Consider the following 70,463-nt stretch of genomic DNA (forward strand, 5'->3'; position numbering starts at 1 on the left):
TTATTGATATAATTTGGTGTCGTGTATAATAAATGAGGTATCACGAATTAGGATCAAAGTTTAATGGTCACTTAACCTCATATACATATATTTTCACTCTTTGTATCTTATTTATCTTTTAACTAAACAATGCATAAAAGTATATATAAGAATGAATATAGCAAAAACAATTTCAACATAAAGAGTGGCGTGTGACTCTTGCAATAATCGTATCCTACTTTCCACCCAGTTGTAATTAAATTGAAGTTCCACATCTTTAGGATCAACCTATGATGTCTTTTCTTTTCAGTTGTATGTAGATGCACGTACTTTTTTTTTCTTCCAAGACTCAAGCTTGTTAAAATTGGACGTATCACATCAAATTCCCAAAGTGTAGTAATTATTTTGTCGTGGGTGGATCACATATGATATTTGGTCGTGTAGAAAAAGTGGCATGAGAATATTTATGGCAATGATCTCGAAAGATTCTAAAGATGATCCGCATGTACGAGTGGAGAAAGATACAAATTTGATCCTATCATAATATAAAGGAGCATATATATAGATAGATGTTGTCCAGCTTTGCTTCCTACATTTTGTTTCCTTCAGTTTCATTAATATTCATGTGAACATATATCAAACATTTTCAATCAAAAAGAGGCTGCATTCACATTCATATTTAAGACATAGCCATATATTCCAGAAAGAAAATATAAAATGGTGGATTTTAATGATCATGACATGACTTCTGGACCACACTACATGTATGTGATACACGCATGCATGTTAGCTTATGAAAAATATGATGGATAACAATTAGTTGCAAACAAATCGATTCTCCAAGACTCGTTGCTAGATTTTCTAATAATAAATACGAGGCTTCATATGTCAAACTGCTTCATTTCCCTCGTGATCATTATGTTTTCTGTATGTGCTATTGCATGCCAAACTTAATTGACAATCTAGGGATAATTGTGATTGTGATTCTCTACGAATTATGAAGAGAAACTGACCAAGATATAACATTGATTATGAAAGTTAATATGTGATCAATCATTATCAAAGGCAAATTGCCAATGGTCTAGTGAATAACTAGATTTTCTTTCAGAAAGATATCTTAAATACAGTTGGAGATATGATAAATCCATTAACATGTTTCATGTTTAATTAATATGTTATGTTTTTAGGAGCATTGCCTGATAATATAAATGAATTTTATATATAAAAAGTAGTAGTTTCATGTTCTAACTTTTTTTAATTTCTTCTATTTTTGTATTTCATTTGATCTTTTTAAACAACCGATAAATTAATTCCATCTCATTATTATTCGTTAACAACTATGTTATGTTTTTATTTGGTTGTATAAATTAATTTCATTTTGGTTTTAGATATTCAAAGATACGTTTTTTGGTCTTCTTGTTTCTTTCCCATTACATTAAAAATAGTCTCTATCATATATAAGAATGGATTAAAAAGAGATGTTGAAAACAATGACATCCGTTGAAGTTATTTTACATTATTCAACACAAAAATAAAAAGACTATCTTAAAACAATTAATGAATACCTCCTTATATAAATATAAAAAAAAAAAAAAAAGAGTATAATGACCCCAATTTTCCTTTCTTCAATCAACTCAACTCATAAAAATTAAATGCCACCCTTGCACATGAATACATGGAAAATTAAATAAATATATGTTATGAAAGAAGTGACGGACAGGAGAGCCCTTTTTTTATATATAATAAAAATGGTACATTTTTTTAGTAATAATACACATACACTTAATTTTTTTTACGATGATTATATTTTTTTTAGTAATATCTCTACATCATTAATAAATTTAATAAATGATGTAATGAAAAAAAATAGATATAAAAATAATATTGTACAAATTGTTATAATTTTATTGTGCAAATATCATTTCTTATTTTTTTTCTTTCAAAAATCTATAAAATAGGTATTAGAAAAATAGATATGGATAAGTTGTGTTTCTGAAATATAACATCAAACGCGAAAGTTGTATTTCAAAACATGATTTTTTTTATGTTAAAGTTGTAATTTTACATAATTAAAATTAAAAAGAAAAAATAATACTATAAATACAACTTAAAAATAAAGTTGTGATTTAAAACATAACTTTCAAGTTTGATGTCATATTTTACAACCTCGTCTTAATCATTTAATAAATAAAAATGCTGATAGGAGAGAGAAAAATGTAAAATGAGTGTTAAAAATGGTATTTGAAAATATTAGAGTTGGAGGAAAATATAAAGTTTGGTTAAACACCAACAAAATATATTAACAAGTTGGTAGTTTAAGCGATACTAAATTTCACCTCTTTAAATAAAATCATCAAGTTTGAAGAATAGTTTGTATGATTATCAAAATTTAGATTGGTTGTGAGAAAATGAAATTACATGTTGAGGAGATTTTGAGTGTGGGAGAACCGAAGATGATAGACAATTAAGGAAAAAAAGTTGGGTAGCTAGGCCCAACAGTGGCCTAATCACTGCCACAATATGTAGCATATCAATTTTGGTTTTACCAACATCAATTGCTGATGCCACAACACCCTCTTATTTGGCACCACTTCTCTGCCATTAACAACAAATGCTATGTGCCTTCTTTCACTTTTTTCAATCATATTATATTATTATCCAATCTAAATTCTTTTTGCCTACTCCACTAACCAAAAATTATTTTTAACTAAGGTGAGTTAATATTTTGCATAATATAAATAAATTAACAGTTAAGTAAATTTGTAACCACGTGAGTATAGTGAAATAATTAACACTGCCGTAAAGTTGTGGACCTTATAGTATCAGGGGTTTATATTTGGGCCGTCCAAATTGTTAGTTGGGCCATTGGGCTATATTTTTTTTCTCATTATGTTTTTCTATCCATAAAAAAGCATGTGAGTGTGAGAAATGAAGAAGTAGAGAGGTTTTATGCAGAATTCCATGATAGAGTAATTATGCAATGGCGCTTCAAGTTCAACCAATTCCACTGAATTCTTCTTCTTCGACGCTGTGTCGTTCCTCTTCTCTGCATTTTCTGCTATTCCAACCCCGAAGCTTCCCCACTCTCAAATTCAGACTTGTATTTTGTTCGAACGAGACAGCGCAAGTTGAGACTGAACAGCAAGTGAAGGTGGCAAAGAGCAAAAAGAAGAACAGCGCCAGACCAAGCTTCTTCCATCAAATTCAAGACAAATGGTCCCACAAATTGGGCTCCCAAAGAGAAAAGTTCCCATGGCAACTACCCGAGCACCAGGAGGAACAACGACAACCACAGCAAGAAGAAGAAAAGCGTGGAAAGTTCCAGAATAAGCCTTCACCATCGAGTTTTCAGTTTCCGAAGCGGTTTTCTCCTTGGCCGCAGGCAATGAACCCGAGCAATGCGAATTTCGGTTCTGTATTGGGTGATGATTCCGAGGAGGAGGAGAATGACGGTGTCAAAGGTAAAGCGTTGCGACGCAACATTGGTGGTTCTGTTGGAAAGGGAATAAGGGTGAGTGAGGTTTCGAAGGAACGGGGAAGAGAGAGAGTGGAGAGGAAAAAGAGAAGAAACAAGACGGAGTTAGCGGAGAGGGTGATTCCTGAACACGAGTTGCGGAGGCTGAGAAAGATTGCGTTGAGGACGATGGAGAGGTTCGAAGTTGGAGTGAAGGGCGTCACGCAGGAATTGGTGGCTTCGGTTCACCAGAATTGGAGGACTAGTGAAGTTGTCAAGTTCAAGTTTGGTGTTCCTCTTTCTGCTCACATGAAGAAGGCTCATCACATTCTAGAGGTGTCTCTCTCCCTTTCCTTGTCTTTTGTCTATGCTTCACTTTAGCATGTCATCAAACTCTCACTGAATTCAAAGATGCAAGGAAATGCACCTTTTTCATTTTCAATCTAGTGTACTGTCTTCATTGCCACGCAAACACAATCTCTAACAAAGTCTCTCGTGAAATTAAGAGTAAAACTAGTTAAGGCACGAGTAAGACTCTTCAAACTCTATTTGGAAAAACTTCTTAATTAACACTTATAAGTTTAAATTAGCTATGCAGAGCGTGTTTGAATTGAATACAAGCCTAGAAAATACTCTTTACTTTTAGTAAAGAGACTCTAAAAAATTCTTATAAACCGTAACCAAACAAGCTCATACATGCTAATTTCTAGAAGCTTATGAGAGAAGTTTAATTCATTTTACATTCTTATTTCTTTTGCTTATGACTTGTCTTTTTTCTTATATTACTTTTGAATTGCTAGTGGTTTTTTTATTCTCAATGCTGTTTCTTGGTTCATCAGAGTAAAACTGGAGGCATAGTTATATGGCGATCAGGCAGTTCCATCGTGTTGTACCGGGGGATGACCTACAAGCTTCCCTGCGTAGAATTGTATAAGAAAATGAATCATGCTGAGGAGAATGCTGTGCACCACTCGCTGCATGTTGGAAGTGGAAGTGATGGTGAAGCAAGTATCAAAGAAACAGTTGGAACTACAGAGTCATTTATCCAAGACTCTGCAGAGTATTTGAAGGACATGAGTGAAGACGAATTGATGGAATTGTGTGACCTCAATCATTTGTTAGATGAGTTGGGCCCACGCTTCAATGATTGGACAGGCCGTCAGCCGTTGCCTGTTGATGCAGACTTGTTGCCTGCTGTGGTTCCAGGATATAAAACTCCATTCAGAGTTCTTCCGTATGGGCTAAGGCCTTGTTTAACCAACAAGGAAATGACTAACTTCCGTAGGCTTGCAAGAACAACAGCTCCACACTTTGCCCTTGGTATGCAAGAAACTATATAGTTAAATTCATGTGTTGCAAATATCTCTTTCCAATGGATACTATTTGTTTACTACTGCAGGCAGAAACAGAGAATTGCAAGGTCTGGCTAGGGCTATGGTGAAGCTGTGGGAAAAAAGTGCTATTGCAAAAATTGCCATCAAACGAGGTGTTCCCAATACATGTAATGACAGGATGGCTGAAGAACTTAGGGTATTTCTCATTAACAGAGTGGAATTTTTACAACACTACTGTTTAATTTAATTGAAGTAAAATTTGATTGTGCAAAAGAAAGTATATAAATCTGCCCATCTGCTTGGCCTTTGAGTCTAATGTGACCATATCTTATAATGAAAACATTGGGGATGAGATTATGATTCTAAACCCATTAAACTTTTGTCCAATGCATCAATTGAAGAATGAGCATGAAGGAACATGGACCAACAAAAATGAGACCTGTCTCTAGACTATATTGTCATAAATTATATATGCATTTTCTTGTTTTCATCCTGAAATAGTAAAGGTGAGACAACCATTAGATTTTGTGTTAACGTCTCTTTTGCTTCGTATCTCTGCTCTACCAACAAATGAATTTTAAGTTTTAGAGGATTGCCATTGTGACTATGCCACTCAACTAACGAGTTAACAGCAAATGACAGGTACAGGTGAGTTGACTAATTAAGTCACCAAATTACCATGACATATTTCCCTTATAAAATAACCATATTTTGTGTCATAAGATAGATAAGTTTGTTAACCTTCCCTCAACTGGGATTATCAGTTGAAAGCATTAGGTGAACTCTATAGAAAAATAAAAGTGCTGCATATCTTCTTTTTTTAGTTAATCCTTAGACATGATTTTTTTATTTGTCTGCTTCATTTATCTTGCTAAAGTCAGATGATTATGATCAATGGAGACTGTGAACGACTGAATATGTGTGATTTTCATGGTATTTGCCTCTTTTGGATCACATAGGAATTGAAATTATTTTGTTTCTTCTATATCATCATTAGGGCTTAAATGCACCCAAACACTTCCATGGTTCAAAAGCCAGCTACTTGACTCCTTAAACTTACCAAACCGTGCATGTTATAGTAAAATTCTTGTGCACATGTACAGAATCCCCATATAGGGAATTAGTTTACACAGTTTGGTAAAATTAAGGAGACAAGTTGTTAAGGTTTGTACCACAAGTGATTTACTGCGATACTATTGCATTTTAGCCCATTCTACATTTTCTTTAATCGGGTTTGGATCCTAGAAAAAAAATTGGGTACTTAAATACTAAAGACTGTCTTCATTCTATGTAATGCTCATGGCTTACACTTACTGTAGGCTGACTGCCATATTTGTTTAAGTCTTGTAAGGTTGTAAGGATTGTTAGAATTTGACCGCTGTTCTGATTCCTAATTTTCCCTGTGGCATATTCAAGTGAATAAATTATTCCTGTCTTCAGCCTTATGGTGGTTGCATTTCATGCTTGCAGAAATTGACCGGGGGAACTCTACTTTCTAGAAATAAAGAATTTATTGTATTTTACAGGGGCAATGACTTCATGCCTCCTGTTGTCACTGATACACTGAATGAGAGACAGAAACTAACCTTCCTCCAACAAGAAGAGGAAGAGAAAGCACGGCAAGTTGCTTCATCTATTACTGTATCAAATAGCAAAGCATCTCAAGTGCCAGTATTTGCTGGCACCCTTGCTGAGACTAGGGCAGCAACTACCAACTGGGGACACCAACCAAGTAAACAAGATATTGAGAACATGATGAGAGATTGTGCCATGAATAAACTTTCTGCTTTAATTAAAAACCATGAGAAGAAACTAGCTCTAGTAAGTTTTGAAGAGATCAAGTGAAATAACTTAACAAAAATTACCTGTTGTTACTAACTCTATCTAACTTCTGATGATCACAGGCAAAAGCAAAGCTCAGAAAGGCAGAGAAGGCTTTAGCAAAAGTTCGGCAAAATATGGACCCATCTGACATTCCTACTGATTTGGAAACATTAACTAATGAAGAGAGATTTTTATTTAGGAAGATTGGCCTGAGTATGAAGCCATGCTTACTTCTAGGTAAGGAGTAAGAACAAAATTATTATAGCTTTGTGAATGGCTGTTTTTGCATAGGGTTTAATGTCTTACACAAGAAATGATAGGAGCATGGAATTATAATTTCAGGGAGGCGAGATGTTTATGCTGGCACCATAGAAAACATGCATCTACACTGGAAATATCGTGAGTTGGTAAAGCTAATTGTAAAAGGGAGAAATTCTTCTCAAATCAAGCATATGGCAATATCCTTGGAAGCCGAGAGTGGTGGGTTGCTAGTGTCTGTAGATAAGGACAACAGAGGCCACCATATAATTATTCTTTATCGTGGGAAGAACTATTTTAGTCCGCATGTTCTGAGACCCAAAAACCTGTTGACACGAAGACAGGCATTGGCTCAATCTGTTGAGCTTCAAAGACGAGGGGTAATGAAGCAATGTCTTCTTGGTGAAGACAATATGAGAGGGTTTTTACAAATTAGTTTATATATAAGTTAATTTTAGTTTATAGAGAAATTAATTTCATTTTTTCTTCTATTTTCTTTTCTTATAAGTGCTTTTGAAAAAATTTACCTAAACAAGCTCTAGATCTTTACTTGAACTTTTATCATATGAAGTTTGTAATTTATTCCAGGCACTAAAACATCATATCTCAGACTTAGAGGAGAGAATTGAGTTGCTGAAATCTGAGCTGGTATGATTTTTATCACTTTTATATGATTCTACTGTTAATTATTTTAAATTGATCATGAGTTCCTTCTAAAGTTTTTGTTGTTGATTTCAGGAGGATATGAAGAAGGGAAAGGAGATTGATGGTAGCGGAACTCTGTACTCAACAGTGGATAATCCTGTTTCTTCTGATGATGATTTGGAAGAGGTAAACATTTTCTTTCCAGAAACAAATATCAAATGTTTGTATTTAACTAGTAACTTTGCCAATCATATACAATAGCAATTTTATGAGTACTTACAGTTACAGGAAGTGATTAACATTACTCTTCTTTTTTGTCTTATTTTTTGGCCTGATATTTTCTTTGGTGAACTAGATTGAATGGAGTGAGATTTATTTTGATGAAGATGACAGTGATGATGAGGATAAGAAACGTCAAACTACTTGACTAGGTACATTAGCACTGCATTGCAATAGTTGTGGAGGATGAGCATAATGTGTGACTAAGATGAAGAAAAGTGTGAAGCACTTGAGATTAAGCTACTGATCATTGAAAGATGATAGCGCAAAGCCACAAACACTTGAGCCATGCTTGTGATGCATCATGCAGTAAAATATTTCAAGATAGTAAATGGGCAGAGATTTTCATTGTTCTTCCCATGTGAGCACCATTTGTGATAGGGGAATTCTATCTTACCTCGAAGTGGTAGGCTACCAATAACATGTGAAATGGGTAATTCAGTTGTATGAATTTCAATGCACGAGTTTGACAAATGATTAATTCAGTTGGATAAATGGTTAATAATATCCCTTGCCATTAGGGTAGTACGATCTTCATCATACCATCAGATTTGTTGTTAGAACTTCAGTGCTAGAACTGTTGTTAGAACTGGTTAATACAAAATATGTATATTTTGTTTAGGAGGGGTCAGTGTATTATATTTTAACCTCCATCCGTAACTGTTAATCACTTTGGGTAGGATTACGACATTTTTTGTTCTTTGCATTATTCTCTTCGTGTATCAAACTTGTGTAAGTGAGATAAGAACTAATGTTTGATTACATGGTTGATCCTGATTTTGTATAAATATAACTTTAACCGCGATGATTAAGAATAGTTACACTCACTTCCATATAGTCATCCAATTCATTCCTCATATATACACACACAGCCAAACATCATTAATTGCATTTTATCCTTTGGCCTTTTGTTAAGGATTTCCTGTCATGATTTCCCTTTTCATCCATTTTACTAATTGCTTCTTACCTCTGCTTATTTTTCATAGATATATAAATTAATAAAATACTGCTTAATATGATATAAGAAAAATATCATGACTAGTTATGACTGCAAGAGTTGGATCATTGAATCGCTAAACAAACGCTCAAGTTTTCATTCTTTAAAAATGTGGAACACAAATAGGAGGCCTCATGTCCCCAACCTTATTTCCCATATGATATATATAAATATCACAGCCACAACCCGCAATGGTTCTTTCATTCAATAAAATCAAAGACTCTCCAACACGAGCAGAGTTCTCAAACGTACCACGCTGCAATATCTCCATCAGGGACCTGAAGAAATCAAGTTTGTTAACGAGTAGCACTTTCAAATTTCAATTGACTCAATGCAGCAACACTGGCTATCAGTTATATTTTATAAAGACTAATAACAGTGTGTTGCTACTTGCTAGTATTTCTCTTAAAAATTATAAAAAAGTTATCATTCAGGTCAAAGGCAGATAAATACCTAACTAGCATTAAGGTTGTCCAGAGGTTTCCTTTATAAAATTCACCACAACTGACGCTAACTCAGCTTGATGATCAGTATATACATGATCAGCTCCCTCTACGATGTGTAACTTGTGATTAGGTAGAACCTTTGCAAACTCATGTGCAGCTACAGCCGGGATAATGCTGTCTGCTCCACCGTGAACTGTAAAGATCCTGTCATGTATTTTACACCCATGCATTATGGAAATTTCTTAAATTCATTAAAACCTATCGATTTTCCCAACAAATTACCATAACTTTAACTTGTTGTTCTTTAATTCCCAACAAATTTCCATATTTACTTTTAAGTGTTAATAAAAATCTATTGATATTTATTTTAAAAACATAGTTAACATGATCAATTAATAAGGATTTTCTTTTATTTTAAAACTTGGCAGAAGCATGTTCTCGAGGGAAAAGCACTTAAAAGTTATAAATCACATGCATTACATGCTAATAAAAGAAGATATTATTAGACTACAAATGGAAAATGTCATCTGTTATAGCCCAAGCACTATCACCCTTTTGCAGATTCCGCTGATCATTATAATGAAAGTCTATAATGAAGATGAAAGAGTGAAGAAGAGAGGGAACTATCAGAGAATTTTTCTCTCACCTGCATTCTTTGTCAATATGCAGGCATTCCTCAAGCATAATTATGTTTAACCGATCCTTCAAACTTTCCTCAGTTATATGATAATCAATACCTCCTACAAGAGTAGATGTCATGAGATTTCCACAAGAACTAAAGACAACTATTAATATTTTTCTTTTTGATGCATGTGTTATTTCAGATCCAAAAGATGAGTTATAGCAAATCAAGATAGTAGAACTGATGCTGTTGGATCATTGCAGCAAATATTGAAAGAATAAACGAAGAGCTCCGATTGATTTAAAAAACAAAGAAATTTAGGACCTTTAGAAAGAAAGTGTAGAGGAAACAAAACAAGGAAAGGCTCTGGATTTGCTCATTTCAGCAAATGCAACGAATAGCAAGTTTAAAATATGGACCTCGGATTTCCCAAAAGCATCTTTTAAAACCATGCTTCTACACCAATTTAATCATTTGAACACATGATGGATTTAGTGGCCAGTTACCTGGGGTCTCTGCCTTCAACTCAATGAAACCTTCCTTCCTGATTCTTTCTATAAAATCTTTTCCAAGACGAAATTCAAGGCCAATCTTCAAATCATGGCTACCAGATAGGTTGACAATTGTTTTAATATCATGATATTTTGATGCATAAAGAAGTGCCGCATTACCTCCTGCATCAATTTACATAAACTATTCAAAGCAATTTCAACATACATGTAATTCACGTAGTGACAGAATTCTTTGACTTGTCCTTTATGTGCTTGAATCCATGCTTCTCATTCTATAGAGGAACTGAAGCATATTCTAAATTAAGTAGTTATAATTCTGTATTAGAAAGTTATTAGGCAGTTATTTTTGTATTAATTTTGGATTAGGTAATTACTAGTTACATGTTATAGTGCGACAGTTATAGTCATATATAGGTTGTGTTGTGTGACACACTTGATTCATTGAGATTTCTGCTTGTATGGATATCAATGTAATCCAACCCAACAAACCTTTACTGTGTCCAACAATTGCAATAACTGTACGGTTTGCCTCATGAAAGTGTTGAGCTACAGAATGTATATCATCAGCTTCCCTCCAGTAGCTACCAAACTCGAATGCACCTTCACTTTCCCTAGAAGGAAAAGTCAACAGCTTAACCCAAATGAAATTCTTAAACAATACTAGTGATCAGGATTAGGTTGTAGAAGTTTCATAGAACATATGGCATAAATGAAGGAACTGGTGGTTGTATATTTTGAAGGCCGATATAACAAACATAAATTTTCACGGTTTTGATCTGTAAATACAAGAAATTTACCCATTTCCAGTGAAGTCAAAGCGGAAAGAACTGATTCCTGCATTCGCTAGTGCAGCAGCAATATTTGTCATGATGAAGTTTTCCTGGAGATAGGAAAAAATAATTAAAAAATGACAATAACAGAACCAGGGTATTTATATGGAATCAGATGTCATATACATATTAACTTCTAATAACATTTGCATAATAATAATAATAATAAATAAGTAAAGCAGGTTCACAATTTATAAAACAGGAAAAGTAACCTTGGAAGCTCGAAGACCATGGCATAGGATAACAATCTCTTTGGTTCCAGTTTCATGTAGTATGCCCACAAGTTTGTTGCCATGTTTGTTCGGTATTATGACTTTCTGCTGCTGAAATGCTGAGAAAATAATTCCACAGTTTTGAGTCAATTTCTTTGAAATTGATTGAATATCCAAATCCAATATGCTACTCAGGTTAACCATGGTGATATGTATATCATACTGCAATAAATGTCAAACACATATGTAGAACCTATTAACAACTTAAAAGCACTCAAACAACATTTACTTCTGGATAGTTGACTAATTAGGTTAAATTTTTGTCACTAGTTATGTAATTATCCGGTGAATTAAATCAGTAGCTTCAAAATAGAGCACATTGATGGAATGAAAAGCTTTGCTAGGCAATGATTATGGGGTGTCATGTCATGAAGCATAATGTATATCAAACAAAAAAGAAATAACTCACAATGGTTTTGTGCAGCTTCGGCCATCTTCAAGTTCTGGAAATGTGAATCTGCTTGAAGAAACTACGATGAATTTGAGTTGAAAGTGCCAACTAAAGACTGCTTTCAATAATTCAACTTCCGACTGTGTCATACAATCGTGTCATGTGGTCCCATATCATATCATATTTGATCTAATCTTACTATTTATTTCAGATTCCGATTTAGAAGTGTAGAGTAAATAAATTAAGCCTTATTTTACACTTTCGTAAGATCAGATTGTTTTATTAGTACATATTAGATACACTATTTTCTCTTTAAATTAAACTATTTTATAATTTGAATTTATTTTTTATCAACAATAAATATATTTTATTTTCTTATTTATTTTTTACCAACATAAAATACATATTAGTCTTTGATTGTTAGATTTAAAATAATATGTTAATCATTAAAAAAAAATTATACAAGTTGCCAAAACTTGTATAAAATTTTCAGTTTTGCTAAACTGCCCTTTGATATTTGTATTTTTATGTTTCGTATCACAGGGCAGAGGCCAACGAACATAAAAGGCATATATGGACCCATGGCACATGCTTTGAGAGTAGTTGTTGGGATCCTCTCGCCACCCATAATATCAAAAAATCAATTTTATGAACATTTTCATCTTTCTTAAATTGTTCAAACAGGTGGCAACTAAGAAGTTTTTGCCATAATACTATGAGGTGTCCCACTAAGGCCTTTGTCCTGACCACAATGTGGTACCCTGAGATAATTGTTTGCATTGTCATAATTGATAATGCCAAAATAACTTTGTACATCTGATCAAAGGCAAATAACACTGGCAAATATTGTTCTCCCCATTATTTTCACCATGACGCAAGATTCGCTGATTAAAACATGCTGTAGAACATCATAGGCAGGTTCATCCATTAGAGAAAATTTGTCATCAGTTGCAAATTCAACTTGAAATGCAAGATCTACCACAACTATCATTTGAAAAACGACTGACAACAAAAAGAAAAGGTAAGTTCAGATGCTGCTAAATGCACCCCTATCCCAGTGCAAGGTTTCCTTTATGAAGTGCACAACAATAGAGGCTAATTCATCTTCATGATTAGTGAATGAATCTTGTTGTTTTGTATAATCTTGGCAAACACAGCTGCATCTTCAACAGGGATAACTGCGTCTGAAGAACCATGAACTGTGACGACCCTGTCATCCTTATGTGATTTGAGACTAGCACTTATATGCATCACGATGATTTCATAGCTTCATTTAGATTATTGTTTGCAAGATCACCTATATAATTTCATCGTCATTTATCACTCTTACAAACTTCATTTGCCCCCTAGTAACTACTTTATGCACTTAGTTGAACAAGTCATGTTGCGAAATTTAATATCATGCATAAATTTGCATACTAGAATGCAAGGTTTTAAAACCACATTTTTTTGTCACAATGCAAAGATTTAGATTCTCCATAACCACATTACATTTGTTTCCAATTTATCGCAACATCAAGAATCACGATAAAACTGCTACCACAATCGTAATTTAAAACTTCACTACGATAAAGTAGGTATTAAATCTTGTAAAATTCCTCCTCACGTTTTATTATAATTTTCAGTGAATTAAGAAATAAACAAAGATCCTTATTGTGAAATCAAGCTTAGAGACAATAAAACAAGCGACATTCAATGAAATTCATATGTTTAAACAACATAGTGGAGACAAATTATATAAACAAAAAATAATATGTACAAAGAATAAAGATCACAAATATCCTAATATGATAATTAGGATATGTGTGATTACGACAAAAGTATTACTTATGGTAATATGAGAACAACTTAAGACTTCCTAATTCCTATTTACATAAATTAATATATAAAAAAATACTTAATAAAATAGGAGAAAAATATCATGATTAGTTAAAAGATCCTATCTAAAACAAGGCAAAATCCCATAACTCCAACGGAATCAACAGAAAATTCATCCGCTAAACAAACGCTCAAGTTTTTATTCTTTAAAAACGTGGGACACAACTAGGATGCCCCTAGTTCCCAACCTTATTGACCATACGATACAAATATTGCTGCCACAGGGCACAATGGTTCTCTCTCATTCAATAAAATCAAAGAAGACTCTCCACCACAATGATTCCGTGAAGGACCTGCATAAAGCTTGATACCAGTAGCACTTTCAAATTTCAATCGACTCAAAGCAGCAATATTGACTATTGCCAAAATATTTTTTGATGTGCAAATGTTAATGAGAGTTTCACATTACAGAATTTGATATGTTGAGTAGTATATAATTAAGAAAGATATAATATCAAACTCACTTATGTGGTTGACTCATGAACCCATTGGTGGAGATTTCCCAGGTGTTTAATCCCCTTGTATTTTCTAACAATATTCTTAGAAAGGCTAATAATTTTAAAAATTACAAAAAGTTAACATGCATGTCAAGGTAGGTACCTAACCACTACTAGCATTAAGCTTGTCCAGTTGCAAGGTTTCCTTTATAAAATTCACCACAACTGAAGCTAACTCAGCTTGATGATCAGTAAACACATGATCAGCTCCCTCTATGATGTGTAACTTGTGATTAGGTAGAATCTTAGCAAACTCATGTGCAGCTACAACCGGGACAATGGTGTCTGCTCCACCATGAACTGTTAAGACCCTGTCATATATTAAACATAAAAATTCATTTGATGTAATAAGAAAAGAGAAAATTTAGCATAAAAATAGTACAAGTTATGAATGCCTTTTGATATTTATTTTTAAGTGTTAACTTAAAAAAAATGATGTTTATTTCAAAGAAAATTTTTTAACATACTCAAATAATAAGGATTTTATTTTAGCGAAACTTTGTAATGAAGATGAAAGGGTGAAAAAGAGAGGGGAACTATCAGACAAATTTTCTCTCACCTGCATTCTTTGTCAATATGCAGGCATTCTTCGAGCATAGTAATATTCAATCGATCCTTCAAACTTTCCTCAGTTACCCGATAATTAATACCTCCTACAAAAGTAAATGTCATATGATGTCCTCAAGAACTGAAGACATGTGCAATGTGCTATTTCACATTCAAAAGAAGACTTATAGCAAAGCAGGATGGTAAGACTGGTGCAGTAGGAGCATTGCATCAAAGATTGGAAAAAAAATAAAAATAAAAAAAGAAAAAGAGATCTAATTGGTTTGAAGAAGAAAGAAGAAGCTTAGGGCCTTTAGAAAGTTAGCGTAGAGGAAGAAAACAAATCAAGGACAGGCTGTGGACTTGCTCATTTCAGCAAATGCAACAAATAGAAAGTTTAAAGTAGAGAAACAAGTATGATTCTACATCAATTTAAGCATATGAAAACATGGTTTATTAAGTGGTCCATTACCTGACTCTGCCTTCAACTCAATGAAACCTTCCTTCCTGATTCTTTCCACAAAATCTTTTCCTAAACGACATTCAAGGCCTGCCTTCAGATCATGGGAACCAGATAGGTTGACAATTGTTTTAATATCATGATATTTTGAAGCATAAAGAAGCACCGCAATAGCTCCTGCACCAATATATATGAACAATTTCAACATACAAACTTTCTAATTCACGTGGTGACAGAATTTTGATTTGTCCTTTATGTGCATGAATTCATGCTTTTCATTTTATAGTGAAATTGATAGACCATGTTTTGAATTAGGAAGTTAAAATTATGTATTAGCAAGTTATTGTTGGTGTGCAAGTGTGAATGCGAGTTCCATGTTAAATAAAGTTGGGTATATCAAGTAGCATGTAAATGGAAAAGACCGATAAAACCGATGTCATAAGTTTTGGATTAAGAAATAGTACTGAGTGTACTTCTATAGTTTGCTCATGATCGGATAAGTAGATCTCCATGGTGTTTAATTCCCCTCGTTCCCAACAGTTATTAGGCAGTTATTATTTTGTATCAATTTCAGATTAAGCAATTACATGTTATGGTATGACAGTTATACTCATATATTCATTGCATTGTTCTTATCATATCACTTCATTCAAAATTCCTGCCTTACAGCCAAATCATTGTTGATCAGAATTACTTACCATCTGTTATTAGAAAAAAAATAAATTGATGATACAAATCAATTGCCAAAATGTATGTGGACATTTCTTTCCCCACCTCTTGCCATTCGTTGAATTACATATGCATGTATGGATATCTATGTAATACAACAAACCTTTACTGTGCCCAACAATTGCAATAACTGTACGATTTGCTTCTTCAAAGTGTTGGGCTACAGAATGTATATCATCAGCTTCCCTCCAGTAGCCACCTAACTCAAATGAGCCTTCACTTTCCCTGGAAGGAAAACCCAACAACTTAATCAAAATGAAACTGTTAAACAATACTAGTAGTCATGGATTAGATAACAGAAGTTTCACAGAACACAGCATAGGTGGAGGAACTAATGGTTGTATATTTTGAAGGTCAAGATTACAAACAGAAATATGTTCACGGTTTTTATCTATATAACAATAAATTTACCCATTTCCAGTAAAGTCAAAGCGGAAAGAACTGATTCCTGCATTCTCTAGAGCAGCAGCAAGATTTGTCATGATAAAGTTCTCCTAGAGATAAGATAAATTAGTTAAACAATGAAATATGGATTATGGAATCAGATGTCATATTAGTTTCTAATAACGTTTGCTTAATATAAAAACAGTGGGTTCATAATTTATAAGACAGGAAAAGTAACCTTGGATGCTCGACCCCCATGGCATAGGATAACAATCTCTCTGGTTCCAGATTCATGTAATACACCCACTAGTTTATAGCCATACTTGTTTTGTATTATGACTTTTTGCTGCTGAAATGCTGAGAAAATAATTCAACAGTTTTAAATCAATTCCTTTGAAATTGATTTTACCATACCGCAATAAATTTCGCAAACATATACAAAAGAACTCAGACAACATTTATTTCATGGATAATTGACTAATTTGGTTGAATTTTTTCTCTATAGTTGAGTAATTTTCCAGTAAATGAGTATCTGGCAATGCTTAGGAGAGTCTGACGAAAAATTATTAGATAATTTATTACTACTAACCGTATATAGTTCAAACCAATTTTGTACATGATATATACTTTAAAAAAATAATTTATAAAAAAATTAATAATATTGAATGACAATAAAGAGAAATTAATTAAAACTATACTATAGAAAACCACCTAATAATTTCTTCGTGAAATCTGCAGGAAATGAAGCTCATATGAAACACGACAAAATAACTCACGAGGGTTTGATGCCATGTTGAAGTTCTGGAAATGCTAAGCGGCTTGCGAAAGGTCTGATGAATTTGAGATGACAGTGCCACAAAAGACTGTTTTTGATAATTCATCTTCCGACCGTGCCACGTAATCATCTCATAACTGAAAATGAGTTTAAATGACTATCAAAGATAGATGCTGCTGCTGCAATTTAATCCCTAATTTTTTTTTTAAAAAAATTGCTATTAGGTTGCTGAACTAAAAATATTTGTTATTTTTTTGCAGTTTAAGGACTTCTATGACTTCTATAGAAATCAAGAAATATAAGCTTGTCCATCATTCACGTCAAAATAAGATTTTATTCGGATAAAAAAAAAGTTATGTGTTTTAGTAAAACAAAATTGAACTAAAATCTTAACCTTATTGTTTATCTCATATTTAGATAATTATTAACACTCATACCATTATTAGTATAAATATAATGACCTTATTATTACTATGTCAATAGCACACTATCATTTTAAGTGAATTAAAACTTTTGATCATTCAATTTAAGTGAATTAAACATAAGTACTTATGTAAGCAATTTTTTTATTACGGAAGTTTTTGCTGTGTTGAATTACGAGACCGTTCCCTCCCTGTAATTTTCATTCATTAAAAATAATAGCTAACTATCCATTTGCATTCAAATTATTTGAAGTTACTAGTTTTTTTATTAGTAAAGTTATTAGTTTAAATTCAAATTCAATGAAATTACTAAATTTGTGATCAAATAAGTAAAAATACTGAATGAGGCGAAATCTACCGAGGAATGTTCCCACAAATCCAAAGAATATTTACTCAATTTATAAAGAAAAAAAATATTTAAAAAATAATTATGCTCTAAATTAGTTTTGTAAACTGTCTTTGGTAGAGACGAATGAATTGAACAGGCATGGACTCGTGGCACATGCTTTTTGAGTATGGTAGCATCCTCATGCCACCCACAATCTAGAAATCAATCTAAAAGAATATTTTTATCATTCTTAAACTGGTGGCTACTAAGCAGTCTACACCATAAAGTTTTCTTACTTTTGTTTTTACAGTAGTATGAGATTAAACCCCATAAGGCTTTTTGTCCTGGCCACAATGTTCTACGATGATACAACTGTTTTCACGCTCATAATTAATAATGTCTACATGACTTGGTAAATCTGATAAGAGAAACATAACACTAGCTGATATTGCTCTCCCCATTATTTTCACCATGTGATGCAAGATTCACTAATTCAAACATGTTGAACATCATAGGCAGGCTCATCCATGAAAGAAAATTTGTCATCAGGAGTGAATTCAACTGGCTTGAAACCGCAAGATCTACCACAAATATATCATTAGAAAACAATGTCCAGTAAAAATAAAAAATAAAAAATAAAAAGGTAGGTTCAAATGCTGCTAGTAAAGACAGATACCTAGCTACATGTACTACCACTATCTTGGTGCAAGGTTTCCTTTATGAGGTTCACAACAACAGAGGCTAATTCATCTTTATGATTAGTGTACGAATGATCAGCTCCCTCTATGATATGTAGCTTGTGGTTTGGTATAATCTTGGCAAACTCAGATGCATCTTCAACAGGGATAACTGCATCTGAAGAACCATGAACTGTGAAGACCCTGTCATCCAATGTGTGACTTGAGATTATCACTTGCATGCATCAAGGTGATTTCATAGCTTTATTGAGAATATTGACTGCATGACCACCTTCCTACCTTCATCATCACCTCTCACCCGTAAAAACTCCCTCTGATAACTTCTCTATGCACTTTTAAATCAAGTATTCCTAAATTATACTAAACATAAATTTGTATATCACATTGGTTTCCCCTACTTGACTAGGGAGTAAATCAAAACTGAAATTAAACAATTTTAACTTAAAATATCAAGAGCAGATATATAATAAATCTTGTAAATGAGAGGATATTTTACATGAGTGAGAAGAAAAAAGTATCATAAATCACGGGAGTTATTTCAAGAATCATGTAAATATTTTAAGTCGTCATGCGACTTTGAAAACTTCTAAACTTGACCATCCAGATATGACTTTCTTACTAGATTCGTCCCTTGTGTGTGTGGATTGGGAGAGAGGGAGATGAAAACATACAAAAAAATCCTCTTAAAAAACTTCTTACAGAAACTCTGTAAATTCCACACACATTATTTATAAACAAGAAGATGCAAAAGGGTAAAGCAGAAGAGACCAGACCAAAGTTTTCCCCACCTGCATTCTTTATCAATCTGAAGGCATGCATCATGCATGTTCGTATCAAAGCGATCCATCAAACTTTGCAGAGTCACACGATAATCAAAACTTCCTGCAATAGTTAATATCCTCATATGGCCGTATAATAATATATAAAAAAAATGTGCCCAATGTTAGACAAACAGGAAAAAGAGAATATCATGTAATGTTCCAGGTTACCAATGATGGATGCCTACCAATTTTCAAGCATTAAAGACAATTCTTGTCTAAATTTTCAATTTCCCCACTTTCCTTTCCTTCTTTTCGGGTTTGTTTTGTTATTAGACATTTAATAGAGTGAACTGTACAAAATAAAAGTATAGCAGCAAGAACTTTGTGCTTATCGAATAGAATATTCACCAATTCCAAATTTTGGTACAAAATGTATAACAAAAGTAAAACAAGCCATGGTTTTGAACTTACTGATTTCAGAAAATACACTTAACTTCTAAGTAAGGAAACAAGTAATTAGCATTTAATAGACACTGAATTCGTTCAAACTATCTCTTACAACATGTTCAAGAGCCATGAAACTTTTGTGCATTTAAATGAAAGGCTACCTGACCGCTTCACATCAATGAAACCATCCTTCCTAATTCTTTCCATATAATCTTTTCCAAGGCGTTCTTCGAGTCCTGCCTTCAGATCATAGCGTCCAGAGATGTTGACAACTGTTTTAATGTGATGATATTTAGAAGCATAAAGAAGCACCACGTCACCTCCTGCATCAAGATACAAGTGATAAAATTTTACATAAATCCTCTTTATATTTATGAAGTTTTAAACTATCATTTCAGTACTTCCACTGACTAGCATTAAGCAAATGTTTTTTATTCAGAGTATGGACTAAGCACATGCTTGAAGTTTCAGTGATTGATCATCTATAAATGTGCAAAATTAGTTGTGTAAGAAATTGTATCATTCTCATCATATTGTTTCTTTCATTCAAGATTTCTACTTTGAAACCAAATCATTGTTGACCAGAAATTACTTATCATTAGTTATTAGAAAGAAAGAAAAATTAATGAGACAAATCAATAACCCAAATGCATATGGAAGTTTCTTTCATCGCCTTTTCTTATCTTTAAAATTATATATGCATGTATGGATGTCAAACAACAAACCTTTACTGTGTCCAATAATTGCAATCACTTTATGGTTTGTTCCGTTAAAGTGTTGAGCTACATCATGTAGATCATCAACCTCCCTCCAATAGTTACCAAACTCAAATGAACCTTCACTTTCCCTAGAAGGAAAACTCAACAGCTAAATCAAAATAAAACAGATAAACAATACTAGTGCTCATGATTAGATAGCAGAAGTTTCATACGATGTGCCATAAATGGAGGAGCTATTGATGATTCTATGCTTCTATCATTAGGACAAGAGATGCCATCTCAGATGGTTTTAACTTTTCCTTTGCCAGTGGAAATAATTACTTTGTCAAAACTATAAAACATCAGTTTGTCTACATTCCCTTGTCACATAGAAAAACTCAAGTTTGTTATAAAATATTACCGTTGACTTCTAACGTGTCATATTTTGGTAAAAAAAAGTATAATCTTGTACCTTGTATCTTGATAGTTGATAAATATATATTCCAAGAATAAGGAAAATAACTCAGATAATTGGCATAATGTTAAGTGGGATTGCATAACACACCATGTTAACAAAATTTGAATATATAAACATTCAGCATCTGCTTCTTGGAATAGAAAATCATATGCTTTACAATTGTTACCAACTTATGCCAACAGCTCCATAAAATAACTAAAACCTTTGAATGTCTAGAATTGCAGAACAGTTCTTCAATGGCTTTGAGCTTACACTTTTAGCATAGTTCTGAATCTAATAACACTGATATTCGTAACAAAAAGTGAAGTTGGTTGCATATTTTGAAGGTCAAGATTACAAACACAAACAAGTTCGTAGTTTTGTCCTGTAACACAAGATATTTACCCATTTCCAGTGAAGTCAAAGCGAAAAGAACTGACTCCTGCATTCTCTAGAGCAGCAGCAAGATTTGTCATTATATTGTCATCCTAGAGATAGAAAATATTAATTAAACAATGAAGATAATTGAATCAAGGTATTTATGTGTATGGATAATGGAATTAAATGTCATTAATTTCTAATAACATCTGCATAATAATAAAAAAATAGTAAGTTCGTGATTTATTAAACAGGAAAAGTAACCTTAGAGCATTGAAAACCATGGCATAGGATAACAATCTCTTTGGTTTCAGATTCTTGCAAAATGCCCACTAGTTTATTGCCATACTTGCTAGTTATTATGACCTTCTGCTGCCGAGCTGAAAAAAAATAATTCAGCAGTTTTAAGTCAAAATCTTTCAAACTGATTGAATACTCAATACGCAAATTAGATTAATCGTTGTCATTCTTTATTTCAATAATAATATTTTTTAAAATAATTGGCATTGCCATACCATTGGAATAAAAGAAAAGATTAACATTTTTCACAATTCTGTAATCAGGCTGATTACACTTACATACCAGCTGAAGTGACTAATTAATTCTGACCTAGTATTCACAAGAAAGAATCTTGCTAACACGGTTAGAGGAAATAAAATAGAAACTAAAAAATAATAACAGGAAAACCAATCTGTACAAATAAAAACAGAAACTGGAAAATTAAAAGACTAATTAACACGTGCTCTAACACATACTTTCCAAATATCACTTTGGATACTTCCATTGCATATTATTTCAATTGCATAGGAAATACATTATAAATCATGGAATATGAATCCTGTTTCCAAGGACAGCAGACTGCTACCATGAGGTGAACTCTGTAATAAAGTTAAAGTGAGAAGTCCCTTCATTATGAACATAAAATACACTTGATTTATATGGTACACGGTGTGAGAAAAATTGAGAGACATTCTTCAACAAATCTGTAACTCAAGATGTTGTGGACGCAAATTTTAACACAAAAAAAGGTGGAATTAGAAACTCAACTTTAAGCTAGATTTGTTAACGCTCTGAGTAATGGGGATAGCTAGGACTAGGAAGGAAGACAAGAATCAGATGAGGTTCGGCTGCCTATCAATTTGTGTAAGCTTGTAAGTTGGTGTTATTTCCAACAACCCACAGCAAAATCACTTAGATTTCTTTTTCTATAACCATTTTATTGGTACAAAGTATATATTAACTTTGTCAATAATTAATTTCTATCAGAAAACTAGGCTGACTCGCCTTTAATAAAGTTTTCTCTATCAATCACGTATTTTCATCCATAATACTTGAACCAAAAATCTTGTTTCAGTTAATTGACTCCAATACCACTTGATCCAAAGATCATGTTGACACTAAATTGCTTAGATAAAATGTGTTTTCTTGTTAAATATGTAGAAAAATAGTATTTGAAGAGATCAAGAAGAAAATCCAAAAACTGAGGAACTCCTCAAATAACATACTATTCTATCTAACTGCTAACTTAACATGTAAATTAACATTCTAATTCCAGGTAACATGTAAGCAAACACATGACCTCAGTCTCCTCTCTGTGTCACACAAATATATAGCGTCTATTAAACCTAAAAAGCACTCGGCCAACATTTATTTCATAATAGCGACTAATTAGGCTAAATAATTAAATAAACCACATGGAAGCTATTTAGAATACTTAAAGGTGAAACCTTTGCTACCTAAAAGATTATGGGTATTCAGTCACTCATGTCATCATCCTCAAAACAAGTATCAAACACGAGAAAATTAACTCACAAGGGTTCTGGGCAGCTTTCATGTTCAGGTTTCTTCTGTAAATGCGAACTGGCAGGCGAGAAAATTCAGAAAAGATGGGTTGTGAAAGCTTCCTGAATTCAAAAAAATGATGAGACAAATTTCCCATCGGACCCGTTAAAATAGTATACATATCATATCATTAACAAATTCTTAAAATTATATTCCACACGTTAAATTGCTTATCGTGTTTATAAAGTTGAAATCATCGAATTAGACTCCAAAATTATAATTACCAATGAATTAAATCCTTCAAATTATGAAAAGTATTTCTTTTTATTTTTTGTAGCTAGTATCAAACTAAAGGATATCAGCCTCGAAAATATTTATTAATCCTAATTATTTTTATCTTTTTCAGTATTAATATATTTATTATTCTTTTTTTTTATCGTCCCTGAAGTATCCAGGGCCGACAGCAGTGACTAATCTCCTCGCTACGAGAGAGGCACCTCAAAGGGTGGGATAGCTGGCCCCAAGATTTAACGGGGTTACATACACAAGGCAGGATTCGAACCCCTGCCCTTGCTTAAGAGTGAATCAACCCCTACCGCTGAACCACACGCTTGGGGTTAATATATTTATTATTCTAATTTTTATCAGCCAATAGCTATGTATGTAACGAGAGACCAAGTAAAATTCTCAAAGTTCTATACGTACAACCCAAAAAACCTGAAGCATTAATATATTCCATCTATTAATTATTGAACTTAGAAAAATATCCATGATTAAAAGCATTTTAATTAAATATTAATTAATGTAAAATAGTTTTAAAATAATTATCGTAAAAAAATTATATTGAACCTCTAATTTACTTTTATAAAAACAATCATCTAGAAAGGATAAAGCTAAACCTCTAATTTAATTCTCATTAACATATGATTATCACCATTATTTGTTGAAAATAAAAAATAAAAAAAGGCCTTTTTAGAGCACTTCCACTAAGTATTGAAAGATGTTATTTTTATGTATTATTTTAGTTAAATATTAGAATATTATCTTTCAATTAATCTTACTATGATAAGATTATGATAAGAATTCAATCATTTAAATAATTATATCATTAATGGTGGAGATCGAAAACAAAAAATATTAACAATTAAGATTTGTTGATGATTATTGGTAATTATAAGTAGTTACAACTAGTTTTTTATAAATACTTGTTTGCATCATGTAATAAGATTAGGAATATGTAAACATTGTATCTTAAGTCTCACCAATACTCACGATCAATGAATTTTTATAATATTATCAACTATCATTTATTTTTTAATATGTTTGCAAAATCATTTAACAAAAGACTTTTTTCACTTTCCAATGTAAAAAAATCAAAGTATGTGATTTGTTGTTTTTCAGTTGCATTGTACGTAACTGCAAAACAAACACACCCTTAGTAATTTAGATTTGTTCTCAATCTTTTTCTTTTTATTTGTTCTTTTCCAAACTTAAACTTTTCACTTTTTAATCTCCATTTTTTCCAAACTTAATTTTTTCACTTTTTAATCTCAATTTCTTGTCTACACTCAAATTATTTTACATTTATGCAAAATATCTCTCTATCTATTTTATTTTAAGTTAAAAATCAATAGGTTACTTTTTTTCTATAAAATAGTATATTTGAAATAATTTTGTTGTTCATATTTATACAATAATTTTTTATCATGATTTTATAAAATATATACAATTGATTTTTAATTTTTAAAATTTATGGTTCTTAATTTTTTTTATCATGGTTATATATATAATTAATTTCTCATATTTTATTAATAATTTTATCTTTTTATAAACTAAAATTAGATAAATGATTATTAGTAATTTTTATTATCTTTAATATTATTGTGATTCATAATTTCATTTTTTTAATTATTTAGTAACTTTTTATATTTTTATTTGACTTAAAAATATTTTTAATCCCTGCCAAATTAGAAGTTTAGATTTTGATCCCATAAATTTTTTTTCTTTATTTTTCATCCTTCTAGAATTTGTAAACATTATTTTTTATCTTTATAAAACAAATAAAATTTAATTTCATCCCTATAAAATATTTTTCTTTGATTTTTATCCCTTTAAAATTCAAAGTCAATATTTTTGCCTCTAACAAATATTTTTAAGGTACATAAATAAAAATGGGATATCAAATACCGACAATACCGACATGATATCACTAGCAGATATATGTAACACCTAGGATATACATGTTTACAAACACTTATTCAATTTTAAAGTTTACAAATGCTTTTGCCGTGGCCACAATGTGCTACCATGAGATGATTGTTTGCATTGTCATAAACGTGATAAACAATGTTAAAATAACGTTGTACATCAAGTTAGAGGCAAATATCAGTTGCAGATATTGCTCGTATTATTTTCACTCTGTGCAAGATTCACTAATTTAATAAGTAAAAACTATAGGAGAGCTGACTCAAACACGTTGTAGAATATCATAGACATTGTTCATCCATGAGAAAAAAAATTGTCATCAGAAGTGAAGTTAACTGGCTTGAAACTGCAAGATCCATCACAACTATATCCTTAGAGAAGTTTAAGTTCAGATGCTGCAAGCAAAAACAGATACCTAGCTAGCAGTACCCTTATCCTGTTGAAAGGTTTCCTTTATGAAGTTCACAACAACAGAGGCTAATTCCTCTTGATGATTAGTGAATGAATGATCAGCTCCTTCTATGATATGTAACTTGTGGTTTGGTATAATCTTGGCAAACTTGGATGCATCTTCAACAGGGACAACTTTGTCGGAAGAACCATGAACTGTTAGGACCCTGTCGTACATAATGATTTGAGATTAACACTTCGGTGCACGACGGAAAATTTATAGCTTTGTATAAACTCCCTCTAGTCCAAATATATAATGTGCCCTTTTGATTTTTAAATCATATGTGCCTAAAATTTAATGCCATATATAAATATGCATACTAAAATGATCCTCACATTTGATTATGGAGTATATCAAAATTAAAACTCAACAATTTTAATTTATAATGTCAAGGTTCAAGAGCATATATTTAATCTTGTAAATTTCCTCCTTTAATTGTATCAGTTTTCAAAAAGTTAAAATTAATAGGAACACCACTCATAATGTTAGGCTAAAGAAAACTGAGAGACATTTGATGAATGCCACGTCTTTGCATTACACAATGGAGCTGAAATATATCGAAAAGATAATGAATAAAAATATCACAGATATCCTGATTACTGTAATTACATGATTTGGTTAGAGCATCTTCAATGAGAGTTACTTATAAGCAACTCCCTGTACTACATCACTGCCAAATCAGTTCTGGCCCACTTTATGGGTTGCTTAAATTTTAGCAGAGTTGCTTCTCTACAAGTAACTCTGCTAAAATTTAAGCAACCCATAAAGTGGGCCAGAACTGATTTAGCAGTGATGTGGCACAGGGAATTGCTTATAAGCAACCCCCATTGCAGATGCTCTTAGTCCGTACCATAAATCAAGATACTATTTATGTACTTTCCAACAAATGTGAAAAAGAAAAGACTTCATACAGAATTTTATTTAATTCCGCCTAGAATAAACTTGAAATTCATAAAATGAGTATATATGTTTGAAGTTTAAACAATTTGGATTTTTCGATCCATTATATAATATAGAATGAGAGAAAGTCGGAGAAAGATAGTGAGGAACATACAAAGTTATCCTAAAGCTTTATTTGGATAAGTTCCTCCTTAAGTAATTATAGAAGAAAAAAATAAGAAAAAGCAAATAAACCTTTTTTTTAGGATAAAAATAGCTTCAGAAAAAAAAAAAAAAAAAAAAAAAAACTGATTTAAAGTTATACATACACTATTTTTAGTTTATGAAAAAAAAAATTCTTTTTCCTTTTTAAGTACTTCCGGAAAAACTTATTCAAATAAGGGTTAAGTTTTAATGCTTTCAAATGTAAAGCTTATGTAATTTCTACACAGATTTTATCAACAAAAAGATGCAAAAGGGTAAATCAGAAGCGATAAGACAAAAAATTTCCCTCACCTGCATTCTTTATCAATCTGAAGACAAGCTTCGTGCATATTTGTATCTAAGCGATCCATCAAACTTTCCAAAGTCACACGGTACTCAAAATTTCCTGCAACAGTAGAGACGTCCCCCAACCCCAAATTGACATATAACATTAAAACAAGTGTGTTTATGTAAAACAGATTAAAATAAAGAATGCCACGTAATCAGGCAGATTGCCTATAATGGCTGCCAACCAATCTTCAAGTATTAAAGACAATGGTTGATAATTATTGCTTAGATTTTTCATTTTTTTTCCTCTTTGTCTTCATTTTCCCCCTTCTTTTTGGGGTTGTTTCATACCAATTTAAGAGAATGAAATGCAGCAAAATAAAAGTATGGCAGACTTTGTGCTTATAGGGTAGAATAATACCAATTCCAAATTATAGTGTACGACGAAAGCAAAACAAACCCTGGTTCTGGACTTGCTGATTTCAGCAAAGACATTTGTACAATAAGCTCAAAGTAGGAAAAAAAGTAACTGACAGACACTAAATATGTTCAAACTATCTCTTATAACATGCTCCAACACCAATAGCCATTGAAACTTTTGTGATTAAATGACAGGTTACCTGATCTTGTCACATCAATGAAACCATCCTTCCTAATTTTTTCCATATGATCTTTTCCAAGGCGTTCTTCAATTCCTGCCTTCAGATCATAGCGTCCAGATAGGTTGACAACTGTTTTAATATCATGATATTTAGAAGCATAAAGAAGCACCACGCCACCTCCTGCATGAAGACACAGCAACAACTAATAATAGTTCAATTATGCATGCAAAACTGAAAAACAAATTCAGAGAAGCAATTTGGGATGATGTATGGGTCAAAGCTACACAAATAAATTGGGTTTCACCAACTACAAATGTAAAGAAAATGACCATCAATAAAGAGTTGGAGTGTAGAAATTTTCATCAAATTTACTCATTCCTATAAAATACCAAGTTTAAGAAATGTATAGCCCGCAATACTTGCATTTCTATGATCCTAATTCACAACATTACATTAAAATGAAAGATACTCAGCAAGTCCCTCTGTAGCAGGTTTTTGCTGAGCAGCACAGAAATATAAACCAGTTTTTTTCTATTTCGATATATTTCCTAAAATCTCATAATAGAATATTCATCTAGTTATTAAGAACCAACTAACTGCGTGCTGATCCTGGTTCTGTCAGAAATAATATAACTCTCTTCATGTTGCATCATTTATGGTTTCTATCTTTAGAGCCAAGCCAGTAGGAAATTAAATGATCAGAACAATCTCATAATAGGATGAAATCAACCACTGATTATAAAAATCAGCACCTACATCCAAAATGCTATCTGTGACTTATCTTTCCCAACCTTTTCTTGTTGGTAGAAATACTTGCAGATGAGGAGAACAAGTTAAAATACCTTTACTGTGCCCAACAATTGCACTAACCACACGGTTTGATTCATGAAAATGTTGAGTAACAGCATGTAAATCCTCAGCTTCCCTCCAATAGTAACCATACTGAAAAGAACCATCACTTTCCCTAGAAGGACAATTCAGCAGCTAAATTAAGGGCAACATAGAGTGAAGTAAGACTATGATCAACATCAAATGACAAAAATTTTAATAACATAACAAAGTGTAAATGTGGCCAAAGGACAAGGAACATATGCTTAAAAAGCATTGAAGGTTGCATAGTCCTGTAAGCAGTGATAATAGCTGTCCGGTGATATTTGTAATTAGTTTACCAATAAACCTCTTTATTGGCAAATTCATATCCCATATTATCTTGGTAATCTATGAGTAGTACATGAGCTGTTGTTAAGCAGTTTTGGTCAATGGTATCTTCAGAGCTTTGTTACTAAAGATCAACGTTATGTAGTTGAAGAGCCCCAGTATGATTCTAATGGTTGTTATTGTCGTTGAACTATGTCATAGAGAGAGATGCCAAGTTAAGTTGTTCCAAGCTCCAACTCCTAAAATGAGGCAGTAAATTACCCTTGCCTATTATTCATCTAATCTAATTTTATACACTACTTTTTTTCCAACTGGAACAACCCAAGTTTAATGCTTTCATATTAAAAATATTTTTATCAAACATATCTTTCAAACAATCTCATCACATGTAGCATAATGTTAATACAATTTCACAAACATTTACAGTAAGAAGCCACTTGCATAATTCACAGACGAAGAAGTATACACAATAACATCTATAGGATTTACGGTCTTGTTTTGTACTAACACTAAACTTACCCATTTCCAGCAAAGTCAAAGCGGAAAGAACTGATACTGGCCTTTTCCAAAGCAGCAGCAAGGTTCACTAAGGCATTGGCTTCCTGAACATTAGCAAGCAAAAGCAATGAAACTTACTAGATAAAGGGGATTTATTAAGTATAAAAACTTGGTATATTACGAAAACTAACTTTAGAGGAGCGAAAACCATGGCACAAGACTACAATCTCCCTGCTTCCAGATTCATTTAATATACCCACTAGCTTTTCACCGTGCTTGTTGGGTATTATCACTCTGTGTTGCTCAATAACTAAAAGGGTAATTAACACATCAATTGTATGGGCTTCTTTTCTTTTAAATTTATCAAAGATTCAATTTTGCCATGGAAAAGGCAACATAAATCACCTGGGGAGTGTGCCATGTTGAAGATGAAGGCCCTTCTGGTTGTGGGTTTGTGATTGGGAGGGGTTGAAAAGCGAACCTGGTAATGGGAAATTTTAGGTGCTGTAGAAAGTGATGAATTGAAGAAAAGTGAAGAAGCATTTTGCAAAAGGGTCCCCATTGGGAGTGAGCAATGCAATGCATATGCATGTGAATACGATCCATTTACCTTTGTGCGTTCGTCGTATCGGATTAGGATTTAGGAACAATAAGCCATGCCAACATTATAGCCTATGCAGTTAGTTTTGTCCTAAATCAATCAAATTAAGAGTTGTTTTTTTTTCTCTTAAAAGTTAAATCCATTTTTATTTTACTTACAATTTCACGCATGTATAATTTTAGTTTCAAAACTTTTTATCGTAAATTTGGTCTCCAATTTTTAAAATTAATATTAGTTCACTGTTAATTTATATATATATATATATATATATATATAGAGGTAGATTATAATAATATTGGTGTAATTTTTATTAAATATTACACCGTTCAATAATTTTATATTAAATATGAATTTTGTAAATTTAACCATTAAATTAAAAGTTTCATATTTAGGGTTTACTCTTAAATTATATATATAATTTTATATTAATTCAAAATAATTTGATACTTCATTTTTATAAAATAAAATTGACGTAATATATATTTTTTAATATATTAAAATGTGAACACTTTGATTACTTTCAAATTGTTCAATTTTAATAAAATTTGGTATAAACATATAAAGTGATATAAACTTTTAATCTAACGATTAGATTTACAAAATTCACATTTAATATAAAATTATTAAGTAGTGTAATACTTAATAAAAGTTATACCAGTATTATTATAATCATCCTTTTATATATATATATATATATATATATATATATATATATATATATATATATATATATAATAATAATAATAATAATAATAATTTAAAATTAATAGAGAATATTAATGTACATGAGAGTGAGAGTATTTAACAGTTATTTGGTAATACCATTTTTTTACGTAAAAAATAACATTATTTTTTTACGATAAATATATTATATTTCTTGTTTACCTTAATTAAAATTTATTAAAATAATTTTATTTTTAACTTTTAATATTACTATTTTTTTATGCGACAAACTAATTACAATTAATATAAATCATAAATACTTTTTAACATTTTTTATTAACCTTGTATGACATGTAAACAGAACATCAACATTACTTAGTTTTAAAATTTTAAAAATAAATCTATAATAAAAAATTTGAAAACTAAAATTACATATCTATAAAATTATAATGATTAAAGAATAAATTTAAACTTTAAATTTTCGATTAGAAATATTTTAAGAGGATGTAATTACTCATATTTTAAAACACTGTTTTGGTATAAGTATTTTTTGAATTTTAAAAAATAATATATCTATTGTAAAATCAAGATTTAGATAAGTGTATAGGAAAGATAAGTGTATAGGATTAAGATTTGGGAAGATTATTTTAGAATTAAATTTTTTTTTAGATTTTAATGAATTTTAAAAAAATTTGAAGGAATCTCATGACTTTTAAAAAAAATTAACAGACTTTTAAAATATGAATTTTAATTAAAACTTTATAATTTGGATTTTAATGAACTTAACAAATTTTGATGAATTTACATCATAAGATTTTAAAGGATTTTACAGATTTTACTATAAAACATGAGTATGTAAAACACATTTAATGCTACTAGAATTAATATATAAAAATATAATATAAATAATAAAAAATAGTAAAATTAATACAAATTTTTTTATCTTTTGACAAATAATTGAATCTAATGTTCTAATAACTAACATTTTTTCATATAGTTAAAGTTATAATAGTCATTTATACACTAAAATATTATCTTTCATGTTCTTGAATTTGAACAATTCAATATTATGGCCTTTATTAATCGGTGGCATTGAAGATAAAAATTCATTCATTTATTCAATTAAAAATTTACTACAACATTATTTGTAGAAAAAATATTATGTAATGCCACTTAAATAGAAATAGACGTTGATTTAAAAATATAAATATCCTCTTAATCACATTTCTTAAGGACATATGACATAAGTTAAATACTTTATTTTTATTTTGAGGTCCTTCAGTAGCATTGAAAATAAATTTCATTCATTTATTTAATTGAAATTCATCCAAACAACATTCTTTACAAATAAAATTATGTAGTGCTACTTAAATAGAAATAGAGATATTGACTTAAAAATTATAAAACATGATTTAAAAATATCAAATATCCTTTCAATCACATTTTTAAGGACGTATAACATAAATTGAGTACTTTATTTTTATTTTGGGGTTCATTACCATGACTTGCAAAATTTTAGAGATGATAAATGAGATAGATGAATAAAAGGAGAAAGAAAAAACTAGATAAGAGAGAGAGAAGCTAAGATGGGGAAAAGAAGAGGAGAGAATAGAATATAAGATAAGGAAGAGAGTGAGCATAGATGAGAAGGAAGATTCAAGAGAGAGAAAAAAAATTAAAAAAAAGTCATGGAATGTCAAAGAATTTTGTGAAATTATTAGATAAGTGAATTAAATATAATTTTTTCTAAAATATCTCACAAAATCTATTATTTAAAATAATTTATTAAAATCTCTATGATTTTAAATATCAAAAAACATTTTTTAAATAATTTTTTTAATTAAATATCATTAAATTTTGATAGACTCATAAAAAAATCATAATTATCTTAATTAAATTATCCTAGACTTTAATATACTCAAATAAAGAATCACGATTTTAATATCATACGACTTTTTATATTAAATTTTTTTTACTAAATAATACCAAATTTTATGATAAATGTTTTGAAAAAATTATTAAAATTCTAATTCAAATTGATTTGTGAAATTATTAGTGGTTATGAAATTATTAGTGATGATAAGTAACGTAAGGTTCCTTAGAAAATAAAAAAAAAAAAAAAAATGGGAGTGGTTGAAAGCGAGAAATTTGTGAAGAGGATGAATGGGTACTGCGAAGCAGAAAGCAAAAGAAATTGGTTTTGTGGCCAATCGTCATGTTCTTTCATTTTTATAATTCCTGCTTCATAAATGGCGGAAAGGAAACCCAAACAACTCTCGAATTTTTTACATAAATAGAATTTTTTTTTAAAAAAATTACTAAAATAACATCTGTTACACTTTATTTACACAACTATAACTGATCACTATTCACACTCAGAATTCGGTTTCCGGGGAACCGAATTCTGAGCTTCAAATTTTATTTTTTTTTGCTCAGAATTCGGTTCCCGGAGAATCGAATTCTGAGTTGTTTTTAAATTTTTTTTACATTTGTGACCCAATTTGGGTGAATATGGGAAGTGGAACGGTCCGTTCCGGAAGCTGCTTAAACGAATAGAGTGTTATTTTTGAAATTGGAACGGCCCGTTCTGCACCCGTTCCAATTTCAAAAATAACACTCTATGCGTTTAAGCAGAACGGGCCGAAACAGAACGGCCCGTTCCACTTCTCAGATTCGCCCAAACTGGGCCACAAACGCAAAAAAAAAAAAAAAATTAAAACAACTCAGAATTCGGTTTCTTGAGAACCGAATTCTGATAACAAAAAAAAAATAAAATTGAAGCTCAGAATTCGGTTCCCGGAAAACCGAATTCTGAACATGAACAGTGATTGATTCTAGTTGAGTAAATAAAGTTGCACAGATGTTACTTTTGTAATTTTTAAAAATATATTATTTATGTAAAAAATTCAACAACTCTCCACAACCACACACTAATTCTTCAATTCCTCTAAATTCTCCATTTTCCTTTCCACAATTTGGAACCATTTAATTCTTTCCCATTGTTGGAATAAAATGGTATGAACACACCCCTCCACTTTTCACATCCTACCTATCACTCAAACCCCCTAATCTATCATGCATTCATGCTAGTGCTTTTTGTAGAAAATTAAAATTGAAAATTAAATTAAATTATTTCTTTTATAAACTAAAATCAGTTTATATATAAATTATTTTCTAGAACTTTTTTTCTATTAACTTTTCAACTCAAAATCTTATTTTTAACTCATGTTAAGCTAGTTATAATTTATTATGAATTTTTATTATAATATTTTTAAATATTAGAAATAAATTTTTATCATATATAATATATAACTAAATTATTATTAAATGTTACATTACTTTAAGTATGCGTAAAAGTTAAGTGGTAAGTTTATAAATTATCATCTCAATAAATTCAATTCTCAACTCCTAAAACTCTGACTCCTCCTTGCTGCCCGCTCCTTGTTAGCAGTCCGGTGTTATCGGTCCTAACTGTCAAAATTGGCTTTGCCTTCTTCGGGTTTAGTACCTTACAAATTCAATGATTATAGACAACATTAATCAATATGCATCCAACACAATTAACACGAGTTTAACTTACCTTTTGTTAACCCAAAAGCAAGAAGAAAATAGAAGAAGAAGAGGAAGCAACCCTTCAAGGCCCACTAAAATACTCAAATCAGATGCAAATTAAATTCCCATTATCAACATTTGTAGTTTTTAACTAATAAAAAATATATATTAGAAAGAATATATTGAAATAGAGTGATATCATCTAATATTGCGTGTTCATTGAACCCAAAAAAAAAAATGAGTGGACACTAATGTTTATCGATAAGTGGATATGATGACTTAAACGAACAAAAATCTTATTTGGCTGATGGAAAGGTGGTACGACTTCGACAAGGTTGACAATTGAGTGTGTGTTTCTTATATTGTTAAAATTTGACAAACGTATGATGAACGGAAAAAATAAAAATAGATACTTTATATTTTGGTACTTTGAAAAATATATTTTTAAATTTTTGTTAAAAAAACGGTTTTCCAAACGTGCTCTCTGACATTGAGAAGAAAAATGGCAACAAAAGTGTTGCGAAACAAACACCGTGCCTTCCTTCCTTCGTCCTTTGACCAGTTTTCAAATCTTTTCAACCAATCATTTTTACTCTATAATCGATTATTTTATATCAATTTAAGAACAAAGTTTCACAAGTTATGGGTGCATACTCTATTTATTTCCAGGAGACATATTATGGGTGCATTCTTTTAAATACTTTTTTTTTATATAATTAAAGTTTATTAGCAATCATAATTTTTTATTATTTATTATTTGATGAATCTCTTTTCTAATTTTGTTATTTTTAATCAACTTTAAATCATACTAAAATATATGTTAGAAAATATATTATGAAGTGTATGTTGACATTACTCTCATTCTTAATCTATTTTCAAGGCTTAAAAAAAGTCTATAAGAACACAAGGTTGACATAAAAAGTATACTTAGTTCTCATATACTTAGCAAGCTCATTAATCTTAAATTTAAAATTTTGACTATTCTTTTATTAATTAACTTGGATTATAGAATATTTCAACCCATGTTATTTAATTAACCTATTCTGTTGACTACTTAATTCACTTTTATTATTATTATTATTATTATTATTATTATTATTATTATTATTATTATTATTATTATTATTATTATTATTATCCTTTTTATCATTACTTCTAGAGACTACTAGATCCAACAACAACAAAAAACAAAAAAAGGTGCTATTTAAAGAGTCATATTCAATTATATACATATAATTTTGTCATATAAGATAATATTTTGTTGGTTATTCATTGAAAATGTTAGAATTATATATAATTGTTAAAAATTTATTAAAAGTAAGAACTGTTTTACCTAAGAGATAACATGATTGTAAGATTAATTGTCTCATAATAACATAGTTCAAATAGGATTTAATCTAGAAATTCAGAGACTTCAATAAGCAAATTTATATTACGTCCATTCTATTTCAAGTATTGATTTTGAGAAAGTTTTTCCTCCATTTTATGTGTTATTTTTAAAGCTTAAAAATAAATTATTATTTTTCAATTATACCATTGCTTTTTTACTTCTTACCTTATTTTGATAAAACAGGGGCCTAAGACCAGTTTTTACTTCTCACCGATACTAAAGAAAGTAATAGTGTGTTTGGATGAGGAATTTAAATGGAGTAATTCATTTATTTGAAGAATTTCAAATTCTTTGAGGTAAAATATTTTGTTTTGATAGAGAATTTATAAGGAATTTGAAATTCAAGCATTTGTAAAATTCCTTGAAATAGTAGAATTTCAAATTCTCCTAAAAAAGTAAGAATTTGAAATTTCTCATATTTTTTTTCTTATTCCACTTATATATTTTTATCTTATCTCTTATCTCTTCATGTTTTTAATTATTGAATATTCAAAAATAATTTTAAAATTATTAAATATTATCTAATATTAATTTTTAAAATTATTAAATATTTAAAAATTAGTTAATATTTATTTTTATAAAATTTGATTTAAAAATCTCAACATATAAATATATTTTTAAAATCAATTTTACTATGATAGAATCAAATTATCATATCCAACCCAATAATTTAAAATTTGAGAAATTTGAATTGACTTATCTAAACAAAATATTTTAAGAATAATAGAAATTGAAATCAAAGTAATTTAAATACCAAGAATTTAAAATTCTTTGAATTTGTAAAATTCCTTGTCCAAACACACTATAAAAGTATTCTGAGTTACTTCGTCTTGACTGACTTTATATGAGGATACTTGGAATAATGTCAGAATGCTTTTGGTTTCTCTCATCTCATGTAAAAAAAAAAAAAAAAAAAAAAAAAAAAAAAAAAAAAGAGTATTGATTTTTGTCATTTCTTGATTTCATTTTCAAAGAAAAAAAAACAGCGATGAAAACGTGTTTAACTTTAATTTTATTAAATATTTATTATTAAAATATATATATATATATATATATATATATATATTTTTTTTTTTTTTTAAAAGATCAAATTTGAAAACATAAAAAAAACACATTTTCAGAATTTCTGAAAACGTAATTTTGAATTGGCGTTGACAAAAAATAAAATAAAATTTGTCGGCCAATTCCCTTCCATCCCCTGTATGAAACATAAATTGGTGCAGAAGTTTGTTTTTGTTTGATACACATAATTTAATTGATCACATGTCTTTTATATTATATAATTTATTTAACATATGACAGAAGAAAAAAAACAAAATTATTTAGTTTAATTATTTTATAAATTTTTAATTAATTACATATATGTTCTATATTATTTTAGTATTATTAAACATGCTCAATATTTATTGTGATTAATTATTAATTTCTAAGTTTGTCATAAATATTAATTATATTTATATAATTTTTTTTTGTGAGACCAGCACTATACTTATATTTATTTCTTTAATAGTATTTTAGTTTGTGCAGTATATACAAGATAGTTATTTATTTTGTATAACTAAATTTATAATAAATAAATATTTTAATTTTATATATTTGTGTTACATCAAGTAAAATTAGTAATAAATAATTTTTTTTAAACATATAAAGTATATTTTATATTAAAATAAATAATTTATTTTATAATAAAAAATATTTTAATTATTGATATTTTTGAAAAATAAATATAAAAATGATATATTCAAAAAGATTAAAAAAATTAAAAATATAAAAAAATATTTAAAAAATGAGAGGTTAAAAATTATGTTGAAGTAAATATAAAATTAATACATAGAGTTAATATTTGAATTTGAATTTGAATATTATATATATATATATAGAGAGAGAAGGGAGGGTTTTATTGTAATAAATACCTCAATGATTTTGATGTTATTAATGATATATATTACAAATTTATTAATCAAATAGCACTACAACAAAAATTGTTTTTAACGATAATTGTTTAATGACAATAATTTAATTGTCGCTATTTAATTATATAATAAAAATATTAATGGTTAATATATAATAGCCACTAAAAGTGTATTTATACTACACTAAAGTTTACTATTAGGGATAATTATTTATTGAAAAAAACTAGTCCTACATCGATTAGATATAAGATAATTAAATAGTATATAAGTGAGTAATAACTATCACCTTATAAGTTAATTTATAGGGTTGAGTTATACTCTTAATTCACTATAATAAATTAGTATAAAATCACCCACTATTACCAAGTTCAATAGTGCTATAAAACAATTAGAGAGCAACTTTCACCTTATAAATCTCACATCTCTTAGAGATAAGACAATTAAAAAAATAAATTAAAAAATATATAAATAGAAGACAACCTTCATCTTACAAATCTCACATCGACTAGAGATAAAAAAAAGAGTATATAAGTTATGAATTTAGAAAAGAAAATTATAGGAATAAAAGTCACTAAATGGATAGAAAGGAGACAATTGAAAAAATAACGTTTAATAGCCTTTAAAATGACTACTAAAATTGTCACTAAAAAAAATAAGTTTTCCCGACAATTTAGTAGGTCTTTACCAGCATTTTATATAAATGTCGGTAATAGTATTAGCGACACTAGATACACCAGCCATTATTTAAATGCTGGTAAAAAAAATAATGACCATTTATATGGTCGCTAAAGAATAAATTAATTGTCACAAAAATCTAATTTTGGTGTAGTGTAGATAGTAAATTAAATATAAAAAATATTTTATAAATTTTTATCAAAAGCAGTTAAATCAAACATGTTTGCTAAATTTTGAAATTTGAAAATAAAAAAATGTTTTCTTAAACTAAACACACCTAAGTTGTTCTCGTGTAACTGGTCACTTATAAATTGATAATAAAAAAAACATTTTCACTATATTAAAGCTGCTTTTAATAGAAGAAAACAAAATTATCATAAAATCATCATTCTTAAAAGTCATGAATTATAAATTTTAGAAATAATTAATGTACATATACTATCTTTCTTCTTTTAATTTTACTGGAATTTTATAATGAGTTGTATTATTAGTACAAGATTGTTTTATATTTTTTTATAATATTCTCTTTTTTGATTAATGTTATTTATATATCATTTTTTCTACAATAAATTACATAGAGAGATTAAAGATAGAAAAACAAATTGTATATTCTAATAAAATAAGTAATGTGACAGATAAACAATTAAAACGAAAAATAAAAGTAAATATTGGGTTGTTGAAATATACTATTATTTTTTACAATTAACTATTTTATCTCATATTTTTTTCATTATCTTTTTCTTTGTGTGTATATATATATATATAAAGATATATTGTATATATTTGTACCATTTCTTTTTCATTATTCTAACAAATGATGTTCATATATAATTTCCATCTATATTTGTTTTTCTATTTTGAACTTTATATTACGAGACGTCCTTTATTATTATAATTTTCATTTATTTTCTGTCTCTCTCTTGTATCTCCTGTATAAAAATAAATAAATAAATAACGAAATATATGTGGATGATTTTTCTTATATTATGTGCAGATTAAATATAATATTTCAATGCTTCCGCGGCTGTGAAGACGACAATTCTCGCAGCTGTCTCAAGCAAGATGACATTCATATAAAGTTCATTTCATTGCATTATGACGCCCTTTCCTTCATCGTCTATTCTATTCACACTTAGATATTTCTTCTACATATAGTATATTAGTGGCATACTTTTCTCATACATGATCACACCATACTTTTCAAAACCCCTCTTTCATCTATTCTTCCCCTTCATACATCACTTACCGATTCATGCCTTTATCTTAATTAGCCAGTACCCCACCATCATATATCTATATATACGAGTATAGGAGGTAATACCTTATTAACCAATCATATATATCAATCGATTTAGATGCATCATAGTGCACACACCCTAATAATTATCTCATTCACCATCATGCAAAACACGTAGCGTATATTGATTTTCCTTGCACCCCATATCATGGATGGTGTCTTCTCCCTCACTGAAGCTGTCAGAGCTGAATTTCTCTGCTCCCTCGTGCACTCTTTTGGTTGCACTTACGTTTCTCTCTGGCAATATGATTCCAATTTATCCAAGTATATCTATCACTACTAATGTTAATTAGACTATATATAATATATAGTTTATTATTTTCTGATTTCTGATGAGGCTTGCACTTACACTTGATTCTGCTTCTTTCTTTTCTTGGTATAGTCGTTTGTTCTTCTTGGATGGGTTCTATGATGTAATGAACAACCAACTAAGGTCTTCTTTAGGGAATGTAGCCGAATCGCTTTTTCACCAGTACCAGACTTTAACATTTCATGTTCATGACGGGTACGTAACCTAACTTTCCGGTTCTCTAGTTATCATTAATTACTTTTTTTAGGTAAATTAATTAATTAACATTAACATTATTCATCATCTTTTTTTTCTTTCTAATAATTGGATTTAATTACTTTTTATTTTCTTAGCTGTGTTCCTGGAGTCGCTTTCACGAACCACATTCCGTACTTAGAGCTGCAACGATCGGATCTTCTAAGACTCACATCCAATGAAATACAGGCACAATTCTTCCAGGTAATCACTTTAGAAATAATAATTAATGTAGTTATGAAGGAAACGTTGACTAAAGTAACTTTTATGTTTTTCCAGGAAGCAAGGATTGAGGTATGTCCATGGTGGAAAAAGCACCCATTATATATGTTGTGAAGAATGAAGAATAATGGTGTGCATGTTTTCAGGGCAGTGAATGGGAGGAGCCTGGCTTCGAGGAAGCAGTGAGAAGAGTGGTTGCGGACGTAATTCAATGGCAACTTGACCAATCACGCACTCAGAATACTGATAAATAGAAATAGAATATCAGTTGATTTTAACCAATCACTATATAATATATATATTTAAAAAAATAATATGATTTTATTATATATTGTATAGAGATTAATTAGTAAATGAACCACCTAATAATCCACAATTTTCTGTGGAAAATGGGTAAAGCAGCATTGAAGTCTCAACCTAGGAAGTTCAACATGTTAACAGTTTGTTTGACTCACGTGTTTGAGAGCAGAAGCTGTTTCTTTTTAATAGTGATTACTGATTAGTGAGTGTTTGAATCAAAATCATGTCATGCGTGTCGAAAGAGATGCAACAGAATGTAGTTTTTTGCATTATTGTTCTGTTTTAAACGTGATTTTGTTGGCTTGAATACGTGTTTTCAACACGCTTTATAAGTCTTATAATGTCATGATCAACGTACTTTTCCTTGTCTTTTACTTGGTGGACGCGATTTACTAGCTATCCAACACCGGTTCAAATATGCTGATAGTGTATTATATAGTGTACGGATATAGATCATGCACGTAACTGTCACCTGGTTCACGCATCCACATATTTTTTACAATATTTGCATACTAACGATGTGTTTGTAAAATTGATTTTAAATAACAATGTATAAAAGGAATATTTTTTCTATATATATACATTTTTTATTCACATATATACTTCTTTAATTATAGTTCTTCAATCTTTTTCTGTATTTTTTAAAGGTAAAATTAAGAAAACAATGTATTTAGAAAAAGTTATCTATTTGTTATATAATAAATACTAATCGATCATTCTTTCATAATAAGTGCTTATTAATTTATTTTAATGAAAATATAGAGTGCGTATTTTCATACCGGTGTATATCAAGGTTGATCTTGGAGTTGTTTGGAAGTGTGTTTGTCTAGGACCTATATGTGTAAGAGAGACCCAATTTTTTTTAAAAAAAATTATATGATTGTGTTATAATTTAATATTATGTTAAAAATAAATTGAAATAATTATTTTTGTATTAAAATATAATATGATTATAAAATATTGTTATTTTTATTATTAGCTTTTTTTTTCTTCTTTCTATTACATTCATAAAATGGTAAAATATATTTTTAGTTTTTGTAAAATTTTTCAAAGTTTGGTTTTAGTCTCCTTCAAAATGTTGTCTTATTTCAATCTCTCTAGCTTAGAGATGTATCATTTTTCATTTTCAAAATTATTTATATAGCCATATATAATAAACAATAGTATAGAAGTAAATTAAATAAAAAAATATACTAAAACTTTTTAAGATTTTTTAACATTAATTTTTTTAATCAAATAAAATGTGTCATTTTTAATTAATTAAATGTTTAGTATAGATCATTTGAACTCTAAACTTTTTTAGGATTCAATGATTAGGTCCCTAAATTAAATAAATGTAATTCAGTCTTTCAACTTTTTATATATTTTTATAATTTACTCTATATAAAGGGTTAGAAATTTGTTTGCAAATCATGAAATATGATATAATACTTTTTATATCTTACATACATGGTTACATAAAATTATTATTCTACGTATCATCAAAGTTTTAATCTACCCGTAAAAATTATTGTAATTAATCTCTTTAATCATAAGAATTCTAGAATAATAAAAAAATGTAATAAGTAGAAATTAAAACCTAATATATACTGATTAAGATATAACATAGTTGTTTGAATAAGGATATAAAGAATATTTTTGTGAAATTTCACGGTTAATAAACGAATCTCTCATCTCAAAGACTAATTTATAAATATATACATATATATATATATATATATATATATAAAAGATTTTATTACAATTTTTTTAGTTAAAAACCTAAATAAAATTTCCACAAAAAAAATATTTAAGGACTAAATGATATATTTAATTTTAATTAAATTATATATATTTTTATTTTATAAATATTTTTATTTTATAATATTTATATATAAATGTCCATATTTATTGTTTTGACTAGGATCCTTGATTTTACGTAAACATGATAATAGTTTTTACATTTGTGAAGTGCTGCATTTCATATATGTTGAATCTACACAAACACTTACGTTACGCCCAAGTTGTGCATATAATTTTTTATTAAAGTATAAAATGAACTGGTTGGCATTCAAAATGGATAAAAAAAAATTAGAAAAGTTTTTTCATTTTAGAAATACGACAGCTAAAGGTAAGGATATATAATATGTATGGAACAAAATTATGAACTTATGTTCGATTCAAAAGTTATCCGAAATTACTTTCTGAAATTGGTATACGTTGTTCCACAAAGTAATATTTTATAAAAAAAAATTATTTGTATGTGGACATAAACAACATACAAAATAATAATAATAATAATAATAACATCATTGGAAGAAAAGAAAGAAAGTCGGTGAGAGAGGAACTAAAGAATGCAAATGTATAACAAAGGACTCAACAAAATGACAAGTATTGGAACAAAAAAATAAATAAAGAAAAAGGTATTAAAGTATAAATTTATATATTAAGAATAAAAGGAGATATGATTTGTAAAAAAACAAAGAGTGTATATAACAAAAGTTATAATTATTAAATTTGTTTTTTATTGCAAGAGACTTGAAACTTGATATTTATAATACTCGTTATCATTAGGATGATAGAAACTTTCTATAAGACATTTATGATATATATAACAAAGAGTGTACAAATACAAAGTTTTTGTTATGCTTCTTAAATAGGGTGGTCAATGAAATACATGGGATTGGACTAAAAAAAGGTGCTTCGAAAGTTTTTATTTGCTAAGCGACCTCCCAAAATTGATAGAAGCAGACACGATGTGAACTTTTTGGAACTTGGAAGTACACATCATTCCAAAAGATTAGGAAAGCATAGATTAGACCGATGCAAGCGTGCGCGAGTTGAATGTTTGAATTTCAACTAATCCAATCCTTAAACATCTTTAAGTTTATTTACTAACAATCGCAAAGAGTTAAAATTTATTATTCATTGAGAAACATAGATTGTGAAAAAAAAAAAAAAAAACACTAAAAGGAAGTTAAATAGTGTTATTATAAAATTCTCACTTTTCGCGATGTAATAAAGTAGTAATCGTAACAAATATGAGAGAACAAATAAAGTAAAGAATGAACTCAGGAATTTATATTGATTCATTCCAACAACTGAGACTAGGTTTAGTTTTTTATCTAACCAGATCAATTTTCATTATCTTATCAAGATACAAGTATTTTTTTACCAATCCATTTATGACTTAATCTTAAGTATTATTTAAATTGTCTTTTCAAAAAACTCATCCAAGTATTTTTTTTGCACAGAGTCTCTTCAAACTTCAACACCAAATATTTTTTTATACTTAAGTCTCTCCAAGTTCAAACAACAAGAATTCTTTTAAAAATAAGTCTCTTTAGACTCAAATCCAATAACTTAAATTTACAAAAGTTTACAAGGTTGTTTTATCTTCCTATCAAGACCTAGTACAACAAATTACATCCAGATATCTTTTCCAAAAAAAAGAATGTAATTTTTTCAATGATCAATCTCTATTATCATCTTTCTTTTTGAACTTCAAGCTTCTTTTTATAAGGTTTCAATGAAAATGACCATTGCAAATTTTTGAATTTCCCTCTCATGACTTACTTCGTGTGTCTTTGTGATTTGTTTCTTGAGGGGAGAAGTGTCTATTAGTACAATAAATGTTTTCATTAAATATTTTCACCAAATTATCATTTCTTATTTAATCAAAAAAGCTATTTGTCACCTTTTGACATCAAGTAAGTAAAACCATGCGTGTATTCGAATGTTACAATGATGAAATAACTTTTAACTGCAATTTTTTTTATTTGCAAATATTTGCTTGTCCTTTTCTGACTTAAATAATGTATTTATTTCCTTTTTGTAGAATTGGTATTGAAGAAGTATTTTTAAATTTGATCTATTAAAGAAACATTTAGAAATAGTCTCTTTTTTGTTTGAGATCATAAATGATAAATATTTAATACATATATCTTTTTTATAATAAAATCGTCTTAATGTATATATATTCTTATACAATGAATCGTCTTACTAACGCATTAAATCTTAATAAAAGATTTATCCTAATTATTTTGAAAACTTTATACTATTGATTAAAAACCTTTATATTTATTAACAATAAAACTTAAGATCAAGGAGATATAAGATTATCTTCTAACCTAACACAAACACGTTGATTGACAAGAAGAATTATATTAATTTGGTACATTTTTCCAACATGATGGTCATTGGTAAGTGACATTTACCGTAATATTTTGTTCACATTATTAGAGAAGTTCAAACAACAAATAAATAAGACTTGTCCTCGCAATCAAATTAGACTTTTCAAAGGTTAAATGCCTGCATATAAGGGGGGAATACTGAAAAGTAATTACATTTTTTTTTATGATATCAGTTTCTTTTATAAAAAAAACTGATATTTAGTATCCATGTACGATCACTCGAATCACAAATAAAATCTAACCCAGTTCATATCAGTAGCCCAGTATGAAATTCTGTTCCCAAGTAACAATGGACGTAGGTAAAAAGTGAGGAAAAAAAATGAAGAAACACCACCGAGAAACATATGCATCATTGCGCAAATTGCATGGCAAAATCCTCACAAATAATTGGTATGAAACTGACTCAAATCCGGAGTAAAAGACCTTGCTTCCTATGCGCTTAATCCATTTCATTCTCATCTAACATGTGCCATACGGCTAGGCGTATATAAAATGACCGAAAATTTCAATTTACAGGTAGAGTACAATAACTTAATTTGAATTCAAGCAAGAATGGGATTCCAAACTTGAAGCATTGGGCCATGTATCGCTTCTTATGATCTTCATTTGACTGAACCATTTAAGGGTCCATTAATTGATCCAGTTACAGCATATATGCATCACAGTTCACAGGGTCCGGAATGAGGCAGGGAAAATAGTGAGCCATACTTTATGTTCAATCACAAAATCATGCTTCTACAACAACTGAGGCTTCTTCGTCGGTGGAATCAACTGTTGAAATTTCTTCTATAACACCTCCATCTCCATTAATTACATTTGACTCTTGTGTCTTTTCTGTCTCAGCGTTAAGAAGCTTCTCCCTGAGCTTCATTTCAAGATCTTCTAATGCTCTAATATTATCAGCTAGGAAGCTCTTGAAGGCTTCCTTACCGCGGAAACTCTGCTCGTTATAGTAATACATTGCACCAGCCTTTAAGATGAGTTTGTGTTTTACGCTCAAATCTATAATCTCTGTTTCTTTACATATACCCTTGCCAAATTGAAGTTCAAATTCAGCAGTTTTAAATGGGGGGGCAAGCTTGTTCTTCACAACCTTGACAAGAATCTGGCTTCCTAAAACCTGTATAATTAAAACACCATAAATGATGAATATTCATACAAATTAGACCTACGAAATTCAATGCAATATTAAGATCCCCAAAATATTGCACAAACAGATAACATGAGAAGAAAAAAAAAGTTATCCAACATGCAGAGTGAAAAGTTCTAATTTCTATATGGATATCGTTAGATCAATAATCCAATGAACAACTAAGAAAAATGATTTACTCAACTACTAACAGATATCTACAATCCAATGGTAGGGACTGCATGGATAGTTAAAGTATTAAAAAGATACTCGATACATTTGATATTTTACATTGGACAATTTCTTGCACGACCAAACTAGTATGTGTCAAGCAACCAGTTTTGCCAAAAGAACTGGATTGATGACAAAGGCCATCCCCCAAAATTCACAATATAATCTCAAATGAACAGTGCTAATATGTTTTCTCTTTTTACAGTTAATGCTCCATACTAAACACCAACAGCTACTTTACTGCAGGATATGGAATACATAGATTATAAAGATTAAAGAATTTGAACAATAAACAAACAAGCAACTTCAGTTAAGTTTATTCTTCTGTTTTATAATGCATGGATCAGAACAGGCTAGTCAATTATCAAGATTGCAATTAAGTTTATTAGAGATTCTAGTTCTTACTTATTCATTTAGCTACCTAAAGAATATCACTGAGTTCAAAAGCTTCCTCACCACTCGTATCCAAAGCATATCAACAAGATGAAGCAACTTGGAACATAGATTAAAAAAGAAAGCCTACTTCCAAAAAGTTCATCTTTGATTCCATCAAACTATGCAGATTTGCTTTTTTCTTAACAAACATTTAAACAGGCATGCCAATACTCAAGCAGGAAGCATAGCAGAAAAAAAAATATGATTACCTCTTCACCCTTCTTGACAAACCCTATTCTCCTGATATTTAGCCGCACAGAAGCATAGAATTTTAATGCATTACCACCACATGTAACTTCTGTAGGCCCACTAAATCCCCCGAAAGTTGAAATCTTTGACCTCACCTGGAGAAATATACAAAAGAATTCAAGTACTATAAGACAAACACGTCCCTATGGTAATTTGAACAAAAGTACTTCCACCCAAAAGAATATAGATATATAGATATATACACAAAAGATAATATATTCTTAAAGAATATACAAACAGTATAAGATAATACCATCCAAGTCCTTTTAACATTCCTTGGGATCGAACAACTATATGAAAAACAAATCATCAAATCTAGGCCTGGTAGAGCAAGCTCCACTCACCCATTAGTCCACAAATAGGTTCATTGGTACACAACTGACCAATGCATGGCCAGTACATAATTACTATTTTCAATCAACACAGATAATTTGGACAGCAAAAGTACATCAACACACATTCCATTCATCTTCTCAGCTTAAAGCTTATGACTCTGATATTTATCCCAGCAATGAACCCTAACAATGTTCCTTAATATTTATAAGTTTTTGTAATCTAAAAGAAAAAATAGACTGATGAAGTTCTAGCAATTAATAGCTTTTGGTATTTAAGTTTTGCATAAAGTTAGGCCCTAGATTTTGCAAGCAGCTTTACATTCATAAAAAAGAAAGATGATGAATTGAATATAAACAATTACTTTAAGCAGAGGAAAGCAGCAGAACAAAGTCAATGAGGGAGAAGAGTTTCATAAACAATTTATGATATTGGAACTTTGCCCAGCAAAAGTCAAGAGAATATAGTCATAGGCCATAGATCAAATTAGTACAAGACAGAGTAACACAACAAAAGTTTCCTGTACACACTAAATTGCTCAGGTTCAAATCTAATGGTATTCATAATCTGACCAAAGTAAAATTAACTGAATAGCTGTTAACAACTTTAGCTGATACCTGATTTATAAAAATTAATATACTTTGAGAAAGTGATAAGGCATGGCTCAATTTCCGAAGTGCCTGACTCATCAACCTAGCCTGCATTGCCATGTGAGCATCGCCCATTTCACCATCAAGCTCACCTTTAGGAACAAGAGCAGCCACCTATCACAAAAAGACTGCAAAAAGTTAGTACATTTGCATTTAAACTAATGAAACGAGATTTGATTGACATGGTGATGGAATAAGGTTTGTAGAAGTAAAAATCAAAAAAACAAAAGGGGGAAGTACTGGGAAAGTTCAAACAACACTAAAATTTTACTCATTATTGCCATTGTCAAATCAAACTCAACAAGTCTATAAAACAGGGTTTAAGAGAACAAAATGAAACAATATATATATATATATATATATATATATAAATAATAATTTCATTTACGAGCTTCAAAAATTTGACCAAGTCCGCTGAAAAATGCCTCCATTCCAGAACAATTTTCCAGTTTGCACATCACATATCTCATCCTCCCCGGAACTTATATTATAATCAATCATAAAGGGCACTTCATGTCTCCGTGAAAAAAAATTAAATATTTTTTTTAAATAAGTTGGTAGTTACTATTTTTTAAAAAGTAGTTATTATTTTTTATATGCATTCCTTTCCTATTTATCCTTAGATATAATTGTCTTTGAAAAGTGGACACCAAAAAGGAATATCTCCTTTATATATTGTTATAGATGCAGGAAACCAATGAACAACTTTTATAGGATGAGTAGTATACAATAACTACGTCTAATTCAAGGGTGATTGGCTAAACCACTTTCCTACAATGAGGTATTAGATGGTGGAAGTATGCCACTTGATACACTTTTTTTTCTTCTTTTGTTAATATGCCACTTGATACACTGGTTTATCAAATCCTATATATCAGTTGAGTTATCACTTACTATATAATCATTAAAAAGCTACAATGAATACAGGGAAAGTATTGACAGAAATAAAAGAAAAAGAGCTTCATACTTACACTGTCAACAACAATTACATCAACTGAACCACTACGGATTAAGGTGTCCACAAGACTAAGTGCTTGTTCACCACAATCAGGTTGAGAGAGAAGCAAGTTCGTAGTATTCACACCAATAGACTCTGCAAGTGTCTTATCAAGGGCATGCTCGGCATCAACAAAGACACAATAACCTGTATCAAATAATCATATCAATGTCTGCATAAACCAACTGCAAAATTCTTTACAAGTAAATCATTGAACTAAATATATAAAGGCCTCTCATCTTCATTATTAATTTATTATGATTAAAGTTAAACTATTGAAAGAACATATCTGAAACTGGGAAACTGCGGGCACCAAATTTAGACAATGACAAACCATTTTATATTACAACTGGGAAACTGATAGCTCTAGCAGCCTAGAACCTAAAAGTTGTTCACACGGTACTGAAGCAGGGTTTCTAGACAATGAAAAAACCATGTACAGAATCAAACCTCCAATTTGCCACTTCCAAAAAATATTAGACAAAGGGTATTCTAAGAAACTGAGTTAAACATTCATTAAGAAATCATAAGAAAAAAAATTGCAGTAATACCACTACAAAACATAAAGAGAAGGAACAAGGGAAGATTAAATCATCTGTTAGACTGTATAATTATGACAAGATCGTAGCATCATCTACAGAAGTTAGAATCCTAAACCCAATCCAACCAAAAGCATTAGACATTACAATTATCATTGTAAAGGTAATGTATGAAGATAACCTCCTTGCTTCTGTGCCTCTGCAATCACATGTAAAGCAAGAGTTGTTTTTCCAGAAGCCTCTGGACCATATATTTCCACAACACGTCCCTATGGACACAAATTGGGGGAAATAGAAAACTGTAACCATTGACCATTAGATGTATTAAAAAAAGTTCTGAGTTTATTCACATGTAACAAATGAGCAAGAAACCACTTCATGCAAGGATCTAAGGATACCTTCGGAAGTCCACCAACTCCCAGTGCCATATCAAGAGCAAAAGAACCAGTAGACACAACAGGTACATTTTTTGGTGAGACAGAGCGACCAAGCCACATGATAGATCCCTTTCCAAATGCAGAAGTGATCTGATCAAGAGCTTGTTGAAGAGCTAACTCTTTTTTAGGCATGTTCTCTTCCCCTGAGTCACTTCCATCAGATTTAGAGCGCCTTCTACCTTTAGGTATGTAGAAATAAAAAATGTTGTCAAGTTCAAATCAGTTCAAACTTCAAGAAAACATCAGAGATGATAGGAAACTAGGGAGAATGATCTGAAACATTGCACTAATTACTATAAATCTGCTACTGATATCAGTATGACATCAATAGCAGAGATTACACACATACAGAAACTGATATGAGCTCTCTTTGAACAAGAAAATACAAACACTCATGGCATTCACGAGTCCTAGTTCTTTCCCACTCTTCTCAGACTTGCGTCTTTCCTCCTTGGCTCTCCGTCTTTGTAATTCCTCCTTATTCTACTCAACCATCTATTGATAAGCCATCTAACCAATCCCCCCCCCTGATTCCCTTGCCATCCTGCTACAAGGCCACAAGGTTACACAGCTGTCCTATGTTAATTTTTCCATCCTGTCCTGCTACTTCTCATGCAACCCTCCTCAAACCCCAGTTACTCATCCATATCCTATAGTGGCAGATACTCCCAAGTCATAATTCATCTGTGCTTATTATAATTCAAAATACACATAAATCATGCAACAAACAGGTTTAAATTTTCGTTCTGGTTTGTTTCAACACATGAATAAATCAACAACTCAGATGTCCAAATTATAAAGAGCCTAAAATATTCCCTTATCCACCTTCACTGTAAGAACTCACCAAAAGTACCATGAGCTTAACTGGACTATCCAAGCCAAACCCTTGATCATGATTATTATAATTTCTTTCCGATATAAATGACATCTAATGATCTAATATTTCAAAATTTTCAAAAGCATATGACAATCTCTTTAGCATGTTTATTGCTGTCTATAACCTTTCAACACAATAATTCCTCTAAATTATTAACTTTTGGCTTCAGAAAAAGGGAAGTGAACAAAGCAAGAGAAGTTCAACAAACCTTTAGTTGAAAAGCTCAAAATCTGAGAAGAGCTAAATATTCCTAGTTTAAAACCCTGAAATGAAAGCAAGAACTGATGATGCATCAATATCAAAAGCTAACATGGAAGATGCAAAAAGTGAGGGAAATGGTTATATGCGTATCCATGACAATGACCGACAAAATGACCATTGCTTTTTCTTTTTCCCTCTCTTTTATTAGAGGACAAATATTCCCCAGAAACACGAGTGTAACTTTAAAAGTTGATAAATAACAAAACCAAAATGTGACAGAGAAGTGCATTAGAATCCATCAAACAAGAATAATGCATAAAACAGAACAAAAGAGAGAACAGGGTATGGCAGGGGAACTGTAACATGCCCTTTGGTGAAAAAATAAATATGATCATAATTAAGTGATCAGTGTGGATAAACGTGGACGAACCTGAGGAAGGAATAAGGAGCGTGTGAGAAGGGAAGTGTTACGAAGCAGCCTCGCCATAGAAACAGCAACTTTGGGGGTTCAAAAGAAGAAAAGTTTTTTAAGAAGGAAAATGGAATGTCATGTAATGAAGTGAAAGTGGGTCACAAAGTTTTCTTTTCCATTTTTAGGGTTTTGTTTGATTTCCCTCCCTTTTCAGTTCCATTCCACCACAGTCAGAGGGAGAGAGGACACACACAGCAATGCAGAGAGCCATTTGCGTTGTCAATTGTCATGTCTCCGACACTCAGATCATGGGCCGGGCCTTTCCGTTTCACGCCTTTCAATGGGCTTTCACTTTTTTACCCAAAAAACAAACACTGATTTTATTTTACTAAAATGCACCTACCTCCTCTCTCAATAAATAAAGTGCAAAATATGCCATGTTAATCAAAATCAATTGAAGAGTTTTTTTTTTTTAGTTTTTCTACTAGAAACTAAAAATATATTTCAATAGAGAAGTTTCTAAAAACATTTTTAAATTTATATCTAAATATGCTCATAATTTTAAATTTTGTTACAAGTCAAATAAGATTGTTTATCAAAAGTTTACATATTCAGGTCACATTTTACAAAAGGCTTTACTTATTACTTATTAGTAAAAAGAAGAAATTCATAGCTATTACTACCAACATATCTTAGCTTCCTTCAAAAGCACACATTGTGAATTTGCATTTTCATTTACAACAAGAAAAATAATCTATCACGAGTTTGACAAAGAGCTTCCTCAAGTTGATAGGATTTCTTAGCTCGTCAAAATCATTACTAAAGTGATATAACTATTGATGTTAAACAACTTAAATCAGCATTTATTCAATAAACACTTCTTATATTAAGTTTGTCATGAATGTAACCATTCAATTTATTAAAATACGTTAAAAATGAATATATTTTCATAAAGTACATAAATATAAAAGTAAATTACTTTTATATATTATTTTTATAAAATTAAATAAATTTTCTCAAATATTTCTTATGTCCTACACTTTTGGCCCACCTTGTGATAGAATGAATGAGCTCGCAAATGAAATAAAAAGATTTTTGATGTATTAATTCAATATTTGTATAAAAAGATATTTTCTTTGTCTAACCCTTTTCATTTTGCTTGTCCTTTATTATAAGATCATCTTCTAATTGTTAAGTGCATTAATTATATTTTTTTTAAATACATATTTAATTAGCAATTTTTTAAACACAAGATAATAAATGCTTAAAATTAATTGGATAAAAATTCTCTCTTTCATATTAGGATTGTAAAAGATAAATAGATACAACATCTCTCTTCTAAATATTAATTAATTATGTAAAAAAATTATTAAATAGAAAGATAAAATATTAACTTAAGAGAAATTCATAGTAATTTAGAAAAGTTGTTTAAATTATTAACAAATTTAATGTTTTTAATTAAATTAAGGATTTTTTTTAATTAAAAATTAAGTTAGTAATTTACATGACGTGTTAATTCAATTGTGTAAAAAAAATGTTGATCAACTTTTTAAAGTACTCATTACAACTCTTCATTATTAGATTAGATTTATTAAAAAAAAAATACTGTCAATTTTCAACTTCTAATTTAGCTATCATCCATAATTTTATAGATTTTATAAATTTTAACTAAAGATAAAAATTTAATAACAATGTATTATTAGTGTTATAAAAATACACGGTCAATTACGAAAAAAATTAACTCATCATTAATTTGACTTTTAGATTGACCGAAAATTTTCAAAATTTGAAGTACTTTAAATTTTTATTTTTCATTAAATATTGTTTGAATAAATTAATTTAAATATTTAAAATTTAAAATTATTGACTTGAATAGAGTAATTTAATTGTCTTCATATGCAAAATTAGATTTTAAATATATATAAATATTAAAATTTTAATATTAAACATTAGTTAACTTTTAATAACTTAATAATTTTAATTTTAGTCAATATATAACCATTTAATGATTTAAAACATTATTGATAAAGAAAAATAGAATAGAGTAAACAATGAGGAATAACAAAAACAGAGGGGAAAGACGAAAAAAAATAAAAGGTAGAGAGGATATATATTAATGAGACAGTGAATAGAGGAGAAAAATGACTGAGAGATTGGAAATATATTATAGTGGAGAAAGAAAAAAAGGAGTGGAGAGATAAAAGACAAACAAGAGCAAAGAGGATAAAGATAATATATATATATATATATATATATATATATATATATATATATAGCTAAGAACGTAGTTTATAAACAACTTTTATACACTTTAAATGGATCTCATTACGTGACATCACTCGTAAGCAACTCATATTACATTTTTTATAATTTTTGCTGTAAGGAGAGTTACTTATAAGCATCTCCACTTTTTAGATGATATTTAGGGTTGGGGGGTGTGACAGGCACAACACGGGGTCAGGAGCCGCGATTGGGGGAAGGGGGTATGGTGCGAGGGAAGACATGGGGAGGTGGGTGCGTGGGTGTGGGAGCGCAACATGGGGTGACGATCACGACGTGGGATGGCAAGCGTGACGCAGCACCTTCACCCGGTTTCAGGATCATCTAAACACGCTCCTCTAGGTAGTTCGAGGAGACATTGTGGGGAGCTCTCCAACGTGGCAGTCAGAGGCTCTGCTCCTCAATGCGACAGTTCGCAACGTTGGGGGTGGAGGAGATGTTGTTGGGAGCTCTTTGGCATGGCGGTCTAAGACTCCACTCTTAGGCACGGCGGTTCACGACATTGGGGGTAGAGGAGACATTTTAGTTCCCACAAACTTGACGGCAGTAATTTTGAAGCTTCCAGCATGGAGGGATGAACCGGATGAACCATTGTGAGCTCTTCATTTGAAATTTCACAATCCCAAGCACTATATCTTGAGGAAGGAACAGATCTAAAAAAATTTCATATTTTCTTGCCATGTCAAATCACTCTAATAACAATTTCTTGTAAGCTCTATCCTTTATTTTTAAGATACCGTTGGAGTTGCTCTAAGAGCCTAAGACAACATAAAAATGTCTGTTAAAAGAATTAAGTTCTTTACAAACACTACAAATACTTAACTACTACATTAAGATTGTGCAAAAACTTCCCTTTAAATTACTTAAAACAATGTTCAACGAATTGCTTAAGATTTTACATTACTAGTGCGAAAATGCGATAGTTCTTTAAAATTTGTAAATAGATTGTCCAATTTGTTTGACAAAATTACACTTTTCATCCTTATATGATTGTCAATTTACAATTTTGATACTTCTATTTTAAAATAAAATATTTAATATCTCTATTTTTAAAATAAATTTTTTTTAATCATCCCTTAAATGTTTTTTTTTTTTGTAAAAATGGAAAAGATTACAAATATGATCGCAATTGGAGATGACAAAACGGGTCAGCCCGGTCCATTTTGGCCCAGCCCGCCAATGGCCCATCAAAAAGAGGTTAGGCTAACCCAGCCCGCCATTGAAAAACGAGCAGAGAATGTTGACCCACCCTGCCTAAATACGGGCTAACGGACTGACGGGCTGACAAGCCAACCCACATTACATTAAAAAAATGCAAAAGAAAAATTACAAAAAAAATTGTTGACAGATTGACGAACTTAATGGGGAGGCTTGATAGGTTAGAATGATGGACTCAACTCGTCAATTTTTTGCGAGCCAACGGACCGTCCTACGGACCACGACCTATTTTGCCACCCCTAATCGCAATGAAAATTAAACCTAAGTTCTCATACTTCTAACTACCCAAACCCCTCCCCACTCAAATAATTTATCATTAAATAATGTGATATTTAATGATACATAAATATAATGCTAAAACCTTAATTTGGTCCCTTATAATATTAAAAAAATTTAATTTGATCCTACTTTAATTTTTGGTTTCAATTTAGTCCCAATTTATTTAAAATACTTCAATGTGAGACTTCCATCCAAATTTTACAAACGACGTCAAAGGTCCGTGAGAATCATCACGCTCGGGATTCCAAATCACGACCGTGATTCTCACACTTGGTATTAAATCTAGGTGGGAGAGTGCTTTTTTCGTTCTTGTTCTCGTTCTTCGTTCTTCGATTACCACCGACCTCGAAACTTGCCGCAAGTTCACCTCCACCTTATCGTACACCTCCCTCTGCCTAATTATCATCTCATTAGTGAAACCGCCGCCTCTTCCTCTCCCTCCCGAAGATGTCGATGCGGCAAACGACGTCGTCGTGGACCACTGCAACAACCCCTTCGTGACGAAGAAAGTTGGAAGGGAATGACAAAGCTTTCAAAATTGAAGGATATCTCCTTATAGAAGTCGCGGATTCGTGCTGCGGAAGCGACAAATGCGAGGGAGCCTCGACACCCCTTGGCTCAAGCAAGAGGTTGGTAGTAGCGCATAATGATGACGATAATGGCTTCCTCTCGTGCACACGACTTCCTGGAGTATGCTCCACCCGTTGTCGTTCTGGAGGCTCCAATCTGCGCCGACGCACATGAGAATCTTGGCAGAGATGGCGTCCATTTCCTGGAACGTCACAACAATCGATGAGCGTGAATACTTGGTCGACTTTGAGCTCCGTCACGTGCGATTCAGCCTCAATGTTGACCTCGTCAAGCTTGGCGAGGCAAGGGATGGTGGAAACGAGATGGCACAGTGCAGCATGGTCACACCTAGCCACTGCAACGTGTGATTTAACACCAAGTACGAGAATCACAGTCGTGATTTAAAATCACATATGTAATTCTCACGAATCTTTAACATCATCTATTAAATTTGGACGACCTACATTTAAGTATTTTAAATAAATTGATACTGAATTGAAACAAAAAAATAAAGTAAGACCAAATTAAAAAATTTTAATATTATAAAGGACCAAATTAAAATTTTAGCCTAAATATAATTAGGAAAAACATAAAAGAATTTGCTTATATTTATTTTAATAAAATATTAGTTATATGTTTATTTTAATTTCTTATTTTTAAAAATAACGACTAAATATTTCTTCTTTAAAATAGATATGGACCAATATTGTAAATTAATAAAAATAGAAAAACCAAAAACCCAATTTGTTTGAATTTAGATTTGGACATCAAAAAATCACGGCGTGAAAATTTACCATAATAACGCGATCGATACTAAACGAGTAAACAGCACTAATATTGCGGAGAAACGTCCCTTTAAATACTTAAAACAATGCTGAACAAGCTATGATCAAGTTCTATAACAAAAATTACTAGTTAAAGAAACAAACTATATTTCAAGTATACCAGATGGAAGTACAAATTCCAACAAAAACAAAACACAGCATCCTAACTATATAACCACATTCTCTCTAACGGGCGCAAAATAGGAGAAGGGACTCTCAACAAATTCAGACTACCAAGATTTGGGAGAAAAATCAATTAAGAAACATTAAAACCACATGAAACCCACTTTCACATCAGACATTCTCGAACACCAACAAAACTCAACTTCATAAATTACCCTCCTGCAGAAACAAACTTCTACTGCTGCTTGCACTCTGGAGGTCTCTCACCCTGCTGCCCATCAACAAGCTGTGCTCCTCTTCCACTCTTCTGAAAAAGAGGGGAAAAAAACAATAAAATGAAACTCAGGCATGCAAATTTCAGGGCCAGCACGGAAAAAATTGATAATCCATAACCCCAACATCATTAAGCCAAAATAGTGCAAGGTGATATAAAATCAAGTGTGAAATCCTGTGTTTCAGTAACATACACCCCATCACTTAAATCACAAATTTAAACTTCATTAATATCACAAAAATTTCTTACCTTAGGTGCTGATGACTGCAGCAACATTATAAATAATTGACACCAAAGGGATCCCACAAAAAAAAAATCGTTAAGGATTCCACAAAGAATGAAAAACAAACCAGGTATTAGAAATTTAAAAGCAATTGACAATTATACCTTCTTTTTAGTCTTGGTTTCTTCCTCTTCATCTTCATCCTCATCATCATCTTCATCATCCTCCTCCTCTTCATCGTCATCCTCTTCAATATCATCATCATCCTCATCCTCCTCCAAGTCTCCAAACTCATCACCCTGAATGGCCTCCCCAGTAAACCATGATACAGCATGAGGAATAATCTTGTCTCTTATTGTTGACCTACACAAGGACAATCCAACAAATTTAAACAAAAGATTCAAAAATCAATTATAGAATACCAAAAGATGCAAGGAGATCAACATAAGTCAACAATTACACTTCAGCAGGGAATGTGTCACAAATTTGAAACTGAATACATGCCACAACTAACACAGGTAAAAAGTAATTAAGCTCACCCAATGTCATAGTCTTGTTCCATTTGATTCTGAAGTTCCTCAGCCTATTTACAAAAAAAAATAAAATTAATCAAGGTTTCAAAGAAAAAATAGTCATACATATAGCAAACAATCTAAAAATTTAAATTCACAGATTTTTATTTCTACTCGTGTTAATCTTAAATAAATATCAATACCGCATCTTCATCAATGTCTTCGTCATCTTCAGGAACTTGTGGTGGATTGAAGAAATTGAAAAAACTTTCACAACCTTCAGTTTTGGTGATTGGTTTAGCATTCTTTGAACCCTTCTTAGGCTTTTTCTTAAGAATCTTCTGTGTCAGGCATTTTCCAGGGTGCCACTGAATTTCAGTCCTAAAAGTTTAAAGAAAAAAAATGGGGAAATCAGCAAAAAAATATTATTTAATAAGCCAACCCCTTTTGACATGATAGTAAACTAACCAGAACAACAGCGAGATAGCATTTACAATAATACTAAAGCTTACCCAATTGCTTTCTCCAATATTGGTTCATCCTCGTCAATCATGTGATATGTTTTGGTTAACACAGAATTGGTAAAATAAGGATTGGTATCAAAGAAAAACTCAAGCTTGAACCCCTTGGGGTTTTCTATCCTGCTCCACTTTATATCTTTGAGAAACTTGAGAGCACCTTCATCACGCTCCGAAATCTATTTTCATAAGAAAATAAAAACACGACTAGGCATGAAACTTAGTTGCAAAATGTAATCATATAAGTATATTACAAAAGTTAACTGTGGAATACAATAGGCTAACCTCCTCTGCTAACACTTCATTATTTTTCATTGCATTAAGCCAAAATGCAGGCACTCCTTTCTCTACACAAGAAAAATACTCGTATCAACTATTAAGGAATTGAAACACTGTTGAGAGACAAAACCAATAATATACTTGTAATTATTACCATTATCCTCCTCATTATCAGGTGTTGTTTCATTCACTGCCCCTTCTTCAACTTCACCATTAACAATTTCATACCGCTGCATTCAATCATAACAAGTTCAGAGATAAAGATATTAATTATTACATCAAATTGATCAAAAAAAAATTGCATGGTTCAAGAAGCCGATTATAAAACTGAAGTTATATAGCATTAAATCAAACTAGCTAGCTTTACCTTTGTGTACAGTGGTTGATACAATTTTTGGTACTTGGCCTCGAGAGCTGCTCTCTCCTCAAAAAATTTGGCCTCCAATTCATCATGTTGACCCTGTAAGGTTAGAGGAAAAAATAAATTTCAGAAAGAAGCACACAACAAAATCATAGAAATGCTATCGTGATGCATATCTCACCCATCAACACAAAAAATTTACAAAAACACTTCACATCTACTAACCCCAACTCCTTTAAAACAATAACTTGAATTTACATCTATCAAGAAATCCAAACAACTTAGGTTACAGCAGCAAATAACTATACCTGAATCTCACGAAGAACCTCAACGCGCTTCCTGACATTCGGTGACAGAGACTCTAGAATATCAGAGTGCTGTCCAGCCAAACTCTGAATCTTGCTCTGCAAACAATTGAACATCAAAAAAAAAAAATTACACATAGAATACAAAAAAACCAAAATTAACACGTAAAAGTTGATAAATTAAAAACTCAATCTCAAGTTGACAATAAAGAATAGAGAAGGAGATGAAACCAACCTTAAGGGCATTAACAAGGTCTGCTCGATTCTCCTCGTTGAGAGCTTCAGGGAGAAATCAAGAGCAATAAGCAAAAAGGAATAGAAATAATAAAAAGCAAAGGAGAATGAGTGAAGTACCAGAGGTGAGATCGGCGACGTTGAAGGTATCCTTGTCGTTGCTCATTGCAGAGGCGCGAGGGAAGGAGTGGAGCTAAAACCCTAGAAGAAGGAGAAGAAGAAAAAGTAAAGAGGGTTTGCGTGTTGCTAAACGTGGTCACCCTCCAATCCTCTTTTCCTCTTTCTCCTTTGCCCCAATCTCCACACCTCCCCCTCTATTTATTCACTAGGGTTTCCTTTTTTCTTTTCCATCATTCTGTTTTTTTTTTTTTTTACAAAACTAAATGCTTTATGGGGGCCCAACCAGCTTAGTCTGCTTCCAAAAGCCCTGTTTTATATGGCCCAGCCTAGCAAAATTCAATCATTAATGTATTTGTTTACTTTTTTTCCTGGGTTTTTCAGAACAAATGAAAACAATTTAATGATGACTTTCCGATATTTTCGTTTTTTAAATTATGAGTTTTCTATATTTTCATACCTAAATACTGTTTTTTTGTTATATTTGAAAAATTAAGTTGTGCTGAAATAAAAAATATATATATTAAGAAATGGTTGGTTTGGGGGATCCATATTTATTCTCAATGGGATTATGTGTTTAAATATTATATGTGAGAATGAATATTTTTTCCTGGAAATTAATTGTTTTCCATAAGGTAGGGGAATAAAAAAGTTTAATTACTCGATTCATTTCATTAAATGTTTAATCAGTTTTGGCGTGTGTTTAATATATTAAAAAAAAAACTCAGGACTTGAATTGGACTTAATAATCTAAATGAGTCAAACACACACATGTGCATACACATATGTACCACATAGGCATGCAGTATATGTCAAAAAAAAAAATCACATACAAATTACTATTTGTATGAAAACACTTTTGTATAGTCTTTTTAATGATAAATTTTTATAATATATATATATATAGAGAGAGAGAGAAAGAATGGTGTAGAAAATACAAGTGAATGCAAGGAATTAAAAAAAAAAAGTCTATAAATAATTACTGGGCCTCAACAAAAAAAATGTAATCGAGTATGTAGATGCTTAATGTTTTTTATTTCTGGTAAATTAGCAAATTTGTGCTGATAAAAAAATAAATAAATAAAAAACGATTGCATTTTCATGTTAATGACAACCAACAAAATGAATTTTGTGCTAATCAGTGAATGTGTACTCGGAATTTTAATTTTCAAACATAATAGATTTCTTTATCTTTATTTTTTCAACTTTGAAGTTATCTAAAATTTGTTTATAAGACCACATATAGATAATTATTTTAATTACAGTTAATGATCACATATATATATATATATATATATATATATATATATATATATTAAGAAACTTTTGATGAGTTTAGAAAATAAAATATAACTTCAATATTGTTTATTTTTCTAAATATGACCCGAACAAAATGGAACCTGTACAACACACTGTCATATAAAAGTTATGAGATACTTTTTTTTTTTAGAAGTTCATATGCGACTTAAAAACAGAAATAAACTATGCAATCCAATCAATTTAAATTGCCGAGAGAAATACATACATCATATAAACTATTTAAGTAAAATATTGTATATTTAATGCATGAGAATCACATCATTACTGAACTTAAATATGTACATCATATCAATTAATTTACATTGATTAAAAATAACTGTACTGCAATTCATCTAATCTAAATACATTAAAAAAAATACAAAAAACATAGACACAAATTAAAGTTGAATAAGTTCAATTTATTTGTGGTATTTCAATTTTCAAAACAATAAGACTACAATATTAATCCAATTAAACTAAACTAAATTAAATGAAAAATATAAATAATATACATATGATATAAATCTACAAAATATAAAATCATTCAGATGGTAATGTATATAAATCTACCATAGAGTAGTTATTTTTGTGTCCCGTTGATGGTAATGGACTCTTAATGTACAAGGCCCATTTTTGCCCCATTTGTTTGCTGGTCCATTAAACATCCATTTAGAGACTTTTATTAAACCCACCTCCCTTTTTCATTTACACAACTCATTTTTACTTCTTTTGTAATTATATTTCATATATATCATTTCCTTTTCTGTTTCTTGAAAAATAATACACCATTGTTGTAGTATCCCATTCTCCTTTACCACATAAGATAAAACTCAAACCTTTATCTCTTACAATCACCTAAATGAAGCACAACAAACTCAAACTCAAGCTAACCTACTTTATTTATATACCCCATTTTTTGTACTTATTTTGTATTCATTTATATAAATACACTTGTACCTTTCTTTTTTTCAGAAATTAGTGCACTCCTTCTCTTACGCATTCTATGTGACATGGATTTGTTGTCACTAATCACACGAATGTCACTACCATCCCCTATTTTGTTCCAAACCCACCTGCCAATTTCTTGTTGCTCTAGTTCAAACACTTTTGTTGCCACAAATTTTATCTGTTTTTCGATGTTCCCATCAAATACCTCACCACCGTACCCATCCAATTCGACGTTCTCGTTATTTTCTTAGTTGCTAGTGAGCTTAATTTCAACATGCACGCTCCATAATTGAAGTTTTCTTTCTTCATTTCTCTTTTTGTTTGTAAACATTTTTTTTTATCGTGTTGTGTAGATAAGCTAGAGCTGAAGCAATTTGCAAAGGTTAAAGTCTTAATGCTGCGACGACAAAATTGTGTCAAATGATTTGTCTTAAGTTAAAAGGTTGACTTTAGTTTGAGTTTGTTGTGTGCTTCATTTGAATGTTTATAAGAGATGGGAGTTTGAGTTTTATTTTATGTTGTACTGAATAGGATAGAAACGACTAGAAGAGGGGTGTACTGATTTAAAAGTATATATATTTGAAAAAATTACAAAAAAAAAAAAAAGTAAAAGAAAGGTGTATAAATGAGAATGGGATGTGAGTATAACAAATGTCCTGTTTAGATGCATTGGGAGTTTAAATATATTTTAAACATACTTTTTTAATTAAACAACATTAATTGGCATCATCATTGACTCTGCATAAAGAGGGAGAGTGGTATAGGATAAAAAATAGATGTAAAATCGAGTGAAGTGAAATAAAAAATAAAGAAATAAGTTAAACCAACCTTTAACGATATATTGATTAATACTTTTTATTTAATTGATTAAGTTAAAAAACACTAATGATTTCACATATAAAAAATGATTTAATCGATTGTTAGCATATTTTAGTTGATTATGTCTTAGAATAGTGGATTAAGCCTAACTCAACCCTACAAAACCGGCTTGTAAGGTAAGGGTTGCTTTCCACTTATATATTATTCAATTGCCTAATCTCTAGTCGATGTGGGACTTGGGTTTTTCCCAATACACCCCCTCACGTCCAGGGCTTGGTACGTGGATAAATGGTGGGTGGCCCTTTTTAATGATCTAGGATTGGCGGGACTTGGGTTTTTCCCAATACACCCCCTCATGCCTATGAGACATGCATCAATGGTGGGTGGCCCATTTTTAAAGTGGATCTAAATGGCTCTGATACCATGTTAGAATAGTGGATTAAGCCTAACTCAACCCTACAAAACCGGCTTTTAAGGTAAGGGTTGCTTTCCACTTATATATTATTCAATTGCCTAATCTCTAGTCGATGTGGGACTTGGGTTTTTCCCAATACACCCCCGTGGGGTGTATTGGGAAAAACCCAAGTCCCACATCGACTAGAGATTAGGCAATTGAATAATATATAAGTGGAAAGCAACCCTTACCTTAAAAGCCGGTTTTGTAGGGTTGAGTTAGGCTTAATCCACTATTCTAAGATGGTATCAGAGCTATCCTAGATTCTTAAAAATGGGCCACCCACCATTCATTGATACATGCACCATGGACATGAGGGGGTGTATTTCAAGTCCCGTCAATTAGAAAAGGGCCACCTACCATTCATTGATACATGCACCATGGACATGAGGGGGTGTATTTCAAGTCCCGCCAATCCTAGATCATTAAAAATGGCCACCTACCATTTATCCACGTACCAAGCCCAATAGTACTGGACGTGAGGGGGGTGTATTGGGAAAAACCCAAGTCCCACATCGACTAGAGATTAGGCAATTAAATAGTATATAAGTGGAGAGCAACCCTCACCTTACAAGCCGGTTTTGTAGGATTGAGTTAGGCTTAATCCACTATTCTAACATTATGAACATAACATACACTTTTCATTTTCATGATGATTTGTAAATAGATAAAAGGTGTGAGACTCGTAAGTTTATATTTATTCTTTCTATTATTTTGTTTGGTATCAAATTCACGCCATCTTTTATTTCTCATGTGTTTCTATACTCTCTTATTTTGTTGGAATTTCGTTGATATCAAACATACGTAAATATATTTGTGGCTTATACCATCGCTTATTTATAAGAAGTTATTGTCTCATTTATGCAACTATATATTGTTTGTTTTATTTGATTAAAACAAAATTATTGAGATATCTCAATCATCACTCCTCTTAAGATTAATAAGATTTCATTTCGTTTAATTAATTGCCTGAGCTTTCTCTCCTTTCCTTAGGGTTTAAAATGAATAAGTTTGTTTTAATTTGTTAAGTCCAGATTTTTTCAAACAAAAAAACATGCCACCTTTAAGATTTAGAATTTATAAGTTAACGTCACATAAATTACTTGATTGATATATACTAATAAGAGCATAATTATTATGAGACTAAAGGATAATCCACATTATAATAAGTAGTTTCAAATAATACAAGAAAAATAAGTTAAAAGATAAAAAGGACAAGTCCAAAATACTTGAAAAATAATAGACTCATGATATATACACTTCTTTTTTTTTTTTTTATAAGTACACCTCCTTTATTTTTTTTTTTAAATTATAAAATATTATAGTTTTTTTTTAAATTATAATTTTATATCTTTAACTTTCAATTTGTTACTTTCTTCTTTTTTTTACATATTTTTTTTCTCTTTTAGTTTTCACATGCTACCAAAATAGGTGAGATGAAATAAAGATAAGGAGGTACATGTAAAAATTTTAAAAAAAAAGAAAAAATATGTGAAAAAAAATTTATTAAATTAAATATTGTGAATGTAAAATTAAAAAATACAAAATACAAAATTAAAAAAAATTAAAAAAAAATAAATTTTAATTATTATTTTTTTAAAAAGAGATGTACTTATAGAAAGAAAAAAAAAAAGAGGTGTATATATCATAAACCAAGAGCCAAATGCAAATAATTATGTTTTTACTCGTTATCATACTTTTATGCTCCAACTAGAATTATCCCAAAATTTACTCCTTATTTGAAATATCATGAATCTTTCATGGATAATTCCCAAAAATCCCAGCAGCATATTTATTTACATTCTTAACATTACATGGTAACTTGGAAAATGGATGGAGACTATAAAAAATGGGAGATTACTGACTATTCAAACTATTAATTAGGTGATGAGATATCGATTGAATTTCATTTGGATGGTACATAACTCCTCAATCTTTAACATGTTAAAAATTTTATTTCTAATAAATATTATGGGTTACATATATTATTTGTAGTATTTATATTAGTTATTTACATTTAATTGGGTTCAATAAAAGTGATCTAATTTTAGTGAGCCTTTAGACTGTCAACAGGAACAACTGATATGGGCCCAAATAAGTAGAAACCAGATTTGGCCCGTTAGGGGTTAATAGAAATCCTAATATGTTTAAAATCATAAAGATGGTCATGATCCCCAATGCGTCAAATCAGAAACACACGTCTCTCTGTCTCCTCATTAGAAGAGTAACATCAAGTCCCATCAAGGAATCCAGTGATTTGGCTGAGGAAGATCATTGCACCAAAAGACTATTCCGCTGCAACCTTTTGATCAACATCAATGGATACAGGTACGTATTATTAACATTAACTCTGTAATCTGAGACAATGGTTCTTAATATTGATAAATGGAAAATTTCTATTTAGCTTAAGAAATTTATCCCAACAAGTGGTATCAGAACCGCTGTTGTTATTAGGTTATGGGGTTCTAAAGCGTATTGTTACAATTTTTTTTTCTTTTCATTGATAATACGTGTATTTGAATGCATTGGTCATTTTTTTTGCTTCAATTTGGTATAATTGATTATACGGATAAAGAGATCGATTAAAAAAATTGAATTTTTTATTAAAGAGAATTTTTGTGAAATTGTATAATTTTCTGTGAATGTTATAAATTTGTATATGTAACAATTTTGCAATGATCCTGAAGACATTGTCAAATGTAAAAAAAAATTTGAATTTTTAATTTTCTCACCGGAAGTGAGATAATTGTGCAACAATGCAATAAAGAAAAATTTTCTCACCGAAAGTGAGATAGTTGAGCAACAATGCAATAAAGGAATATTTTCTCACCAGAAGTGAGTTAATTGTGCAGCAATGAAATAAAAGAATATTTTTCTCACCGGAAGTGGGAAAATAATATTATGTTTGATCCTTTGAGTACCACCAGAAGTGGGATTTTTTGTTTTTTTGTCAAAATCATTGTTGTTATATTATATGATTAATATACGATTTTTTTTAATGGCATTCGCGTAAAAATTATTTTCTTGAAATTTGATTGATATTATATTCAAATTTAAATTGATTTTTTTTTATATATCAAATTTGAGTGCGAATGTCGGCAGATTATAAACCCTCTTTATTAATTAATTTGTCTGATAATTTTTTTAATTAAATAAATTGATGTAATATATTGTCAAAGCAATCCCTATTATAGAAGTTAATTTGATTAAAAAATTACAATAGATGTTAGTATGAGATTATTTATGCGATTTGTGCTCATCCCAAAGGAAGACACAATTTGGCCAAATAATAACATGCCTGTGATGATAAATATGTGACAATTATAAAGTTACAATCATGTGAATAATAGTCGGTCCAAAGAAATGTTATTATTTGACAGAATTAATTGTCAATATTTGATCGTTGCATTGAGAGTACCACTAACAAGTTGATTTGTATGTCCAAAGACAAAGAATTAATGTTGTGCTCGGTATCTTGTAATGAGTCTATTATGTAAATAATCTGCATGTTTTTATTTATTTTATTTTTTCTGTGAGCATGTAATTAAATTAAAAAAAAAATTCTATGTTCTATTACAGTTGCTGTTGCTAGTGCTGTTAACTTATCTGCTCAAATTAATTGTATACATATGCTTAATGGGACAAACTTTAAGGCCTGGAAGGAAGCAGTTGAGATAATTCTTGGCTGCATGGATCTTGATCTTACACTTCGGGCTGAGAAACCCACTCCAAATCCGAAAAACCCGGATGAGGATAAGGTTGAAAAGTGGGAACGCTCAAACCGAATGTGTTTGATGATCATGAAGCGATCTGTTCCAGAAGTTTTTCGGGGCTTTATTTCTGAGAGCCACAATGCTAAAGGTTTCCTTGATGCCGTAGAGCAGTATTTCACCAGTAATGAGAAAGTTGATGCAAGCAGTTTGCTTGCTAAACTTATCTCCATGAGATACAAAGGTAAAGGAAACATAAGGGAGTATATTATGGAAATGTCTAATCTCGCATCAAAACTAAAAGCACTAAAGTTAGAGTTGTCTGATGACTTGCTCGTGCATCTAGTTTTGATTTCTCTTCCTACACACTTTGGACAATTCAAGGTGAGTTATAATACTCAGAAAGATAAATGGACCTTGAATGAATTGATTTCTCACTGTGTGCAAGAGGAGGAAAGGCAGCAAAGAGAAAAGACTGAAAGTGCTCATTTAGCGTCAAGCTCTCAGAATAGGAAGAGAAAGAATAATAAGGATGTTGTAGAAAGGACTTCTCAACTAAAGAAAGTCAAAAAGGATGAAAACACACCTACTTGCTTCTTCTGCAAGAAGCCTGGGCACATGAAGAAAGAGTGTCTCAAGTACGCCTCTTGGCATGTAAAGAAAGGTAATTTTCTCTCTTTTGTTTGTTATGAAGTTAATTTAGCTTTTGTACCACGTGATACTTGGTGGGTAGATTCTGGTGCTCTACTCACATTAGTGTATCCATGCAGGGTTGCCTTTGCAGCCGACCGCCAAGTGATAATGAAAGATTTATATATGTGGGTGATGGCAACAAGGTCATAGTGGAGGTTATTGGAACATTTAGATTACAGTTAAAAATTGGATTTCATTTGGATTTATTTGAGACATTTGTTGTTCCGTCTTTTAGGTGGAATTTAATTTCTATTTCTAGTTTGGACAAATTTGGTTTTTCTTGTTCATTTGGAAATAATAAATTTAGTCTCTATCAAAATTCAAATGTTGTTGGTTTTGGTTCTTTAATTGATAATTTATACTTACTAGATATAGTTAGTTCCAATAAAGAAAATTTTAACATTGATTCTCGTGGTACGAAGCGTAAAATAAATGAGAACTCAACCACCTTATGGCATAAGCGTTTAGGCCATATCTCTAAACAGAGAATTCAGAGACTTGTGTCGGATGAGATTCTTGAACCCTTTAACTTGTCAGACTTTGAGGTTTGCGTTGATTGTATTAAGGGTAAACAAACAAATTCTAGAAAATTAGGTGCCGAAAGGGCTAAGGATGTTTTGGAATTGATTCACACAGATATTTGTGGACCATTTCCTACGACATCTTGGAATGGACAAAAATATTTCATTACGTTCATAGATGATTACCTATTTTTAATTCATGAGAAGTCTCAATCCCTAGATGTTTTCAAATCTTTTAAAGCTGAAGTTGAGCTTCAACTTTGAAATAAAATTAAGGCCGTCAAATCTGATCGTGGTGGTGAATATTACGGTAGATATGATGGATCAGGTGAACAACGTCCAGGGCCTTTTGCGCTTTTCCTAAGGGAATGTGGCATCGTTCCTCAGTATACTATGCTTGGGAAACCAAGCATGAACGATGTTGCAGAACGTAGAAACAGGACTCTTAAGAATATGGTGAGAAGTATGATTAGTCATTCTTCCTTACCAGAGTCATTGTGGGGAGAAGCGCTTAAGATTGCAGTCTACATCCTAAATAGGGTACCAAGTAAAGCAGTTAACAAAACTCCTTATGAGCTATGGACGGGTAAAAGGCCAAGTCTAAAACATTTACACATCCTCTATGTTTGAGTTTAACACTTCGCATTAAGAACAATAACTTGAACAATGTGACTAACCAAATCAAGTCTATTCCTAGAACAAGAAATAATTAGGTGCAAGATTCAGTTCGGGTTTTCAAAAATGTTTTCCAACTGGATTCAAAAACCAAAAATCATACAACGGGTGATCAAGCCGATATAAGCATTAAGAGAAGAATCAATGCACAAATAATGAGATCAAATGCATATATTTAAGAAGAAGAAGAGTTAGTAGTTACATCCAACCAATCCTCAATGAGTTTAGCCACACATGGCCATTACAAGATCTAAGAGGTAAAAGAAGAAATTACAAAGTAAAGGATGAAGAAATGGAGTTGATCTTCGTTCCCAAAGGATTCAGCTTCCAAATCTTTGTTCTCCCCTTGTTCTTCCTTCTTCCAGTGCTCCGTAATCTGTTTTTCTCTTTAATTTTGTGACCCCTCTCTTGTTTCGTTTTCCCCCTTTTATATGAGCTCTAAAACAGGGCACAAAGTGAGTTTTTTAACTCCACCGCTGTGGATGTAGAACCACAGCTATAGCTGTGAAAAGTCCTTCAAGATGAACCAACTCCTGGCGCTGCAGTTGTAGCTCCACAGCCATGGCTGTGGAAACTCCTTCATGATTAAGCAACTCCCTGAGCTGTGGCTGTGAAACCACAGCTATGGCTGTGAGTCTCTGTAGCTTTCATTGATCTCCCAAGCCTCAACGCTCAAGCTTTGGACATGCAGCTTTAGCTTCAAGCCTCTTGGAACCAAAAATGAGCATTCCAGATTTTCACAGCTATAGCTGCAGAACCACAGCTATAGCTGCAAGTTTCTGACCTTCACAATTTCTCCCCAGATTTCCACAGCTATAGCTGCAGATCCACAGCTATAGCTCCAACTTTCTGGACCTCTATATCCTTCCCAGACTTCCACAGCTCGAGCTCCAGATCCACAACTATGGCTGTGGATCTCTGTCTAGCCAAAAATCCTGCAAAAATTGAGGAAATTCCTTAAGATTGCTACTACTCCTCTACTCTTATAGTATAACTTAATTCTTTAAATTAAAGGGGTGAAATAACATATATATTATCTACAATTACCCAAAAAGAGTGCCAAAAGTTGAGTCAAATCATGCATAAAAGACACTCAACAGGTTGTCCGGCTGAAGCGCGTCCTTATAGGCCGCATGAAAGCAAGCTGGAGTCAAGGACTGTTATCTGTTATTTTGTTGGTTATCCTGAACGCTCTTGGGGCTATAAATTTAATAATCCCACTACTAGATCATTCTTTGAGACGGGGAATGCGAGATTCCTTGAGGATGTTGAGTTTGGGAAGGAAGAGAACATAAGAAATGTTGTCTTTAAGGAAGAACCTGTCATTGACAGTGATCAAGTCCTCATGCCTATTACTATTCCAGTACCTACCCCAGTAATAGTTGACAATCATGGAGTTATTCCTGACATTGTCCCTACACAAGACAATATCGAGGTTCTCTCTCAAATACCTATAGAGCAAGCTCAACAATCTCAATAAGTGTCATTATGGAGATCCACTAAAGAAAGGAAAAGTGCAATTCCAGATGATTACATTGTGTTTCTTTAAGAACATGAGGATGGCATTGGTTTAATAGAGGATGATCCAATCAACTTCTGTCAAGCTATGCAAATTTCTAGCTCTCAAAAGTGGATTGATGCCATGAAGGATGAGATGAAATCTATGCAAGACAACGATGTTTGGGATCTCGTTGAATTACCTGAAGGTGTGAAACCTATTGGTTGTAAATGGATATTTAAAACCAAGAGGGATTCAATAGGTAATATCGAGAGATATAAGGCTCGTTTAGTTGCTAAAGGTTTCACTCAAAAGGAAGGCATTGATTACAAAGAAACCTTTTCTCTGGTTTTTTCAAAGGATTCTTTTAGAATAATAATGGCACTTGTAGCTCATTATGATTTAGAGCTCCATCAAATAGATGTTAAAATTGAGTTTCTAAATGGTGACATTGAAGAAACGATTTATATGATGCAACCAGAAAATTTTGTGTCTGGTGACTCAAAGTCCATGGTATGCAAACTAAAGAAATCTATCTATGG

General features: G+C 30.8%; 8 protein-coding genes across 15 annotated transcripts; 2 read left to right on the forward strand and 6 right to left on the reverse strand.

Moving 5' to 3' along the window:
* The first annotated feature begins 2,901 nt into the window (after positions 1-2,901).
* Positions 2,902-8,550, forward strand: LOC109808482 (CRS1 / YhbY (CRM) domain-containing protein). The gene is made up of 9 exons (XM_020371505.3): positions 2,902-3,769; positions 4,273-4,753; positions 4,833-4,963; positions 6,238-6,588; positions 6,672-6,828; positions 6,934-7,229; positions 7,438-7,497; positions 7,588-7,680; positions 7,850-8,550. The coding sequence occupies exons 1-9, from the start codon at positions 2,960-2,962 to the stop codon at positions 7,919-7,921; spliced, it is 2,451 nt and encodes an 816-aa protein (XP_020227094.1). The 5' UTR covers positions 2,902-2,959; the 3' UTR covers positions 7,922-8,550.
* A 218-nt stretch (positions 8,551-8,768) lies between these two features.
* On the reverse strand, positions 8,769-12,022 carry LOC109808720 (putative uncharacterized protein YDL057W). Its single transcript, XM_020371833.3, has 8 exons — positions 11,862-12,022; positions 11,393-11,511; positions 11,148-11,230; positions 10,840-10,961; positions 10,345-10,512; positions 9,863-9,956; positions 9,224-9,420; positions 8,769-9,048 (listed from the first exon to the last, which is right to left on the reverse strand). Exons 1-7 carry the CDS (start codon positions 11,884-11,886, stop codon positions 9,234-9,236), a joined length of 798 nt encoding a protein of 265 aa, XP_020227422.1. The 5' UTR covers positions 11,887-12,022; the 3' UTR covers positions 8,769-9,048; positions 9,224-9,233.
* Positions 12,023-14,048: 2,026 nt separating this feature from the next.
* On the reverse strand, positions 14,049-17,252 carry LOC109807739 (putative uncharacterized protein YDL057W). Its single transcript, XM_020370338.3, has 7 exons — positions 17,114-17,252; positions 16,576-16,694; positions 16,365-16,447; positions 16,057-16,178; positions 15,237-15,401; positions 14,778-14,871; positions 14,049-14,529 (listed from the first exon to the last, which is right to left on the reverse strand). The coding sequence occupies exons 1-7, from the start codon at positions 17,127-17,129 to the stop codon at positions 14,322-14,324; spliced, it is 807 nt and encodes a 268-aa protein (XP_020225927.1). The 5' UTR covers positions 17,130-17,252; the 3' UTR covers positions 14,049-14,321.
* An 832-nt stretch (positions 17,253-18,084) lies between these two features.
* Positions 18,085-23,298, reverse strand: LOC109807738 (putative uncharacterized protein YDL057W). 3 transcript variants are annotated; one of them, XM_020370336.3, is made up of 8 exons: positions 23,114-23,295; positions 21,566-21,681; positions 21,329-21,411; positions 20,494-20,615; positions 19,930-20,091; positions 19,349-19,442; positions 18,539-18,743; positions 18,085-18,443 (listed from the first exon to the last, which is right to left on the reverse strand). In XM_020370336.3, exons 1-7 carry the CDS (start codon positions 23,262-23,264, stop codon positions 18,539-18,541), a joined length of 933 nt encoding a protein of 310 aa, XP_020225925.1. In that variant the 5' UTR covers positions 23,265-23,295; the 3' UTR covers positions 18,085-18,443. The 3 variants fall into 3 exon arrangements, with proteins under 3 accessions (XP_020225925.1, XP_082931889.1, XP_020225926.1); XM_083075763.1 differs by lacking the exons at positions 18,085-18,443; positions 18,539-18,743 and adding an exon at positions 18,781-18,835 and having other exon boundaries at positions 23,114-23,298; XM_020370337.3 differs by lacking the exons at positions 18,085-18,443; positions 18,539-18,743 and adding an exon at positions 18,815-18,839 and having other exon boundaries at positions 23,114-23,297.
* A 2,088-nt stretch (positions 23,299-25,386) lies between these two features.
* On the reverse strand, positions 25,387-30,091 carry LOC109809458 (putative uncharacterized protein YDL057W). Of its 2 annotated transcripts, XM_020372784.3 has the most exons (8): positions 29,979-30,091; positions 29,774-29,849; positions 29,560-29,678; positions 29,390-29,472; positions 28,555-28,676; positions 27,731-27,892; positions 27,135-27,228; positions 25,387-25,905 (listed from the first exon to the last, which is right to left on the reverse strand). In XM_020372784.3, exons 2-8 carry the CDS (start codon positions 29,787-29,789, stop codon positions 25,704-25,706), a joined length of 798 nt encoding a protein of 265 aa, XP_020228373.1. In that variant the 5' UTR covers positions 29,790-29,849; positions 29,979-30,091; the 3' UTR covers positions 25,387-25,703. The 2 variants fall into 2 exon arrangements, with proteins under 2 accessions (XP_020228373.1, XP_020228372.1); XM_020372783.3 differs by lacking the exon at positions 29,979-30,091 and having other exon boundaries at positions 29,774-29,966.
* Positions 30,092-38,065: 7,974 nt separating this feature from the next.
* On the forward strand, positions 38,066-41,064 carry LOC109806786 (putative transcription factor bHLH041). 3 transcript variants are annotated; one of them, XM_020369283.3, is made up of 5 exons: positions 39,171-39,723; positions 39,842-39,964; positions 40,102-40,207; positions 40,283-40,297; positions 40,372-41,050. In XM_020369283.3, the coding sequence occupies exons 1-5, from the start codon at positions 39,608-39,610 to the stop codon at positions 40,477-40,479; spliced, it is 468 nt and encodes a 155-aa protein (XP_020224872.1). In that variant the 5' UTR covers positions 39,171-39,607; the 3' UTR covers positions 40,480-41,050. The 3 variants fall into 3 exon arrangements, with proteins under 3 accessions (XP_082931892.1, XP_082931891.1, XP_020224872.1); XM_083075766.1 differs by having other exon boundaries at positions 38,066-39,476; positions 40,102-40,297; positions 40,372-41,064; XM_083075765.1 differs by having other exon boundaries at positions 39,164-39,723; positions 40,102-40,297; positions 40,372-41,056.
* Positions 41,065-45,017: 3,953 nt separating this feature from the next.
* Positions 45,018-51,460, reverse strand: LOC109807704 (DNA repair protein recA homolog 3, mitochondrial). 2 transcript variants are annotated; one of them, XM_020370288.3, is made up of 8 exons: positions 51,206-51,460; positions 50,783-50,837; positions 49,659-49,876; positions 49,442-49,529; positions 48,696-48,868; positions 47,692-47,838; positions 46,702-46,836; positions 45,018-45,817 (listed from the first exon to the last, which is right to left on the reverse strand). In XM_020370288.3, the coding sequence occupies exons 1-8, from the start codon at positions 51,260-51,262 to the stop codon at positions 45,425-45,427; spliced, it is 1,266 nt and encodes a 421-aa protein (XP_020225877.1). In that variant the 5' UTR covers positions 51,263-51,460; the 3' UTR covers positions 45,018-45,424. The 2 variants fall into 2 exon arrangements, with proteins under 2 accessions (XP_020225877.1, XP_082931893.1); XM_083075767.1 differs by having other exon boundaries at positions 50,783-50,855.
* Positions 51,461-56,442: 4,982 nt separating this feature from the next.
* LOC109807705 (nucleosome assembly protein 1;3) lies at positions 56,443-59,494 on the reverse strand. 2 transcript variants are annotated; one of them, XM_020370290.3, is made up of 12 exons: positions 59,308-59,494; positions 59,189-59,232; positions 58,957-59,052; positions 58,655-58,747; positions 58,442-58,517; positions 58,294-58,355; positions 58,003-58,187; positions 57,694-57,871; positions 57,518-57,561; positions 57,143-57,341; positions 57,005-57,019; positions 56,443-56,788 (listed from the first exon to the last, which is right to left on the reverse strand). In XM_020370290.3, the coding sequence occupies exons 1-12, from the start codon at positions 59,351-59,353 to the stop codon at positions 56,717-56,719; spliced, it is 1,110 nt and encodes a 369-aa protein (XP_020225879.2). In that variant the 5' UTR covers positions 59,354-59,494; the 3' UTR covers positions 56,443-56,716. The 2 variants fall into 2 exon arrangements, with proteins under 2 accessions (XP_020225879.2, XP_020225880.2); XM_020370291.3 differs by lacking the exon at positions 57,005-57,019.
* Between the last annotated feature and the right edge of the window lie 10,969 nt (positions 59,495-70,463).

Source organism: Cajanus cajan, chromosome 5 (assembly GCF_000230855.2).
Source record: "Cajanus cajan strain Asha chromosome 5, NIPB_CcT2T_4, whole genome shotgun sequence".
NCBI lineage: Eukaryota > Viridiplantae > Streptophyta > Magnoliopsida > Fabales > Fabaceae > Cajanus > Cajanus cajan.

Excerpts from the sequence above, each read along its gene's own strand:
- LOC109806786 (XM_083075765.1), top strand. The coding sequence starts at position 39,608 with ATGGATGGTGTCTTCTCCCTCACTGAAGCTGTCAGAGCTGAATTTCTC. Across the intron at positions 39,965-40,101 it reads ACATTTCATGTTCATGACGG|CTGTGTTCCTGGAGTCGCTT; the intron begins GTACGTAACCTA and ends TTATTTTCTTAG. Across the intron at positions 40,298-40,371 it reads TCCAGGAAGCAAGGATTGAG|GGCAGTGAATGGGAGGAGCC; the intron begins GTATGTCCATGG and ends GCATGTTTTCAG.
- LOC109807704 (XM_083075767.1), bottom strand. The coding sequence starts at position 51,262 with ATGGCGAGGCTGCTTCGTAACACTTCCCTTCTCACACGCTCCTTATTC. Across the intron at positions 47,839-48,695 it reads ATGTAATTGTTGTTGACAGT|GTGGCTGCTCTTGTTCCTAA; the intron begins GTAAGTATGAAG and ends TTTTTGTGATAG. Across the intron at positions 45,818-46,701 it reads TTGTCAAGAAGGGTGAAGAG|GTTTTAGGAAGCCAGATTCT; the intron begins GTAATCATATTT and ends TTAATTATACAG.
- LOC109808482 (XM_020371505.3), top strand. The coding sequence starts at position 2,960 with ATGGCGCTTCAAGTTCAACCAATTCCACTGAATTCTTCTTCTTCGACG. Across the intron at positions 4,754-4,832 it reads AGCTCCACACTTTGCCCTTG|GCAGAAACAGAGAATTGCAA; the intron begins GTATGCAAGAAA and ends TTACTACTGCAG. Across the intron at positions 6,829-6,933 it reads GAAGCCATGCTTACTTCTAG|GGAGGCGAGATGTTTATGCT; the intron begins GTAAGGAGTAAG and ends TTATAATTTCAG.
- LOC109807705 (XM_020370290.3), bottom strand. The coding sequence starts at position 59,353 with ATGAGCAACGACAAGGATACCTTCAACGTCGCCGATCTCACCTCTG. Across the intron at positions 57,562-57,693 it reads AAGACATTGATGAAGATGCG|GCTGAGGAACTTCAGAATCA; the intron begins GTATTGATATTT and ends TTTTGTAAATAG. Across the intron at positions 57,342-57,517 it reads GAACAAGACTATGACATTGG|GTCAACAATAAGAGACAAGA; the intron begins GTGAGCTTAATT and ends GTCCTTGTGTAG.
- LOC109807739 (XM_020370338.3), bottom strand. Across the intron at positions 16,179-16,364 it reads TTTGACTTTACTGGAAATGG|GGAAAGTGAAGGCTCATTTG; the intron begins GTAAATTTATTG and ends TTTTCCTTCCAG. Across the intron at positions 14,530-14,777 it reads CATATTGACAAAGAATGCAG|GGTCTTAACAGTTCATGGTG; the intron begins GTGAGAGAAAAT and ends AATATATGACAG.
- LOC109808720 (XM_020371833.3), bottom strand. The coding sequence starts at position 11,886 with ATGGCCGAAGCTGCACAAAACCATT. Across the intron at positions 11,512-11,861 it reads CGAAGCTGCACAAAACCATT|CATTTCAGCAGCAGAAAGTC; the intron begins GTGAGTTATTTC and ends TTATTTTCTCAG. Across the intron at positions 10,513-10,839 it reads AATTGTTGGACACAGTAAAG|GAGGTAATGCGGCACTTCTT; the intron begins GTTTGTTGGGTT and ends AAATTGATGCAG.
- LOC109807738 (XM_020370336.3), bottom strand. The coding sequence starts at position 23,264 with ATGTATACTATTTTAACGGGTCCGATGGGAAATTTGTCTCATCATTTT. Across the intron at positions 21,682-23,113 it reads GAAAGCTGCCCAGAACCCTT|CTCGGCAGCAGAAGGTCATA; the intron begins GTGAGTTAATTT and ends ATTTTTTTTCAG. Across the intron at positions 20,616-21,328 it reads TTTGACTTCACTGGAAATGG|GGAAAGTGAAGGTTCATTTG; the intron begins GTAAATATCTTG and ends TTTTCCTTCTAG.
- LOC109809458 (XM_020372783.3), bottom strand. The coding sequence starts at position 29,930 with ATGGGGACCCTTTTGCAAAATGCTTCTTCACTTTTCTTCAATTCATCA. Across the intron at positions 29,679-29,773 it reads CAACATGGCACACTCCCCAG|TTATTGAGCAACACAGAGTG; the intron begins GTGATTTATGTT and ends TTACCCTTTTAG. Across the intron at positions 27,229-27,730 it reads CATTGATGTGACAAGATCAG|GAAATTTTGAGTACCGTGTG; the intron begins GTAACCTGTCAT and ends CTACTGTTGCAG.